We start from the raw sequence: 71,885 nt of genomic DNA on the forward strand, positions 1-71,885 counted from the left end.
AAAAAGTCCCATAGACTTACATTCATAGAATGTTTAGGCTGAGTGTTTATTTTCAAATTCTAACTGTCAACTCTCACTCATACAAATACATTACATCATCTCTCAACCTCTCTCAGTCTATCTCTGTCTCACAAAACTCACTCAATAGCACAGACAAACAAAACTACACACACACACACACACACACACACACACACACACACACACACACACACACACAACCACACAGACACACAATCACACACAACTACACACAGACACACAATTACACACAGACACACAATTACACACACAAACACAAAATTATATATATAACATACTGTCACAAAAACAGACATGCACACATACACACACACACACACACACACAATCACACACAGACACACAACTACACACAGACACACAACTACACACAGACACACAATTACACACACAAACATAAAATTATATATAACATACTGTCACAAAAACACAGACATGCACACACACACACACACACACACACACACACACACACACACACACACACACACAATCACAATCACACACAGACACAGACACAAAACCACACACAAACACACACACAAACAAATACACACACACACAAAAAAATATATATAACATACGTTCACAAAAACACACACTCACACACTCACACACACACACACACACACACACACACACACACACACACAGACAGACACACACACACACACACACACACACACACACACACAACCACACACAACCACACACACACACACACACACAGACACACAACCACAAAATTACACACACAAACACAATATTACACACCCAATCATACTCACACAAACACACACATAAATGTCCCAACTGCCCTAAATGCCCCATCAGGCCCCAAATGCCTCAAATAACCTAACCGCCCCATTTTGCCCCATTTGCCCCAACTGGCCAATTCTGCTCCAAATGCCTCATCTGCCCTAAATGCCCCATCTGCCCCAAATGCCCCGTCTGCCCCAAAAACCCAAATAAGACACAAATGCCCAAAAAACCCTAAAAGCCCCATCAGCCCCAAAAAACCAATTCTGCCACAACTTCCCTAAATGCCCCATCTGCCCCGTCTGCCCCAACTTCCCAATTCTGCCCAACTGCCCCATTCTGCCCCAACTGCCCTAAATGCCCCATCTGCCCCAAATGCCCCATCTGCCCCATTCTGCCCTAAATGCCCCAACTGCCCTAAATGCCCCAACTGCCCTTAATGCCCCAACTGCCTCATCTGCCCCATTCTGCCCCAACTGCCCTAAATGCCCCAACTGCCCTAAATGCCCCATCTGCCCTAAATGCCCCATCTGCCCTATTCTGCCCAAACTGCCCTAAATGCCTCAAATGCCCCAACTGCCTCATCTGCCCCATTCTGCCCTAAATGCCCCATCTGCCCTAAATGCCCCATTCTGCCCAAATTGCCCTAAATGCCTCAAATGCCCCAACTGCCTCATCTGCCCCATTCTGCCCCAACTGCTCTAAATGCCCCATCTGCCCCAAGTGCCCCGTCTGCCCCAATTATCCAATTCTACCCCAAATGCCCCAACTACCCTAAATCCCCCATCTGCCACAAATGCCCCATTCTGCCCCAACTGCCCAATTCTGCCCCAACTAACCCATCTGCCCCAACTACCTTAACTGCCCCAACTGCAGCTCCATCTATTACTCTCAGACTAGGCTTTCTCAAGCCAACATAAAGTTTGTTCACAAACTTTAACCTCATCTAGTTTGTAATTAGTGGTGCTTGCATTTATGCAAAGCATCACTATTACTATTCCTCAGGGATATTATTATTATATCTTTATTCTTATGTCTGCACAAAATTTCGGCGCGTAACTCGTCCCGCACGGTTTGTCGTAGAGCCATAAAAGAGGGATCAACTTGACCGGATTATTGAGGAGATGCGGGCTATATCTTTTTTAAGCAATCGGGTGCAGGGTTTTCGAAAGGGGGGCGAAAAACCACCCGAAAAATCCCATTGACTTAACATTGCACCGAAATTTGAAGGGTCATAGCTCTGCTCGAGGATTTTGTAGGAACATGTGGGTTACAACATTTGAAGAGTGTGGTAGGCTCTTTAAGAACATACATCACATTGAGGTATACCTTGTACCCCTGGGGTGTAAGAGGCACCCGAAAATTCCCATTCAAAGTCAATGGGCGAAAATCCCATAGACTTAACATTGGGAAAAACTTTGACAGGTCATAGGTCCGAGCTAGGATTTCGTAGAAACATGTGGGTCACAACATTTGAAGAGGGTGCTAGACTCTTTCAGGACGTCCCCCACAATGGGGTGTAAGTTCACCCTAGCAACCATTTTGGGCACCCTAGCAACCTATCCCATAGACTGCCATTATAAAATTCCCAGATGGATATCTTTGCACCACAGTGTCATAGAGACATGGGGGTGGGCTCATTTTACTCAGGCATCCAATCAGTATCCTAGGATCCTTAAAGACTTACTAAGCCACGCCCCTAGCAACCACTTTTGAGCACCCTAGCAACATAAAATTCAAACAGTTATATCTCGGCATCAGAACATCATAGAGACACGGGGGTTGGACCGTTTTACTTGTGACTAGGGGTGTAACAATTGGGCACATCATTGGCCACCTCCAAGCCACGCCCCTAGCAACCAAATACACTATCCTAGCAACAGAGTTAACAAAGCCTTATATCTCGGCATCAGAACATGGTAGAGACACGGGGGTTGGACCATTTTACTTTTGACTAGGGGTGTAACAATTGGGCACATCATTGGCCACTCCCAAGCCACGCCCCTAGCAACTGAATTTGAGCAACCTAGCAACCGAATAAACAAAGCCTTATATCTCCGCATCAGAACATCGTAGAGACACGGGTGTTGGACCGTTTGCCTTGTGACTCGAAGTGTAATCACTAGTGGATACCAATTTTCTCCCTAGCAACCAAATACACTACCCTAGCAACCGCATAAACAAAGCCTTATATCTCTGCATCAGAACATCGTAGAGACACGGGGGTTGGACCGTTTGACTTGTGACTCGAAGTGTAATCACTAGTGGATACCAATTTTCTCCCTAGCAACCAAATACAGTACCCTAGCAACAGAGTAAACAAAGCCTTATATCTCCGCATCAGAACATCGTAGAGACATGGGGGTTGGACTGTTTGACTCGTGACCCGGAGTGTAATCACTAGTGGATGCCATTTTATTCCCTAGCAACCAAATACAGTACCCTAGCAACAGAGTAAACAAAGCCTTATATCTCCGCATCAGAACATCGTAGAGACACGGGTGTTGGATTGTTTGACTCGTGACTCGGATGGTAATCACTAGTGGATGCCAATTTTGTCCCTAGCAACCAAATACAGTACCCTAGCAACAGAGTAAACAAAGCCTTATATTTCCGCATCAGAACTTCGTAGAGAGACGGGGTTTGGACCTTTTGTCTGTTGACTCGGCGGGTAATCACCAGTGGATGCCATTTATTTCCCTAGACACCAAATACAGTAACCTAGCTAAAGAGTAAACAAAGCCTTCTATTTCCGCCTCAGAACATCGTAGAGACACGGGAGTTGGATCGTTTTACTTTTGGTTTGGAGTATAATCATATATGGTCCCCAGAATTTTGCCACGGCAAGCACCACTCACATTTTCTTCAGGAAATGTACCTATCTAGTTATTCTTCTTTTTCTGGACACTTTTTCGGCGCGTAACTCGTCCCGCACGGTTTGACGTAGTCCCACGAAAGAGGGCTCAAACTGACCGGATTATTGAGGAGAGGTGTGCTATGACTTTAATAAGGGATCGGGTGCAGGATTTCTGAAAGGGGGGCGAAAAACCACCCGAAAAATCCCATTGACTTAACATTGCGCCAAACTTTGACGAGTCATAGCTCCGCTCGAGGATTTTATAGAAACATGTGGGTTACAACATTTGAAGAGGGTGGTAGGCTCTTTAAGAACATGGATCACAATGGGGTGTAAGTTGTACCCCTGGGGTGTAAGAGGTGCCCAAAAATGCCCAATGAAAAGTCAATGGGGCAAAATCCCATAGACTTACCATTGCAAAAATTTTGACGGGTCATAGGTACGAGTGAGGATTTTGTAGAAAGATGTGGGTTACAACATTTGAAGAGGGTGGTAGGCTCTGTAAGAACATTGATCACAATGGGGTGTAAGTTGTACCCCTGGGGTGTAAGAGGCACCCAAAAATTCCCATTGACTTATAATGGGGCAGGAAACATGCCCATATAAGGGAATAAAACAGTTCCAGATGGGATATCTTTGCTTTACAGTGTCGTAGAGATAAGTGGGTGGGCTCATTTTACTCGGGCATCCAATCAGTCTCTCAGGATCATCCCAGAGCAATTAAGCCACGCCCCTAGCAACAATTTTGGGCACCCTAGCAACATCTCCCATAGACTGCCATTATAAAATGCCCAGATGGATATCTTTGCATCACACTGTCATAGAGACATGGGGGTGGGCTCATTTTACTCAGACATCCAATCAGTCTCTCAGGATCCTTACATAGGTATTAAGCCACGCCCCTAGCAACCACTTTTGAGCACCCTAGCAACTTAAAATTCAAACAGTTATATCTCAGCATCAGAACATCGTAGAGACAGGGGGGTTGGACCGTTTGACTCGTGACTCAAGGTGTAATCATTATGGGATGCCAATTTTTTCCCTAGCAACCAAATACAGTACCCTAGCAACAGAGTAAACAAAGCCTTATATCTCCGCATCAGAACATCGTAGAGACACGGGGGTTGGACCGTTTGACTCGTGACTCGGAGTGTAATCATTATGGGATGCCAATTTTTTCCCTAGCAACCAAATACAGTACCCTAGCAACAGTGTAAACAAAGCCTTATATCTCCGCATCAGAACATCATAAAGACACGGGGGTTGGACCGTTTGACTCGTGACTCAGAGTGTAATCATTATGGGATGCCAATGTTATCCCTAGCAACCAAATATAGTACCCTAGCAACAGAGTAAACAAAGCCTTATATCTCCGCATCAGAACATCGTAGAGACACGGGGGTTGGACCGTTTGACTCGTGACTCGGCGGGTTATCATTATGGGATGCCAATTTTTTCCCTAGCAACCAAATACAGTACCCTAGCAACAGAGTAAACAAAGCCTTATATCTCCGCATCAGAACATCGTAGAGACACGGGGGTTGGACCGTTTGACTCGTGACTCGGAGTGTAATCATTATGGGATGCCAATTTTTTCCCTAGCAACCAAATACAGTACCCTAGCAACAGAGTAAACAAAGCCTTATATCTCCGCATCAGAACATCGTAGAGACACGGGGGTTGGACCGTTTGACTCGTGACTCAGAGTGTAATCATTAGCGGATGCCAATTTTTTCCCTAGCAACCAAATATAGTACCCTAGCAACAGAGTAAACAAAGCCTTATATCTCCGCATCAGAACATCGTAGAGACACGGGGGTTGGACCGTTTGACTCGTGACTCGACGGGTTATCATTATGGGATGCCAATTTTTTCCCTAGCAACCAAATACAGTACCCTAGCAACAGAGTAAACAAAGCCTTATATCTCCGCATCAGAACATCGTAGAGACACGGGGTTTGGACCGTTTGACTCGTGACCCGGAGCGTAATCACTATTGGAAGTCAAATTTTTCCCTAGCAACCAACTACAGTACCCTAGCAACCAAATAAACAAAGCCTTATATCTCCGCATCAGAACATCGTAGAGACACGGGGGTTGGACCGTTTGACTCGTGACTCGGAGTGTAATCATTATGGGATGCCAATTTTTTCCCTAGCAACCAAATACAGTACCCTAGCAACAGAGTAAACAAAGCCTTATATCTCCGCATCAGAACATCGTAGAGACACGGGGGTTGGACCGTTTGACTCGTGACTCGGCGTGTAATCATCATGGGATGCCAATTTTTGCCCTAGCAACCAAATACAGTACCCTAGCAACAGAGTAAACAAAGCCTTATATCTCCGCATCAGAACATCGTAGAGACACGGGGGTTGGACCGTTAGACTCGTGACTCGGAGGGTAATCATTATGGGATGCCAATTTTTTCCCTAGCAACCAAATACAGTACCCTAGCAACAGAGTAAACAAAGCCTTATATCTCCGCATCAGAACATCATAGAGACACGGGGGTTGGACCGTTTGACTCGTTACCCGGAGCGTAATCACTATTGGAAGTCAAATTTTTCCCTAGCAACCAAATACAGTACCCTAGCAACAGAGTAAACAAAGCCTTATATCTCCGCATCAGAACATCGTAGAGAGACGGGGTTTGGATCGTTTTACTCGTGACTGGAAGTATGATCATATACTGGCCCCAGAAATTTGTCACGGCAAGCACCACTCACATTTTCTTCAGGAAATGTACCTATCTAGTTATATCTTATTCTTATGTCTGCACACTTTTTCGGCGCGTAACTTGTCCCGCACGCTTTGCCGTAGTCCCATGAAAGCGGGCTCAAATCGACCGGTTTATTGAGGAGAGGTGTGCTATGACTTTTATAAGCGATCGGGTGCAGGATTTCCGATAGGGGGGCGAAAAACCACCCGAAAAATCCCATTGACTTAACATTGCGCCCAACTTTGACGAGTCATAGCTCCGCTCGAGGATTTTGTAGAAACATGTGGGTTACAACATTTGAAGAGGGTGGTAGGCTCTGTAAGAACATACATCACATTGGGGTGTAAGTTGTACCCCTGGGGTGTAAGAGGCACCCAAAAGTGCCCCATTGACTTATAATGGGGCAGGAAACATGCCCATATAAGGAAATAAAAAAGTTCCAGCTGGGATATCTTCGCTTTACAATGTCCTACAGACAAGTGGGTGGGCTCATTTCACTCGGGCATCCAATCAGTCTCTCAGGATCATTTCAGAGCTATTAAGCCACGCCCCTAGCAACAATTTTGGGCACCCTAGCAACATCTCCCATAGACTGCCATTATAAAATGCCCAGATGGATATCTTTGCACCAGAGTGTCATAGAGACATGGGGGTGGGCTCATTTTACTCAGGCATCCAATCAGTTTCTCAGGATCCTTAAAGACTTACTAAGCCACGCCCCTAGCAACCACTTTTCAGCACCCTAGCAACATAAAATTCAAACAGTTATATCTTAGCATCCGAACATCGTAGAGACATGGGGGTTGGACCGTTTGACTCGTGACTCAGAGTGTAATCATTATGGGATGCCAATTTTTTCCCTAGCAACCAAATACAGTACCCTAGCAACAGAGTAAACAAAGCCTTATATCTCAGCATCAGAACATCGTAGAGACACGGGGGTTGGACCTTTTGACTCGTGACTCAGAGGGTAATCACTAGTGGATGCCATTTTTCCCCTAGCAACCAAATACAGTACCCTAGCAACAGAGTAAACAAAGCCTTATATCTCCGCATCAGAACATCGTAGAGACACGGGGGTTGGACCGTTTGACTCGTGATTCGGAGTGTAATCACTAGTGGATGCCATTTTTTCCCTAGCAACCAAATACAGCTCCCTAGCAACAGAGTAAACAAAGCCTTATATCTCCGCATCAGAACATCGTAGAGACACGGGGGTTGGACCGTTTGACTCGTGACTCAGAGGGTAATCACCAGTGGATGCCATTTTTTTCCCTAGCAACCAAATACAGTACCCTAGCAACAGTGTAAACAAAGCCTTATATCTCCGCAGCAGAACATCGTAGAGACACGGGGGTTGGACCGTTTGACTTGTGACTTGATGTGTAATCACCAGTGGATGCCAATTTTCCCCCTAGCAACCAAATACAGTACCCTAGCAACAGAGTAAACAAAGCCTTATATCTCCGCATCAGAACATTGTACAGACACGGGGGTTGGATCGTTTGACTCGTGACTCTGCAGGTAATCACTAGTGGATGGCAATTTTTTCCCTAGCAACCAAATACAGTACCCTAGCAACAGAGTAATCACAGCCTTATATCTCCGCATCAGAACATCGTAGAGACACAGGAGTTGGATCATTTTACTTTTGGCTTGGAGTATGATCATATATGTTCCCCCGAATTTTGCCACGGCAAGCACCACTCACATTTTCTTCAGGAAATGTACCTATCTAGTTATTATTATTATTCTTCTGTTCACACTTTTTTCTAACAGTAACTCCTCCTAGAGCTTTCAAGCTACACCCACAAAACTTTACAAAACTTTTAAGACTGGTACGTAGATTTATGCTATATCTTTTCTAACTGATGGGACCTACCGAATTCCTAAACGGGGCGCTCAAACACCCCAAATTTTCCATTGACTTAACATTACGACCAACTTTGACGGGTCATAGCTGCAAGCGAGAAATTTGTAGAAACTTGTGGGTTACCACATTTGAAGAGGCTGGCAGGCTGTGTAAGAACATACATCACATTGGGGTGTAAGCTGTACCCCTGGGGTGTAAGAGGCACCCAAATTTCCCCATTGACTTATAATGGGGCAGGAAACATGCCCATATAAGGGAATAAAAGCGTCCCAGATGGAATATCTTCACTTTAGAGTGTCATAGAGACATGGGGGTGGGCTCATTTTACTCAGGCATCCAATCAGTCTCTCAGGATCGTCCCATAGCTATTAAGCCACGCCCCTAGCAACCATCTTTGGGCACCCTAGCAACATCTTCCATAGACTGCCATTATAAAATGCCCAGATGGATATCTTTGCAGCAGAGTGTCACAGAGACATGGGGGTGGGCTCATTTTACTCAGGCATCCAATCAGTCTCTGAGGATTCTTATTGAGGTATTAAGCCACGCCCCTAGCAATCAAATATGAGCACCCTAGCAACATAATAAACAAAGCCTTATATCTCTGTATCCGAACATCATAGAGGCATGGGGGTTGGGTCTTTTGGTCATGTTAGCCTTATGCTAGCTTCATGCTAAGTCATACTAGCTTCATGCTAATTTCATGCTAGCTTTTATGCTAATTTCATAACAAATCTTGCTAACTTCATGCTAAATCATGCTAACTTCATGCTAGCTTCATGCTAATTCATGTTAGCATCATGCTAGCTTCATGCTAATTCATGTTAGCATTATGCTAACTTGCTAATTCATTTAAGCATCATGCTAGCTTCATGCTAATTCATGTTAGCATCATGCTAGCTTCATGCTAATTCATGTTAGCATCATGCTAGCTTCATGCTAATTCATGTTAGCATCATGCTAGCTTCATGCTAATTCGTGTTAGCGTCATGCTAGCTTCATGCTAATTCATTTAAGCATCATGCTAGCTTCATGCTAATTCATGTTAGCATCATGCTAGCTTCATGCTAATTCATGTTAGCTTCATGCTAGCTTCATGCTAATCCATGTTAGCATCATGCTAGCTTCATGCTAATTCATGTTAGCATCATGCTAGCTTCATGCTAATTCATGTTAGCTTCATGCTAGCTTCATGCTAATCCATGTTAGCATCATGCTAGCTTCATGCTAATTCGTGTTAGCGTCATGCTAGCTTCATGCTAATTCGTGTTAGCATCATGCTAGCTTCATGCTAATTCGTGTTAGCGTCATGCTAGCTTCATGCTAATTCGTGTTAACATCATGCTAGCTTCATGCTAATGCGTGTTAACATCATGCTAGCTTCATGCTAATTCGTGTTAGCATCATCCTAGCTTCATGCTAATTCATGTTAGCATCATGCTAGCTTCATGCTAACTTCATGCTAATTCATGTAAGCATCATGCTAGCTTCATGCTAATTCATGTTAGCATCATGCTAGCTTTATGCTAATTCATGTTAGCATCATGCTAGCTTCATGCTAATTTGTGTTAGCATCATGCTAGCTTCATGCTAATTCGTGTTAGCATCATGCTAGCTTCATGCTATCATGCTAGCTTCATGCTAATTCATGTTAGCATCATGCTAGCTTCATGCTAATTCATGTTAGCATCATGCTAACTTCATGGTAATTCATGTTAGCTTCATGCTAATTCATGTTAGCTTCATGCTAATTCATGTTAGCTTCATGCTAATTCATGTTAGCATCATGCTAGCTTCATGCTACTTCATGTTAGCATCATGCTAACTCATGCGAATTCATGTTAACATCATGTTAGCTTCATGCTAATTCATGTTAGCATCATGCCAACTTCATGTTAAATCATGTTAACATGCTAACTTTTTGTTAAATCATGTTTATGGAAAGTTAGACTACTAAACTAAACTTGTTTTAAGTTTCTCTCAAACTGTTTTAAACTTTTAGGCCAGGCTTTGTCAAGCCAACATAAAGTTTGTCTTCAAACTTTTCTATCTAGTTTATTAATGTTATGGCAATCAGGAATGTAAACAAACCAGAACCTCACAACCTTACTTCATGTGCAATGCTGATACTCCCATTTACTTTTGTTTTAGGATTATGTCTATAAATATGATGACTCCACCTAACTTGTTGTCAAGTTTACTTAATGAACTTTGTAATAGTACATTTAAGAGAATCCCTCCTATTATTTTTATTGACAGGACAGTTAAAACAGTACATAATAATACTGCTGGTGATACTATATAAATAGATCATGTATCAAACCACGCTGTCCTTGCGAAACAGTAGGCACTTGTTGTTGGCAGGCATATCAACCTACAAAAACAGAAAAAAAACATATACATTTACAGGTGTACATTATGGGACAGTTTCACGGACAGGGTTTAGATTAATCCAGGACTTAGATATAATAGGAATTTAAGTAGTTTTTACAAACATACCTTACTAAAAACAATACTGGTGTCCATCCTGAGACCAAAACAATGGCACTGATATATGTGAGCATACGTCAGTGTAAGATATTTTTAAATGAAGGCAGCTCAAACACGCATTTTATTATGGGACTAGGATAAGCCCTGTCCGGGAAACCGCCCATATAACATTTTTTTTTTTTAAACATGAATTAGTAATACCTCACAACAAAAGTAAACAGATTCTTAGCAAATCATTTACAGCAAAATGTTTTACAGACTACACTACACTGTTTATTTAGGTAAAACTTACAATTTCCTCGAGTCGCAATCCATTGTCTTGGCCTAGCAATGTCAACATAGCTATATCTCTCAGACCCCAATCTGGATTTCTGTAAGAAAAAAAATTATAAGATTAAGAAATGACATCAATAACATTTCACAAGATAATAATAGTAAGGAATGCTGTATTTATTTAAGACAAACAATACATATGCACTTAGGGGCGGTTTCCCAAACAGGGTTTAGATTAAGCCTAAGTTATCTTATGACATTTAAGTACTTTTTACAAACACATCTTACAAAACATTACTGGTGTGCATCTTGAGGCAAAGTAATGGCACTGATATATGTAAAGATATTGCTGTTTTAATAAGACAGCTCAAACATGCATTTTAGTCTTGGACTAAACTTAAGACCTGTCTGGGAAACCACCCTTATGGGCAAACACCTCAATTTGATGCTTACAATAACTTTTCAGACTAATGAAAGATAAGCTTTAGCATCCATATCATCTTCTTGGGTAATAAAAAGCCGGGGTCAAATGCTGAAACTTTGCTAGTGATTTCCATTATCACAAACCTTGATCGTAAGCTGTGGTCAAAGTCAACATTGCTCTGTGGTGTAATCGACCCGTTGACTGCATACGGCTGCAAGGAAAATATCAGAAGCAAGGCAAACAAGAGATTAAGACAACATAATTGAATATAAAAACAAACAAAATGTGTATACAGTAATTTGATTATAATGTACAAATACCCCGTAAGTCAGAAGCAATCCTTGGGGCTTGAGTATCTTTCCAACGCCATAAAACAAACCCTGAAAAACATGTTTGATTATTCGATATCAGCTAAAATAGGCCAAAAGAAAAAGCAAGCAAGCATGGTACCTTTGTGCAGGCCAGAGGTGAGATGTGCATCATGTTGATATTCACAATGAGGTCACATGACTCGGGTTGAATGCTGCTCCAGTTCTCCCAACTCTGTGAGGTATCAAGATAGATGGGTGGCTTTATATTCTGCAGCCCATGATGCTGTCTATAAGCCTCTATACTGCAACAAAATAAAGCATGACCTGTCAAAATATGGTACATTTAAGTGCAGTCAGTAGCAGGTAAGCAGGACAATGTGAACGTACAGTATAATTATCAATGACCTAAATTAACTTTTAATTGAAACGTATTATGAAAATATAACAATTCGTCTATAAATGTAAAGTAGTGGCCATAGTATGGTTTCCAATTTAGTTTCTATTTAGCACAAAATAAGTTCATATAAATGCTTTCAAATACAAAAGCTTGATCAACATTAGTATCTTGGCCTTTAGCAATGCATTCATTGCAGTAAAAGTTAAGGAACGGCGCCATCTGGTGACAGAGTTTTGCGCAGCACCTGTCCTGTGTGAAACTTCTACATTTACAGCACGTGACGTGGACTTTGAAACAAATCACATGCAACAGACGTTTTCAATTAAATGTGGAGTTGTAAGCATTTTAACCTTCACACTTACACCTTTAATCAGCTTATTGCAATATCCGTGATTAAACCATGGTTGATTTGTGGTAATCATTGTACAGCTATCGTACCCTCTTTGTTATGAAACCATTGTTACATTTTCATCGTTAGTATTTCGCAAGACGGTCAAATCATGGTACACGGAGACTTACCTCGACATGGACTGTGCATCAACTTCAGATGGTTGCCATGTAACATTAGGCAATGCTTTGGCAAAGTGAACGACGTGCTGACCCGTGCCTGAAGATATTTCTAATGCGTTCACATGTCTGCCTGATGCCACTTTGCTTTGTATTACAGAAAGGATCGGGTCTTTATTTCTGTCCGCAGCTGCCGCGTGCAGCATTTTACACATCCAGCTGCAAATTCCTGAAATCAGAAACGAAATAAACTGATATCAATAAGACCTTAAAAGCTGCACACTGCTGCGATGCAAAACAGATCACAAAGTGTCCACATTAACGAAACGGTTTCATGCATGAAGGCAGCAAACAGTCACGAGACGGTGACTACACCTTTACGACGGAGAAAATGTTCGCAAAACGTATGTGTTGATTATTATGAACTATTCCCTACTCATTCCGTCTAGCTGTTATTAAAGCAGTCATTGCTACAGTGTAGTAACCATGGATTGCGCATCCCATAATGCAACAGTGACTTCAACTTCCTGATTTCTTGGTAAAGGGACGCACAAGCTGGACATCAGTCATTATGCGTATTATATCGTCTAACAATACGTATTATAATATGTCACGTGTCGATTCTTAGAGCTGTTTATTTAATATTAAATAAATAGCTATTTATTTTTTTAATATTAAATAAATAGAGCTAAGAATCGACACGTGACATATAATAATACGTATTAGACGATATAGGATATATAAACCTTTCTATCAGAACCAGAACTCATTTATATATATATGCGGCTACTTGCCACATAAGAAAAAAACTGGACATGAATTTGAAACATTTTATTGGCATATTTGTTTTAAATTAACATTTTTATCCTTCCGCGAAACTTTGCACAGATGCATAAAATGATCGTAATACCTTATTAAGATTCGCTGCTTCATACTTGTCTGTCTCCATTTTTTTCTCTTTTAGCCAGTCTTTGAGAAGTTTTAATGCCCATTCTGTTTTTTTTTATTTTTTTTTGGTGTTGGCTTCGTAGCTGTCATGCTCTATTTTGTCAAGTTCAGTCTCAGTAAGCTCTCTGTGTCTTGTCGTTGTTCGTTCTTCTATCCACTGTTTAAATGTTTTGTTTTTTCCGTACGTGTTAAAATTAATGTCAAAATGTTCCATTCTTAATTGTGGTTGTCCAGTGTTTGTCACAAGATGGCGCCAAACAGTAATCTTTATTGGCGCGGAGGGATTTAAAACATACAAGTAGTCCGGCTATGCGTTATTACTTTGAAGCAAATGTCTCAACTGACCAATCAAAATCAAGCATTCCAGAGAGCCGTGTAATATATATATATATATATATATATATATATATATATATATATATATATATATATATATATATAGTCTACTGTATAATGTAATATTAAATACATTGCTTTAAATATATAATATGTATAGGCTATATTTATACATTTTTACGCTGTATTTGATAGTATTACATAAAAAAATCATTTATTCAGATTTTTATATTATGTTCCTGGCAATCCTTTTATGTCGCTATTTATTTTTTTTCTTTTGTACAGTATGCATAATAGCATAAATGTTTAATACCTGGATTTATACGAAATTGTATGTTTCATACGTGAAATTAACAAACCCACATCTTTAAATGAGACTGTAAAGAATCCTTTCTAGTTTCATTTCATTATTTGTTTTTCCGATATTCTTCTTTACATGCAAGAAGTGTCAGTGATGCGAAGTGGCCCACATTTGGTTTCAGAGTCAGACCAATGAATGTGGGTACTATTCTCTCATTTGCAAATGAAGCAACGTTAAAGCGTAACTAAACCCCTGGTCAGAGCCTGACTCCACCCACTGGCAATATTTGAAAAATGCAAGAAAAGTGGGCAGATCCCACAGAGATAGAGGGGACGAACTAAGCTTGTACCAAGTGTGTGGTGAGATCGTAACATGGGCGTTGTGAGCTTGAACTTGCTTACGTCACGAGTTCTTTTTTGGACCCAACATCCAATAGGAAAATTCAACTGCAGTAGCCACCGTTCAACCTGAAGAGGGCAGCACTCAGACGTTTTTACACCATATATTATAGTATTGAAACACTTTATATCCAAATGCCAAAAAACTTACTAAAATCAATGAACAGCACTAATAAAGCATAATTCTTACAGATCATTAACTAAAAAAAGTTGGTTTAGGGTTTAGTTACTCTTTAAAATCCCTCAACCCTTAGTGGTAAAAGTGTAGTAATCATGTTTTTTGGTGTATTGATTACTATCAGCAAAACTATGGTTTTTCTACACTAACTATGGTTTAACTATGGTTTTTGTAAACCATGGTTATCAAAACCATGGTTATTTTGTGGTGACCCTTTACTACAGTAAACATGTTTTTTTTTTGTTTTGTTTTAACTGTAAAACCATGGTTAATTTTAGTAACAGATATCTCTAGGATTGTACACAGGGCCTTAAAAAAGACACCCAGAATATAAAGGATAATAAATATTTTAAGACTTTTTGAGTTACAGGCATGCAAAATTTTTTTTTTTTAAAGAACACGTGGCATGCAAACTTTTTTTTTTTTTTAAAGAACACGTCACCATTGGCTTGTAATGCAACAACAGACTTAAGTCAATTGCTAAAGTCAAATAGATTCTGCCATTTACCTCCTGTAATTTGGCTGCAATTTTACACTGTAAAAATAGCTGTAATTATGCAGCTGGTTGCCAGTAACTTACTGTAGAAGATAAAGACTGAAAATGTTTCATGTTCATATAACTTTAAACAAACCGTTGCCAGTAAATAACATAAATGTAAATCTACAGTAAGTTACTGGCAACCAGCTGCCAGTAATACTGTAATTTCTACAGAATTCTTTTACAGTGTAGGTAAAAAGGATTTAACATCTTTATTTAAGTAGTTCTTTCTTCTCAAAAATAAAGAGCAAAATAAAACAATTTAACTGGGGAAGCTTTTAACGTGGTTGATTTGACACAAAATGACCATGGCATTCTTCAAACATTGTTTATCAAAGATCCCTCCAGATCTTTTTAGTGTGCGGTCAGCTTATGAAGTTTTATCTCATGATTTCTATAGCACTTCTCACAGGTGTTATAATTGACTTGTAGGCCAACTTAGGTTTTTAAGTTTCATTCAAGAAGACCAGAGCAATTGTTGAAAAAGTTCAAACCAATCCACTTCTCATTGTTCATGACATTGATGGCATGACTGACTGCGTCTCTCAGACTAAAGATGCATCTCATTCAAAAGCATCTAGAAATTCTTAGTCATCTATATCCTTAGTAAATCACAGTACTTTCATAAACTCCCTCTATTGAATGATATAATCTCTTCACAAACCATCAAACCATTTATAGACTGTATGGAATTATATCGCGTGCAATGATCGTCATCATAAGATGCCACAATAACTGTTTTGGGTTTTACTTCTCTTTATTTTTCCTTCAATTATTTAAATGGTCCTCTTTCTCCTCATATGTATGTACCCAGAGCTCCTGTAAAAAACACAACAAATTCTTTATGTGTGTGCACACTTGGCGAATAAACCTCATTCTGAATCTGATTAAATAATCTAAAGAAATTTTTCACTAAAATGAACCTAATGTTCAGAGGAAATTTACAGGTTTTTTCACAGAACCAAACACCCAGTGCCACTTAAGAACCTTTGTTTAAACAGCATAGCATCCACCTTAAAAAAGGTGCTTAAAAGGTTCTTCACAGTGATGCCAGAAGCACCATGGTTTGTTTAAGGTTCTTAAAAGAAGCATTTCTCTCTTACATTTTATGATCTAAAGAACTTTTATTTCCACTAGAATGTGTAAAACAGTAATGTTCTTCAGTTGTAAAAGGGAACCATTAAGACAAAAATAGTTCTTCTATGGCACCATGAAGCACCTTTATTTTTTGTGTATAACACATGTGTTTATTTCATTATATTAACAGGTGCAAATATCTCACTACACCATCAGTGTTAAAGGTCTGTTGGAATATAGACCTATGGATGTGACATTATTGTGCTTTTGATTTCTGTTGTATTTCATCAGCATCGTTATGGTGCATTCACACTAGCCATGATAGAGGCTTAAAAATGCGCTATTCGCGCATAATTTGACGCTTGAACATTTAAGTTTACTCGCTTCATTCGCGCGTGAAATTCTAGTCATTAGAGACATTCACACGGAAATTCGTGTCATGGGAGGGGCTTTTGCGACTCTGCTAAGACTCCGCTCACGTCACTACAACAGCAAGTTCCTGATTGGTTAACGGGGTGAAACCTACCGCACCGAAGGATAATTGCGTCTTTGCATTGACTTAATGTAAATCACTTGTGGTGCCGCCTCAACCGCGTCTGGTTTGAACCCTGCATTAGACATAAGAGAATTTTGTATGTCGCTCTTGAGATACTGTATTATCAAAGCAGCAGCATGCTGTTTTTATTTACTCAATTTAACTCTGCTGTATTTATTAGGGATGCACCGATACCACTTTTTTGGAATACGAGTACGAGTACTTGCATTTCAGTACTTGCCGATACGGATATCAAGTACTTAATAAAAAACATGATTTAAATTTACAGGTAACAGCTTAAGTCATATAATTTAACAAAAAAAAAAAAAAAACAAGGGACTAGTTTGGAATTAAGAACATTTATTTAAAATGAAAAGCATGCTGTATGCAACATATTACAGAATAAATAATTATTTTAAAAAAATTAAACAGTAACAGTGCAACTCAAGTATTTTTTTTAAAGTTTGTTGTAAACTCTGCCTCTTTGGACAACACGAGGCATTAACCCCTTACACGCCGCTCAAACATAGACATTTCTCAGACCGTGGTATCGATCCCCAGGACTTTAAACGAGTAGGGGTACTTTAGAAAATGTGATGTCGAGGCCGATTCCCGATACCAGTATCGGTGCATCCCTAGTATTTATCAATTCATGACTTTTGACACCACAAATATGCAAATAAGAAGGTTAACCCAGCGTTTAGTACACTGTAAAAAAATGCAACATGAAGTTAAAAAACGTCTCGGTTACATATGTAACCCTCGTTCCCTGAAGGAAGGGAACGGAGACGTCACGTCGTGACCGACGAATTGGGAACCGCTTCGCGGGTGACCTATCTGCTTCGAGAAACCTTTAAAACGCCAATGAACTTGGCATGCAGATAATTGCATCTGCCGGCGCCGCCCCGCCGCATAGGTATTTAATGAGCGGCAGGTGCAGTTATCAAATCAGCTATTTTTTGCTGAGAAAGCTGGACAGAAGGAAAGGGTCCGGCCGATATCAGCAGTGGAACAGCAAACTGTGGCGACGGGACGTGACGTCTCCGTTCCCTTCCTTCAGGGAACGAGGGTTACATATGTAACCGAGACGTTCCCTTTCAGTCGGTCACTACGACGTCACGTCGTGACCGACGAATTGGGAATCCCTACCAAAGCGCCACTGAAGCTGACCCTTCCAGTGCCTGCGTAAACCCTCCGACTCTCCCCTTTAAGGGAACGGAAATGGGGTTGAAGCAGAGGCCGGTCACTACTTGTTCCTTAACCCACGATAGTGACTAGGCGAACTGGGAAGCGACCTCGTCAGGCGGGACTAAGATCGCTGCGGAAGAAAAACCCTCTAGGGGTCTACCACTAAGGTGATAGAGAAAAAGACACGAAGTCTCTAAAAAATACACTCTCTTAGCAACACTAGAGGAACTCCGCTAAGGGAAACGTGGTAAATCATAAACTTTCCACGGAAATACTCACAAAGAAACCACTAGGGGGCGCAATGTGGGCGCTAGCCTCACCCAGATAGTCAAGAATACATCCAGTGAGAGGCTGGCAGCCGATGCTCCGCAACATCGGCCGCCAAGCGGTGGAAAAAGACAAAAAAACATTTTTTGTAACGTTTTTGCCATAATGGCCTTCCATACTGGTGCGGTTTCTGCGCAGCCAAAAAGAAAGGCTCCAAGCCGACACAGGAGCTGTTCCTCGATGTTCTCACTGATCTGACGAGAGAACTCGAGAGGATACCGGCTCAACACGAACACTGTAGAATCTAGTGAACGTATTAGGTGTCGCCCAGCCAGCAGCTCTACAAATATCTGAAAGCGAGGAACCACGAGCCAAAGCCCAAGATGAAGCCACGCTTCTGGTTGAATGGGCTCTCAAACCAAAAGGGCAGGGAATGCCCTGTTTCTCATAAGCCAGGGCGATTGTGTCTACAATCCAGTGAGACATCCTCTGTTTAGTGACAGCTCTCCCTTTCTGCTGACCACCGCAACAGACAAAGAGCTGCTCTGAGGTCCGAAAGCTTTGAGTGCGATTCACATACACACGTAGTGCACGTACAGGACATAACAAAGCCATAGCTGGGTCTGCCTCTTCCAAAGGCAGAGCTTGTAAGTTCACCACTTGATCCCTAAAGGGAGTGGTGGGAACTTTAGGCACGTAGCCCGGCCGGGGTCTCAGTGTAACGCTGGATTCAGCCGGCCCGAACTGAAGGCACGAATCGTTGACCGAAAATGCATGAAGATCCCCTATCCTCTTAATAGAAGCCAGTGCGAGGAGCATCAAAGTTTTCATAGTGAGAAACTTGACACTCACCGTCTGCAGAGGCTCGAACGGGCAGTCCCTGAGAGCGTTCAGCACCATGGACAGGTCCCAAGGAGGAATAGAGGGAGGACGCGAAGGATTGAGCCTCCGTGCACCTCTTAAAAACCTAATGACCAGATCGTGCTGACCCACAGATCTACCGTCTAGGGGTGCGTGATGCGCGGATATTGCCGCGATATCTACTTTAATAGTAGATGGTGACAGCCTCTTCTCCAAGCGGTGCTGGAGATATGAAAGCACAATACTGATCGGGCATTCTCGGGGGTCCTCTCGTTGAGAAGTACACCAAACAACAAACAGGTTCCATTTCAGCGTATACGCCTGTCTCGTAGACGGCGCTCGCGCTGCAGCGATGGTGTTAGATACCGCCGGGGGTAAATCACCTACAACCTCCGCGCCCCGTCCAGAGACCACACATGGAGGTTCCACAGATCGGGACGGGGGTGCCATAATGTGCCCCCTTCTTGAGACAGAAGGTCCCTCCTCAGGGGAATCCTCCAGGGAGGGGCTGTCGCGAGGAGAGTGAGCTCTGGAAACCAACTCCTGGTGGCCCAATATGGAGCAACTAAAAGAATTTTCTCCTCGTCCTCCCTGACTTTGCACAATGTCTGTGCAATGAGGCGCACTGGGGGAAATGCGTATTTGCGAAGACCTCTCGGCCAGCTGTGCGCCAATGCATCCACGCCGAGTGATCCCTCGTTCAGTGAATAAAATAGGTGACAGTGGGTTGTTTCTGGAGATGCAAACAGATCTATCTGCGCTCTGCCGAAACGTCTCCAAATCAGCTGGACCGATTGAGGGTGGAGTCGCCATTCGCCGGGGCGCGCTGCTCGGGAAAGCGCGTCTGCCGCTGTGTTGAGCGACCCCGGGATGTGAATGGCACGAAGAGACCTCAGATTCTTCTGACTCCAAAAGAGGAGATGGCGGGCGAGATGCGACATGTGACGAGAGCGCACTCCGCCTTGGCGATTGATATACGCAACAGTCGCAATGTTGTCTGTGCGAACTAATACATCTTTGCCTCTCAACTCGCTGCTGAAGCGGACGAGCGCAAGATATACAGCCCACAGTTCTCGGCAATTTATGTGCCAATGCAGCTGGGGTGATGTCCATACTCCTGAAGCTGCAAGCTCGCCATACGTGGCTCCCCACCCCGTGTTGGAGGCATCTGTGCATACTATTGCATGTCTGGAGACCTGTCTCAGTGGCACCCCCGCCCTGAGAAACGCTGGGTCTGACCACGGGGTGAAAGTGAGACGGCATTTCGGTGTGATCGTGACACGGTGAAAGCCGGTTAGCCACGCTCTCCTCGGGACTCGGTCGTGAAGCCAATGCTGAAGCGGTCTCATATGCAGCAAACCGAGCGGTGTTACAGCCGCGGCTGCAGCCATATGCCCCAGTAATTTCTGAAATTGTTTCAGAGGGACCGCAGTCTTGCCCGAAAACGTATTCAAGCAAGCCAGAATCGACTGAACGCGCGCCTCCGTGAGGCGTGCTGTAAGATTGACCGAATCCAATTCCATGCCGAGAAAAGAGATCTTCTGTGTCGGGCACAGTTTGCTCTTCTCTCGGTTGACCTGAAGACCGAGACGGGCGAGGTGTTTGAGCACCCGATCTAGATGAGTGCAAAGCATTTGACGCGACTGTGCTATAATGAGCCAATCGTCGAGATATGCCAAGATGCGAACACCGCTCTCTCTGAGAGGTTTTAAAGCGCCCTCTGCCACTTTTGTGAAGACGCGGGGAGAGAGAGAGAGCCCGAACGGTAAGACTTTGTACTGATATGCTTTTCCCTCGAACGCAAAGCGGAGAAACGGCCTGTGCCGGGGAAGGATTGAGACATGAAAGTACGCGTCCTTCAGGTCGATGGCTGCAAACCAATCCTGTGGGCGAATGCATTGAAATATGGTTTTCTGCGTAAGCATTTTGAACGGCATCTTGTGAAGTGCTCGATTCAGAACGCGCAGATCCAGGATCGGTCGCAACCCGCCGCTTTTCTTGGGTACAATAAAGTAAGGGCTGTAAAACCCTGACCTCATCTCGGCTGGAGGAACCGGCTGAATCGCGTCTTTCGCCAATAAGACAGCAATCTCTGCACGTAGTACGTGCGCATCGGCGGGTTTCACTATAGTGAAACGGATGCCTGTAAATTTGGGAGGTCGCCGGGCGAATTGTATCGCATAGCCAAGACGGATCGTGCGTAAAAGCCAGCGCGACGGACTGGGAAGTTGCTGCCAAGCTTCCAGATACCGGGCGAGGGGAATTAACGGCACAATCGTAGTACCCGCGGCGAGCGGAACGGCGGTGCTCGATGACGCGCTCTCTTGGGCTGCGTTGACATGTGTATTGTGAGAATGAGCACTCACCTGACTCCGCTGATGGATGGCTGCGCGGGGAAGACTCTGATGAAGATATCTCGGTGCGCTTAACACATCCGTTGGCGAGAGAGGAGGGGGAGAACGTAGGGTTATGAGCCCATCCGTCACACCCGACTGCCTCTGATGACCTGGAGGAGGAAGAGGAATTCGCTCTTTTTGTGGTTTTGTGGGTGCCGGCTGAAAAGCCGGCGGAACGGAAATTAATGAAAACCAAAGATTCCCCACCCGGTCCTCCTCCGGGGGGGGGAGTGGTGCGTTCACCATCTCCCGAAGAGCGATCCCCTCCACCTCCAGGTCGCCCATCTCAGGGCCCCTTAGATTTTCGCTTTCCACCAGGCTTAGCGGACTGAGCGGGCGGGGCGGGCTGCTGACGGCCGGTTCCTCGCTTTCTTGGACGGCCCCGATGAGGAACGGAGGCGGCCGCCGCTGCAGGACGCCCTCGGCGAGGGGCAGACTGAGGTGCCGACGTCGACGGGGCAGGTGCTGGTCTCTTTCGACGCGGCATGATGTTAGCCAGAGCCTCAGTCTGCTTCTGGGTGGCGGAGACCTGTTGTGCGAAGTCTTCCACCGCCTCGCCGAACAGGCCGGCCTGGGACACCGGGGCGTTTAGAAGCCGGGTTTTGTCGGCATCCCGCATGTCCGCAAGGCACAGCCAGAGGTGGCGCTCCTGGACCACCAGGGTGGACATAGCACGACCGACGGCTTGTGCGGTGGTCTTGGTCGCACGTAGCGCCAGATCCGTAGCCGCACGCAGGTCTTTAAAGACCGCCGAATCGTGACCTCCCTCGTGCAGATCCTTCAGAGCCTTAGCCTGATGGACCTGCAACAAAGCCATGGCATGTATGGCTGAGGCCGCCTCCCCACAGGCCTGGTATGCAGACTCCGTCAGAGCTGACGAATGCCTGCAGGCCCGTGAGGGAAGGGCAGGACGGTCCTTCCAGTAGGAGACGCCGGCAGGACACAACTGCATCGCTACCGAACGCTCCACTGTCGGGATACCGGCATACCCTTTAGCGGCCCCCCCATCGAGGGAGGTGAGGGGTGATGGCTGATACGGACGGTTCCGGGAGGAAAACGGGGTTTTCCACGTCCGAGTCAGCTCATCATGCACCTCGGGAAAGAAAGGTACCGGCGGGGAAGACTGTGAAGCCCGTGCAGCCCCAAAGTACCAATCGTCTAGGCGGGACGGTACGGGAGGGGGAGGAGCTCTCCACTCCAACCCGACCGTCTCCGCAGCCCGAGCGAGCATGGCCGTCATCTCCGGGTCGAGATCGGGAACCGCAACCCTTCCCGAAGGAGGGAGAGGATCCGGATCAACGTCCGAAAATGACGGCCCCCCCTCCGATGTTACGACAGACAGGGAATCCTCGGGAGGTCCAACGGATGCAGAAAGCGACGCAGAACGCGCGCTCTCCGTCTCCATCGGAACCTCAGATGGTTGCGGATCCGGTGGCTGAGAGCCGCTGGACGAACCAGCTTGCCGGTTCAGCACCGTGAGGCGGAGGTCGTCTCTCCGTAGCTTCACAGCCGCCTTCTTGGCGGTGATCAGCAACGGAGGGCGGCGTTCCCAGAGAAACGCCACACGACCCCGCAGATCCGCAAGAGTCAGGCTCTCGCAAGCGGAGCATGTCCCTCCCACGAAAGCCGCCTCAGCATGCTGGAGACCCAGACATGAGAGACAACGATCGTGTCCATCGCGAGGACCCATGTACTTGCCGCATCCAGGAGTCGAACACGGACGAAAAGACATCTTTAAAAAGACGCTTAACGCCCGTGCGCAGTGAACAGCTGTCTTTAAAAAGACGCAAGTTCAACTGCAGCTCTTTTAGGGGAAATCACTCTTTTAGCTGTGTAGTTGATGAAGCACACAGGGAGGAGAACGCACACACTCAAATAAAAGAGAGTGAAAAGAAAGAGGTGGAAACACTCGCGAGCCTCGCTGTGGTGCCTTCGCCCAACCAACTGACACGCAGAGATCTATTCACAGGATCAGAGCAGCTTCTCGTGAGCAGTGTTAGTCTGCCAGCTTTCGAAGCTAAAAAGCTGATTTGATAACTGCACCTGCCGCTCATTAAATACCTATGCGGCGGGGCGGCGCCGGCAGATGCAATTATCTGCATGCCAAGTTCATTGGCGTTTTAAAGGTTTCTCGAAGCAGATAGGTCACCCGCGAAGCGGTTCCCAATTCGTCGGTCACGACGTGACGTCGTAGTGACCGACTGAAAGGGAACAATTTGGTTTTGGAATGCAATTCAGCCTACTATTTACAGTTTTGATTTGTAATAAGTTAACATAATTTATTGAAATTGTTTTACTTGTTAAGTTAAAGAAACATAAAATGTTGATTTGACAAAAATGCAGCATTTTTACAGTGTAAGGTACAGTGTGAAATATCAGATTATGAGTACCTAGAGTTAACTCTTAACCCCTGGTGAAGTATTGGCAGTGTCGTGTGAAATGGGAAACTGATAATCCAGGATTCTGTACAAATATAGATAGATTTCTTTTATATGTATTTGTGTATAAAGTGTGTCACAATTTCCATCTTCCAATTTCCATTACTACAGTTTTCACAACTTCCTCTACTGAATGACATGACATTTTTACAAGCTATAAGACATCAGAAGTCAGAATTGTTTAATGTTTAGTCATCAGTAGATCAGTATGGAGTTGATTTCTCTTCCTCTAGTTCTCTGTGAGTATTATCTTCTCTCTATTGATTTGACTACACAACAAGTACTCTCACATTGTCAAATGGATCAAGGATAATTCACAGCTGATGTATTTTTACAAAATATTTTCATGCTGCTCTCAGAGGTTAAATCCTTATCTCATGATATATGAGTAGATGATGTTTGTGTGTGTATTGTGTTGTGTGTTTGTGCAACAGAAATTAATCTGTTGTGCTGTAAATGAGTGACATAAGTGTCAGTTTTGTGTTTCTGATGCTGTGTGAGCGTAGAATCAGTCCTGAGATTTAGTTTTGTACAGCTGTCATTTCTTTTCGATTGACATGTCAAAATAATCTGCAGCAGAAATGAGCCATCATACGACCATAAATTACCAAATGCAAGTGTTGTGTATAGTTTTTTAGGCTGCTGGCCAACACTAATAATATTTACATATGCATAAACAGTATGATAAATTGATTAATTTTTCATATAGATGGTTTATCAGCTGTATGTTTAAACTGCAATACGTTTTTTTCTCTTTGTTTTTTACAGTGCTGATTTCAAGCATCCACTCTCAATATACTGCAGGTGATTCAATTTGCTTCATTCATTACGTCACATATTTTATTGCTTTAAGTAAAATACAGAAAATATTCAGTAAATTACAGTGCCAAATTATAAGCAGAACTGTGCTTTCTGTATTTTCATCATCAAATTTACATTTTGATGTAGACATATATTTTACATATAGTGGATTATTTGGTTTTATTATTTTATTTCACTGTAATGTAGCAAGAAAACACAATTTATTTATTTAAATTAACACAAAAATCAGAAAACAGCTGTAAAGACGGCATCCATCATTCTTTGGAGTCATTATGGTCATTCTATAATTAGGGTGGCAAATGAGAGACAGAAATGGTAAAAAAGCTTGTTTGTTTTCTTTTAATAAAATGTATTGTTATGGATCTAAAATTAGTTTAATATGTTATAAATAAAAAAAAAAAACAGGTGAAACATCCAGTTATGTCTGTGGTGTTACCAATATTTGAAGTAATTAAGACAGTAACACCACAGAAAAATGAGCCTAAATCCAGTCTTTTCTAAAATGAAGGCTGTCATCACGAAGATTTTTAAGATCAGGGGACATTTAGGAAATACTAATAAGTATGTTTTTATCAAAATTTTGATGAAAATATTTAAAATTCAGAAGTTATAAACATAACACCATAGACACTAATAAAGCGCAACACATGAAATTGTCAGAAATGTAGCTAACTTATAGAAAATTAATTAGAAAGAATGCACTCACCTGCAATGATCTATACACACAGGAAGAAGTCCAATGGATTTCCCCCTTTTCTTAAAGGGGCGACATCTATTGTTGTAACATCACAGATATGAATTTGGTGTACACCAGGGGCATCACTAAACCCCTTTGGAGCCCTAGTTTAATTCTTTTATGTAAATCTTAAGTTTACATTTTAGCAGTTAACTAATTTACAAAGATAATTGCGGCAAAACTGATCTATGTGCACTGTACTCAATTGTAAAAGAGGCGCAGCAGTCACACTGACGTGTCCATGCACAAATGCACAAATTGACATGGTCAATCACCACATACTCCTGGCCACCCTCATGGCTATGGGTATCTCCGACACAGCGCTTCTATGGTTCAAGTCGTACCTCTCAGGTAGGTCATTTAGGGTGTCCTGGAAAGGTGCTGTCTCCGAACCCCAACATCTCCATACCGGGGTACCTCAAGGCTCCTTGCTCGGACCACTGCTCTTTTCGATATACATGACATTCCTGGGTTCTTTCATTCGAAAGCATGGCTTCTCCTACCACTGCTGTGTGGATGACACTCAACTCCACTTGTCGTTCCACCCTGATTTTCCCTTAGTTTCTGCCCGCATCTCAGCATGCCTGAGGGACATCACACTCTGGATGAAGGATCATCATCTCCAGCTTAACCTTGCGAAGACAGAACTGATTGCGGAGCATGTTGCCAGCACTGCCCGCTATTGAAGATTCAACCACTACAATATAAGGAAAATTAGACCATTCCTTAATGAGCATGCCCAGACTTCCAGCCTGCACAACCAAACCCCTACAGATGATTTAGAATGCAGCGGCAGGAGTTGTCTTCAATGAGCCAAATAGGGCGCATGTCACTCCTCTCTTTGTCAAGTTACACGGTGAACGTGATTTTACCAAGTAGGATGTGATCCTGGATTAACACCATTGTCGGTCCTGGATCAACATTTTCATTAACCAATCAGATTGCAGGATTAGGATTAGTGTGTATGTTAGATTTAGGTTTAGGATTTGGTTGGGGCTTTTTAAGAAATACTCCTTAAACTATTATTTCACACTAATTTGAGGGTTTAAAAATGGTTAGGGTTTGAGTTAAGGGTAGGTTGGGGTGTCTTTTTTAAAACGTTGATCCAGGATCATCAAAAAATGTTGATCCAGGATCACATCTTACTTGGTGAAATCACGGCGACCAAGTTACACTGGCTTTATATGGGCCATTCTACCGAATTGGTGCAAATTGACACTTCAAAACTTGAAGCTTTGTAGTCATAAACATAGTAGAACATCTAAGGAACACTGAGGATCTACTGATTGGACACTTTAGTTTCCTAGCATGTTTTTATACAGTTTAGAAATGTTTTCTCTCTCCCAAAATTTGTCACTACCGAAACACAACAACATTTGATATAAAAATTAGGTTTTTAATAGCCTATTCTGATTTTCTTTACATTAACCTTCTAAATATATTTTTTTACATTTTTTTTAAAGTGTAATGGTTATATTGATTAGAAATATTATTTTAACAAAACTATAAGAGTGGTTCATCAAATTAAATGCATTTTGAAAGCAATATTTCTCTGTAATTGCTATACATGCACTGATACAGTTTTCAAATTCAAGGATTCATTAGTTTAAATTTTTATCTAACTAAATACAATTATGTCATCTTTTCTGATAACAAAACCTATTTTATTTTTCCAGAACATTATTTGTTTCGGTCGTGACATCAAATGTTCGGTAGTGACGACCATATTGGATTGTTCATATTTTGTGTAAAAAAAGTAATTAGCTAGTCAAAAATGGTTGGCATTATGCAGTCAAAACATACAGCACAAAGAATATCTAACGCAACACCACATAAAAGCACTTTGCACTGAAATTATGCTTGGCAAATTTTTGGCGGATAGTTCAGACCTTGAAGGGATGCAAGATGCTGTGTTGATTTTCACATCTCTTGAGAAAAAGATGACAATGTATGTCCATATAAATCTTCAAGCCCACAGTATAAACTACAGAATTTGGTGTGTGTGCACCCATGTCCATGTGTAATGTTGGTGTAATGGTACATGTGTGCCTGTTTTTCCACTACACATTCTAACTTCTCTAAACCTCCTTAACTGATTCTCTTGTTGCTGAGTTTGACTTTTTTGAGTTTGAAGTAAACTTAATTTTTTATTTGATTTGAGGTAGGTTGAATAAATTTTCATAAAAAAGAACTATATTGATAGACCGATATATTGGCTGATTTTTGCGAGTTTTATGTGTATTGGCATTGGCCGATTTGCAGTGTTGGGAACATTACTTTAAAAAAGTAATTAGTTATAGTTACTAATTACTTCTCACAAATAGTAACTGAGTTAGTAACTGCGTTACATTTTTATAAAAGTAATTAATTACCAGGAAAAGGTAATTACTGCGTTACTTAAAAAATCTAATATTTCAAATAACTTGAATACCCCTTACAAATTATGTTAAATGACTAAAATGAATAATAAACAGAAATCACTATTTTTTTGGCAGCATGTGACGATTTGAGGTGCTTTATTAGATCAGAATTACTTGCCACAGACGTGGAGAGACTTTTTCTTCATGGGCATAAGTTGCACATTACACAAACATTCTTGCTTTTCACATAAAAAATGGAAAAGTAGTGCTTTATACTTCGTGTTTGCGACCGCTACCTTTGAGCTTATTGAACTTTCCATCGCCCGGTGTTTTCGGAGTGATTGATGCGCGATGACCGGGCTGCATGTCAATGCTTTGAGATGGGGCACAGTCAGCAGCAGCACCGCTGTTTGTTGAGAAGAGAAAGCGACGCGTATTTTCATGTCAGTCTATAAATGTCTCCAACAACGCCAGAAAAGATAGCTAGATTTGTCCTATAAAGTCGCTAAAGTGATAGAAAGTTGCTAAATCTAGCGACAAAGTGACAAAGTTGCTCAGACTTTTTTACACTGCTCGCTCTGACTCGGATTGTGCGAGTGTGCGCGTCTCTGTTTGTGAACTCTGCCTCTGGTTGGCTAACGATGGAAACTAAGCCAATCATCATAAGCTTTGTGGTTCTCCCACCCCCTCTAACACACACACACACACACACACACACACCAATCAGCATTAGTTATGTTTCTGCCAACACACGCACAAGAGAAAAACAGTGTTTGGCTGAGAGAGTGAGCATACGCGGGTGAAAATCAATACAGTGAGATCCATTTTAGTAACGCGCAGCATTTTAATGTCAGTAACGATAACGGCGTTATAACGGGGGAAACAATAATTTATTTGATTACTCGTTACTGAAAAAAATAACGCAGTTACTAACGCCAATTACTTATAACGCCGTTATCACTGCCGATTTGTGGCTGCTGTGTTCACAGAGTTTTTCCGGCATTATTTACAGACAGAAATATAGTTTTTTAAGTTCAATAAATGTTACTTTTTTAAATTGAGACTTATAAAAATGACACGATGATGCCAAATGTTACAAGTAAACTAAGTGGGCAAAACAAGTATCGGCTCAAGAAAAAAGGCTCTCTCAGTCTGTCCGCTCTACTTTCATCTTTCCGTCTATGCATGTTTGTGATTCCTCTCTCTCTGTAGCTATCTCTACAAATTAACCAAAGATATTTACATTTACATTATTAGTGTGAGCCTGCCCTGTCTACACTTAACAATGACATGTCAATTTACAATGATACTGATAAGTGCTATCTGTTATGTCATTTATATAAAGCAATCAGTCAAAGTCCTGCTAAATTAGCGCAGAAAGTTTTCCTAGAGACCTGGGGGCGTATTACAGAAACTTTCTATCTTAGGTCTTAACTTAAGATATGATGTGTTAAGTTAAGATTTTTCACAAATTCATATTACAGAAGCAAATCTTAAATTGATTTTGGATTCTCATCTTATCTCACCAAATCTTATCTCATCTCTAGTTAGGAAATCCCAAATCGCTTAATCATGTTCGGCTATCAACTGTCATGTTTGTTACCAAGCAACCAGCAATGCCTGAGCTGCTGCTACTGTAAACAAAAGAATTGTCCTTTTAATTTCAATGGGCCAGAAAAATAAATTTTAATAAATTCATTGTAATCATAGTCTGTGTTTTTTGTATTAATGTTTTAGCACATCATATATCAGTTACCATTCAATTTAAACATTTAGCAAATGTGACTAACAAAAATAAAAATAAAATATTCTTACTAAGTGCTAGGATACTATTGTACATTTCAACATTTGATAGAGACATGACAAGAAATAGATGCTGAGTCAAGTGTGTACTGTATTCACTATAATCCCATCAAGTGTTCATGAATAAACTAACCTGTTTTTTAATAATGAGGGATGACAGAAATTGAAAGATTGCTCCAGTGAGAAACATTGTGATTATGTGAATGTGTGAAGGTAAAAAACATTCAAAGAGTAATCCAAAAACAAATATTGATGTTTTTCATCCTCCACTTTGTTAAAATGTAATGTCATTCTCTCGCAGCTCTATCATAATGTGATTGTTTCAGCTGGCTCTCATTAAAGTTTTAAGTTAGGACACCTGTGAGGTTAACCTAAAGTTAAGACCGTTTTTAGGATGTTTTGTCAAGTTAGGATGCTTCTGTAATACCACTTTCCTATCTGCAGTTAAGATAAGATATTGCATTTAGGAACATCATTCTGTAATAGCTTTTGTCTTAAATGAGGTCCTAATTGAAATTACCATGGTTACCAAACAGTTAAGATAAGATTTTAAAGTTAGGACTTTTCTGTAATACCCCCCTGAGGTAGAATCATATAGCCTTCATTTATATCAATAATGAGTCAAGCTACTACTGTATGAATTAAATTAATCTGGCCTAGTTCATTTTATCTTAGTTTGTAGTCCTAGTCAAATCACGTACAACTTTACAGAAATATGACTAACAAATTATTTGTACTGAAAAAGAATATATGTGCACTTGAAAGTTTCTATTTATTTATTAAAATAAAGAAATAAGTGTCATTTTGTCACTACCGAAACAATCACGTCACAACCGAAATGTCAACAAATGTTTTGGTTGTGACTGTTTCGGTAGTGACGATTTAAGCTAACTTTGATCCTACTGCTAAGATGCTAATCAGTACGTAGTTAGCTAGCACAGTTCTCGACATTGAAACATGAGTAAAACCTAAATGACCAGTAGAATGAAAAATTCTAAAAAACGAAAATCAAAAAACGTAATTAATCATTGAAAACGTGTGATCGGTAGTGACATTCATAAATGTCACACACTGATTTCCAAACTTTTGATCACCATGTCACCACAAGGGAGAGAGGCACAGACAAAGTTTCTGGTTCAAAATGGAGGGGAGTGGCTTAAAGCATTATTATATTATTGACCAAACTATGCAATGTTTCGGTAGTGATGTGAAAATGCGGGACAGTGTTTTTTACATGATTTTACATGATTTTTACTGAAAATATCCAATAAATATATTTTTGGTTTTAATTAACAAAAGTATTCAAAATGATACTTCTTAAAACAATGATAAAAAAAATTACACATTTTTTTCTTTTTTTTCCTATGGTGAAAGTCAGACCTTGGGGTTTGGGACAACCACCTCTCAATTGAAAGCACCATATAAATGATGATATTTTATATATAAAGCCTGCCGCTACCTCAAATATTATTTTGGGTTTTGATTGGTATTTGCTTATATTTTTTATTATCAAACATTTTCCTACATTAATGCTTTTTAAATTAGTTTTTTGGTTCCGGGACAGCAATTTGCACGAATTCAGTAGAATGGCCCATATAGCAGCTCACATCAAATTTAAAGCTCTGCTCCTGGCCTTTTACTTGCTTCTATTGTTTACCTCATTTGGACGCTTTGGACAAAAGCGTCTGCTAAATGACTAAATTACTATATTAATTTAAATCCATGCCGCGCACAGCCACATCAAAAAGTCTAGGCGACGTAACGCGATTTTTAAATACATGTTTATCTTTCCCAGTACGTGTTGCAGTGTAGGAATAGTGGGTTAAGCAAAGGAAAATGTATAGAAATGTTGCACACGTCTTGCACACAGCAGGGGGGCCTATGCCCCAGTAGAGCTTTATGTCTAGCAACGACCCTAAAGGTACACAATTTTTGCTTAAATATTACAAAATATATATTTTAAAACATTTTAATAAAATGATACATGTTAAATAAAATCTATTACAATATAACCACTTAATCTGTGTTAAAAATGTTATATTGTTGCAATAACAATCCATGAGGTATGGTGGGTACATGCATAAAATAATGTGTAAACAAACAAATACATTTACATCTTAAACAAAAAAATTGTTAATAGTGCAAGAATTGTGTTTATCCTACAGAATACAAATGTGGAAACATTTAATAATTTATTGGTATTTACAGTAATGCTTATTTTAACTGTTGTAAAGAAAAGTGACACCACTTGCCACCCCAATTGAAGAATGACCCATTAGGACGATTTTTTCTTTCATTGTCTGTAAAATGAACTGCATCAATGCTTTACCAGAACAACACAGTCTTGTTGAAATACTTTTACAACTAACAAATGATTTTATTTTGACAGATATCAAACCAATTCTGACTGTGCATCCACAGACATCTGTGTTTACTGGAGACACAGTTACACTGACCTGTGTGGTGCACAGTTGGTACACTGGATGGGAGTTTGTTTTTTCCAGACCTGAATACCCTTCATACCATGAATACCTTCCATACCCTGTATTCCCTCCATACCCTGCATTCCCTCCATTCCCGGCATTCCCTCCATACCCTGCATACCATGCATACTATGAACCTACAGTAACTAAAACAATCCTATCTTTGCAAGTCTCTGACGGAGGACAGTACTTGTGCGGAGTCATAAGTAGAAACCTACCATTTTACACACAATACAGTGAACCAGTAATAGTGACAGTACACGGTAAGTATTTTTACTCACTTTGTTCTGACACATTATTTTGTAAGACAGTAAATGAGTGCCAACTAAACTTATAGAGGATAAAACCTAATCTGATACAGCAGGTGCATTGTGTGATCAAGTAACTGTTTTTATAGAATAGTGTTTCCTAAACTTTTTACATTAACTGATAGTTATCTTCAAAATCTATTCAAAATGCTGCTGAGAGCAACTATTACTAAGGAATTGGTAGACATATTAAGCAAAGAAAAAAGGCATGGTTGACCTTGTTGCTGATTCATATCTATGGTCCCAGCTTTATGATTGCGTAGAGGCAGGGACTGATTTGCATATTCATAGATCCGCGGATACCTCCCCCACTTGCGAGCAGAGAATGCTTCTCCTTTTTTTTCAAGATTTTGATAATTTATTTTATTTACTTGCCATTTTTTGCCAGCATTCAGATTCGATAAATGCAAAGTGCGTTCCAAATATGCTAATTGAATATAAATGTAACAGATTACTCAGATTATGTCACCAGTAGCTTCATCAGCTTCCAGAAGAGATCAGATGTGCTTCAACAGTAAATCTAGATTAAGAACACATCTGTTTAACTCTGCTGCTAAGTGCTTTAAACTGACTGCACTTTTAATTCAAGTCACTTTTATTCCTGTTTTATTCTTTAACACAAAATGTTTAAATTTAAATCACATTGATTTTCTTTCAATTATTATCATGTATCTTTGATTTTTATTGTAATTTCATTGTTTGTCTCCACTCAGTGAGTAGCACAGTTTTGAAAATGAACGTTAAGTGTTGTTTTAATGACATGTTTGTGCATGGCCCTTGACTTCCATTCTGAAGCAGTCAAGAGACGCTTCTAAACGAGTCAAGACACGACCCATTGTCAAAATTTCAGTGTCCATCACTGTAGTTCATCCAAAACAAACCAGAAATGAGATTCAAAGTGTTAAATACGGGAATTATCCTTTAACTTGCCTTGCCTTATGTGTTTCTAAATAAAGTCTTCCACACGATTTGTGTAAGGTGTGATCGACTTCATCCAGAAGTGTGCAAACAGATCGGCAAATGACATCTAAAGGGTAGGAACACACCAAGTATTTTGATGTCATCTGCCGGTCAGTTCTTGTGGTGCTGCATGAAGTCAAACACACCTTTTAACTTCATAAGGTGATGTGAACACATTTATGCAGGACATTATTTACAGTGTGAATTGTTTGTCATTGTACAGATAGACCAAAACCTCAATTGTCTGTTCGGCCTGGTGAACATGTAGTCATTGGAGACACTGTCACTCTCACATGTGACATCAATGGAGGAGGAGTCAGCAGCTGGCAGTACAGCTGGTATAAAGATTCACAGTCATCCACTGTCAGTAAACTCCAGAATTACACAATCAGATCTGTTATTGAGTCTGACGCAGGTAAATACACCTGTAGAGGAACAGAGATCAGAGGATCACGATACTCACACATCAGTAATGAAGTTACACTGACAGTATCAGGTAATTCTGTTCATTATTTTTATTTACAACATACTGTAACATCTGATACATGATGTAAGATTTGTTTAAAGATGATTTTATTTGTTTTATATTGACAGATATTCCCCGACCAACTTTGAATGTGCAACCACAGACGCCTGTGTTCATTGGAGACAAAGTTACTCTGATCTGTAAGGTTTGTCAGTCCACTGGATGGGAGTTTATCTTCATAAACCCTTCAAACACTGAATCCACTGAAACTACAGGAACTAAAACAATCAGATCTGTACGAGTCTCTGATGGAGGAGAGTACAAGTGTAGAGCCAGAAGAAGAGAAAACCCTCATGTTTACACACAATACAGTCAACCAATAACAGTGACAATACATGGTATGCATTTATACTCATGTAATACACTTTGTGCTGAGATTACAATAAACATATAACAATTAAACACTGAATCAGGAGTAATTACAATTATTGATAATAAAACCTGCAATCTGATACAACATGTTTGTTTTGCAATCTGAGTTCATATAAAAATGCAGGTCAATATTTGATATTATTTACAGTGTAAATTATTTGTCATTGTACAGAAAGACCAACACCCCAAGTGTCTGTTTGGCCTGCTGATCATGTATTCAGAGGAGAAACTGTCAATCTCACATGTGTCATCAATGGAGGAGGAGTCAGCAGCTGGCAGTACAGCTGGTATAAAGATTCAATCATCCAGCAGAATAAACTTCAGTATTACACAATCAGATCTGTTACTGAGTCTGATGCAGGTAAATACACCTGTAGAGGAAAAGAGATCAGAGGATCACGATACTCACACATCAGTAATGCAGTTACACTGAGAGTATCAGGTGAGTCTGTTTATCTGTATTCATCGTCAATCATAATAGTTATATCATCACAGTATCACCATAATGCTGTACAGTTCAAATTAATTTGCTATTGCATGTCCCTCAGTAATTTTATAGCTGGACTACACAGCTGAAAGGGTTAGAAAAAAACATTCTTGAAAACTTCATTTAATTGCAATTATCATATTTTATTACAGCTTTACCCAAAATTACAGTGAGAGTAACACCAGACAGATCTGTGTTCACTGGAGAGACAGTCACTCTGAAGTGTGAGATAGAGGATCAGTACAGATCATTAAACTGGAGATATCTATGGTATAAAGACACAACTGAAGTGTTTAATTCTGGGCATTACACTGTAAAGAGAGACTCTCTCACTATCAATGGAGTTACTCAATCTGATAAGGATCGGTTCTGGTGTAGAGGAGAGAGAGATGGACGACCACAAACCTCACAACCAAGCACATCTGTTTATCTCACTGTGAAGGGTGAGTTCAATATCAATATTACTGTAAAGTAGGAAAATAAAGACAGAAGCATTTCATGTGTGTTGATTATCACAAACATTGTTTTAGTAGGACCAGAAATCTATTGTTTTATTTTATGAATCATTCAGTTTTATAATTGCATGTAAGTAGCCTGTAATGTGACTGTAATAAAGGCATCAGGATCTGAAAGTGTTTTATTTTCTTACAGGATCAAAACCAAAACCTAAACTCACATCAGATACTGAAGGATCTGTACTGACAGGTAACACAGTGACTCTGAAGTGTCACATTGATCAGTCTAATGCATGGACGTTTTACTGGTACAAACACACACAAAACTTTGAGAGGACAACAACAGAAACAAACTCTTACACAATCCACAGTGTTAGAGTTTCAGATGGAGGTCAGTACTGGTGTAGAGCTGGAAGAGGAAAACCAGACTATTACACAGACTACAGTGATGGACTGTGGATAAATGTTAAAGGTGAGAGACAACATTAAATTTAAGATGCCATGGATTTCAGTCATGGTAGACGTCATATGTAATGTGAGTCTATGAAAACCTCGTTCTGAAACAATCTGATTGGTCAAGTCTTGATGATGTTGTGTGTAGCTGAATCTTTATTAAATAAACTACGAGGGGTGAATGGAAATTTATAAAACTAAAATAAGCAAATACTACTGTAGAGAGAAAACCATTCATTGGCCCAATGGCAGAAACCAAAAAGAGTTCTTTCGCGTTCAAACTTGACCATGCAACTAGCTAAGAGTTAAGAGGTCGTCAGATTATTCAGGTAAGGAAATCATAATTAAAAAGCCAATTAACAATCCAAATTAAATACAAAGCATACATCAATAAACAGATATAATCATACGAAAGCATTGCATACCTTGCAAACAGACAATACATTGCAACAGTGTAGAAGATCTGACTACAGATTCTCCATGTAAATAAAAATGCACGATGCTGTGCCCAAGACACAACATCATGGGGTTCATTTCTAAATATAGAAAACCTTGACTCTTCTGTCTCTACACAGTGGAGTGGTTGTCTTGGAGTGGAGGTAGTTGCAAACTCTTTGAGAAAGATTTCAGATGATGATTCAACAGGACTTAAATGTTTTTAAAAATTTATTTCCCTCTGGATTCAGCCATTTGGAGGCTGTTTACAGCTACCTTAAGTCAGGATTTGACACCATGCTTACAACAACATAAGCATTGAGTCAGCTGGTGGTAGAGGTCTACACGGGTCCAAAAATTCCTACCCGAGCCCGATCAGACCCGTAAATGTGCTAGACTGAACCGACCCGGACCCGTCTGTTGTTTCGAAAGCTGGACCCGGAACCGACCCGGACCCGTCTATTATTTAAAAGCTGGACCCGGATCCGACGCGGACCCGTCTATTATTTAAAATCTGGACCCGAACCCGTCCGGGAAGACACAGACCCGACCGGCAAATATTCTTTAGCTAAATGTTATTAATAAGTCAATAAACAAGTAGCGAAAATAAAACTTTTTGTCTTACCCATAGAAGTTTTCTCCCTCCTTGTACCTGACTGCGTGGTGCACAATCCTTATTTCCAAGAAAGTTCCATGTTATTCCTCTCTTGACGATTGAAATGTTTAATGCTTATTCCAGCTTTAAAAGTCCACTTTACAGTCATGGTGATTAATAATGCAGTTTTACATTTGTTGTGTATCGGGTCAACTTGCTTAATAATGTTTGCCCATTTGGATTATAATAACGATTGCTCGTTCGGTGCCATGGCTGCTTTCGTTAGCATTACTTCTTTGCTATCATCTCTGTGCTCTTTAAACAGATCGCGAAAACTTTAGATATAACAGCAATATGGTCAATTTATAATATTATTATAAAAATGAGAGAAGTCAGTGCAAAATGCGCGGTACGGCGGAATAGGACCCGCCTTCTAAATAAAAGAGCCAATTGTCAAAGGTAAAGCCATTGCGTCTCACTGCAGAAGCTCCTGACTGGTAGCCAGAGAAACATTACAAGAGCGCATGCGCGTTAGCTGCCTGGTTGGAGCAACCAAATATAAACTTTTTAACGCAATTTTAGCGTCATAGAAAAAATTTATGCGACATTTCATCTAAGTTTTTGTTGCTGTTTTTGAAATATTTTTTTAAATGTGAGTGTGTTTTCTCCGAGTCCGATCGACCTCGGGTATTACCCACAATGTTAAACAGACCCGAACCCGTACGGGTCTCGGGTCGGGTCCCGGGTCTTCGGGTCCCGGGTCTTCCTTGTAGACCTCTAGCAGGTGGGCATTTCTGGAATTGTATTCCCATTAATAATTTTCTTTGTGCAATACATTGTGTTTGCACAGAGAGTCCTAAACCTGTAGTGAGTGTTGATCCTGACACACAGCTGTTCAGAGGAGAAACTGTTACTCTGAGATGTGACATACAGGATACAGGAGACACTGAGTGGACATACAGCTGGACTGTAGAGAAGAGAAATAACAGAAATATGATCACACAATGCAACACACAAGAGTGTAAAATCAACAACATTCAACCATATAACAGTGGTAAATACACCTGTAGAGGAAAGATACGTGAACAAAACACTGAGATAAGTGATGCTGTTACACTGACTGTATCATCAGGTGAGTTTATATGTTTGTTCATCATTATTAGTGTGAAGAGATGAAGTGTAACATGTTATTAATGAGAGATTGATCATTTTCAGATAAACCGCAGACAGTTTTAAGGGTTTCTCCAGACCGGTGGTTGACTGAAGGAGATTCAGTGACTCTGATGTGTGAGGTTAAAAACTCCTCTACAGGCTGGACATTCAGCTGGTTCACTGAACAGAGTCCCTCCTCAGGTAATGTCTGATATATACATCATCTGGTTTATAAGCAAAAACATAATTGAATATGATTGAATCAACATCACAAAAGTCATATGTCAAGCTTAAATAAGATACAGTCTGTCTGCTGCTGAGTATGGCCACTTTAGCAATCTCAAAAAGGGCTTAGGATCATTTGAGCTTAAAGCCGCTCTATGCATTTTCGGCGTTTTTGTCAAACAGCAACCCCTAGAGTCACTGGAGAATACTTGCAACTGTCGTAATTTCCAACTCCCACTCTAGTACACCTTTGAAGATAATGACCAGGGGTGCGTTCTCCGATAACGTTGTCTCTTAGCGCGCTAGGAAGACTCTTAAGTTAAACCTTAACTACAGGTATACCTTTCCTACGTGTGTTCTCCGAACTATACCTTAGGATGTTGCTTAAGGTAAACCTTCTTAAGTTCGACCTTAGCGGGTGCTGTCCATGGTGGAGGTGCTGAATAGGTTGATATCGATTGCTCGACAATCATTCACTTCATGTAATAGGTTTCGCTGCGTTATGAGATAGCGGTGTTCTTTATTAAATAAACATTTTAGAAATAGTTCAAGTTCAATTTATTAGGAATATCTGGTAAAAAAATATTTCAAATTGCAAACAACTAAATTCAACCTTCTATATTTTATATCAAACCCGTGCAAAACCCGCAACTTTATTTCCAAACGTATCATGTTTAAACTGCTCCAATTCATCCGCTATGCCTTAAAAGGATAATTTATATGTTCCCAATAAGTGCGTTGCACAGGGGAATAAAGTGGGTCGTGCAAGTACTTGGCTGTGCACTTAAAATATATAAAAACAAACTGCTGTTGTTCATTAGTTCACGCGTTTATTGTGCTTGGACAGTGGATGCGCAAGCACCGTGGTTACAATGCGGATAAAGCTTAATGGACGCATTTCTGGAGCCTGTCTGTCTAAATATAACATATCAAATATCATATAATAGCCTATATAAATATATAGTATGATTGCTTTAGATTTTAGCTTTGATTAGTTTTAATGTGGAAATTTTGTTGACCTTAGACTATACAAGCAGTAATCAAGTGCACAGTTTATAAAGAATATGGCATGCAATTGCCTCAAAGTTATAAAACATTAAAACACTTTGATGCAAAGTCGAATTAACATTAATAATCATAATTATTTCTTGTAATTTTACCCGATTTATTTATGCAGCTAAAATACTAGCCGGTAGACTAAGATTTAACGGATATGAAATGCACAAATGAAATAGGATTCGCTGTATAGCTGCCAGTTTCACCAACTCCATAACCCAAAATATATTTTTTAAATAGTTTCTTAAGCCTGTAGCATTTAATAGTTCGCAGCTGATGTCCCTTTGTAAAACATAATTAAAAATCTAACAACCATCAATGTAATGATGTCTAATTATGTGAATGTTTTATTCTTTAAATCTAAAAATATTTGCCTATACACGGAGTGTATTGCATTTTTTTTTTTAAATATTTAGTTATATAGTCTGCAATGTAAGCTTTTATGAAAGTGATGGCCCCTAGTGCAGTCATGTGGGATAAGGTATAGCTAAGAGTGCTCCAGACCAACCTTCCGAACGAACGACTTACAGAAGTGATACGTAACTAAGAACGTTTCGGAAAACACGTATTAGCGATAAGGTACAGCTTAAGGTACAACTTAAGAACGACGTAGCGTTAAGGTAGTTTCGGAGAACGCAGCCCAGGTAATGTTTCACAATTTCATACAAATATTAGGCTACTGCTTAGTCTACTAAACTACAGATAATGTTAATAGGATAATAAGAAATTTATTCCAAGGGTAGAGTGCATATATTAATAAAGTACCGCGTTTGCTGGCTTATAACGTTTTTACATGATTGCAGCTAAATCACAAGAAGTAAACAGTCTTTAGTCTATGTCTACTGTATCATTTCATTTGTGTTCTTTTATTGTAATGTAAACATGACAAAATGCCATGACAAAGTTAATTGTGTACGTTGCATTATTTCATAACATTGGTCGTTATAATGTCACTATACATGATTATTGCTATTTATCATAATAGTTTGCAAATTGTGCATGTTTACACTATTTACAACATCTAGACTTATTTATGTCCAGATAATTATGTGAGATATTGACAACTGTTGTCATGATAATCGCATGACATACTACAAGCAGAGGTGTCAAGTAACGAAGTACAAATACTTCGTTACCGTACTTAAGTAGATATTTTGGGTATCTATACTTTACTTGAGTAATAATTTTTCAGACGACTTTTTACTTCTACTCCTTACATTTTCACGCAATTATCTGTACTTTCTACTCCTTACATTTCAAAAATCGCCTCGTTACTTCTTTTAATTTCTGCTTGTTTTCTTTTTTTTACATTCCGGCTTGTTAGCGTAAAAACTTGATAAATTGCATCATCTGGATAAATGCGATTGTGGTTGGATGAGAAGTATAAACATACACCATACCGACACCCTATTGGTTTGTACGCAATCCCCGCCCCCCCAGCTGACTGCAGATGATCAAAAGTTTGTTTGATAGCGCTGCAAAGATAAACATAAAAGAACCGCGAGAGCGATTAGAAAGCATGCGGAGCAGTTTGCTCTCGCGATGCTTTGATATCATCCGCCATCCGTTTGTACAGTAACAGAACGCGGCATTCTGCCTTCAAATGGAAAGTACGAAATAAAACTCGCGGATCACTTTCAGGTCAGTTCACATTCACAAGCCTGTGTAAATATATAGCTGGCTGCTGACACCAATCCATCTGTGTAATTTAAATAGCATAACAATGTACCAATTTATATCATGTAACTTGAGTTGTTCAACTTAAATGACATTGTGCTGCGTTGCGTTTTGAAGCATGGCAAAGATATCTGTTGTTTTGTAATAACTGCTCTAAGTTTTATTTGCATTAACAAAACCTACTTGGCTAAATGCTTGAGTGTTAAATCAATGAAACACATAACCATACATACCAACTTTTGCTTTTGTTAATAGACATCAGCTGTTTCCTTAAACCTGACTTTTAATTTACTTACAAGAAAGACAGTCTTCAAAATTACTTGGATTTATACTGACATGTAAGATCAGCTTTGTCACATTAGATTAAGCTGAAGTCCATTAGCTACACTGGGACAGATGCAGAAATATAGGCTTTAATATATAATTGCATATGTGTGTAATTGTAGTTAGTGTTGCTGTCAAAATACAATTATAAATGATAACAATAGCATATTTTGTTGGTTTTTAACTAAAGAGGGCACCAATGTAAAAGTTTGGCCAGCAGCGGCCCTGCTCCGAAGTTTGACTTTTTGCACCATTACAATACTTAATATTTATATATAATGCTCAGTAGCTAGCAAGGTATTGATTTTGTTTAGTAGCCTTATTGTTCTGAGGTTTAATTACACAGAATTTATAATAAAGTAATGTACTTGTTTGCATTGTACTAAAATGCGTTCATTTTTAATGGGCATATACCGTATGCAGTTGAAACAGATAGCCTAGTGCAGGGGTAGGCAACATGGAGTTCCGATGTCCTGCAGAGTTTAGCTCCAGGTCTAATCAAAAGCCCCTGAAAAAGTCACCTGAAACTACAGGTAGCCAAGGTTTTTTAAGGTTTGGAGCTAAAATTTGCAGGACATCGGCACTCCAGGACGGACATTGCATACCCCTGGCCCGAGTGCATCCCACATTTTTTAACATTAACATTTTAATTTAACACTTTAGTTATTATGGCCTTTAGAAACATGTTTTAGAGGAGATAGGGTAGTGCCCAAAAGGCCCCTGTGGTGCGGCCTAGGCTTTTTTCCATAATGACATTTTTTTCCTTACATTACTTTTACTTTTATACTTTAAGTAGTTTTGAAACCAGTACTTTTTCACTTTTACTTGAGTAAAGGGCTTGAGTTGATACTTCAACTTCTACAAAAGTCTTTTTAAACCCTAGTATCTATACTTCTACTTGAGTAATGAATATGAATACTTTTGACACCACTGACTACAAGCAACCGCAACAACATACAACATAGACCGCAAACAAGTTTACAAATAAGAGATTTACTTACCAGCAGTGGTGGACGAATTACACAAATCGTGTACTTGAGTAAAAGTAAAGATACCCAGGGTAAAATATTACTCAAGTAAAAGTAGAAGTACTTGCTTAAAATTTTTACTTGAGTAAAAGTACAAAAGTATCTGCCTCAAAAGTACTTAAGTACAAAAGTACTGTGATTTATTATGGCCGTATCATTTTTGTCACAAAACTCAAATTATGTGAAATAACTCTCTTGACTAACCAATCAATTAATAGAAGGACATTAATAAATCAGACACTGATGTCTATTAAAATTATCATAAGCCTAAAACCTTAAAAACAAAAAATTTCCTTTAGCATCAAATGAAATAACAGGATTTGAGAGCAGTAAGTCTCATTTCAAGATTTATTTGTTAAATAATTTAACAGTTTAAGTGTAATAAAAACTTGACTTAAGCACAGGTTCACAATAGTTTTCAAAACATTAAATACATAACGTTATCTAGAAATCAGTCTCCCTTTCTTTGACAAATAAAACAAGCCTTACAGAATATAATTTCAGAAACGTTTCATGTGGTTTAGCATGTCATATGTATATTGTAATACATAAATAAATGTATTTATATATTTTGGAAGCAAAACTTTTGAAAATATTAAAAACAATCTCAGTTAATAGGGAGCACTCCAATCCACCTGCCTGTTTAAGCATCATACACTGCATGGCTAGTCAAAATGTCATTTATATTTTACAACAGTGATGGTAATTAATTGTCATTTCAAAATAACAGAGCACTGAGCTTCAAATACAATGAACTTAAGTGAAACAGCTAACTATACGGCTAAAAATAGCTTCAGCCTGCATAGCTTAAAGTTCATTCATGATAATGTCGTATATATTTTAGCAACACAATTAACAGTTTTCTGCAAGCTACTGTTAAGATTGCTCATTTGAAAATATAACCAGAATAAAAATGGCTTACCTCTACGCGTTTCCTTAGATTTGAAAGAGTATTCTTTTAAAACAAAATAGCACAGTTTCAAGGCAGGCAGAGAAGACATGAAGGACTCGTTCTTTTATTCAAGGACTTAAAAAAACGCGCGTAAATAAGGCCATTGTTGTTGTGACGGGTCAGTTATCTCCTCCATTGTTTTTGAATGCAGTTTCATTCTCTAAACGATGCATTGGCAGGCTGCTGCACTCGCGTGACTCGCGTAGCTTACGTGAAACAGCGCCGCAACCAAAACAAGTTCAAAACGAAACGCATGCTGTACCCTGATTGGTGGTTTGACGCATCACGTGTGCATCTTAGTTTTTTTGTGCAGCTTTAGTTTGCCCAGTTACATTTTTTATCCACTGATAAATAAAAAGGAACAACTGATTTTTTTAAATGTAGTGGAGTAAAAAGTAAGATATTTGACTTTAAAATGTAGTAAAGTAAAAGTAAAAGTCTCCCAAAATAAAAGTACTTGAGTAAAGTACAGATACGCGAAAAAACTTTACATTTACTTCATTACTGTCCACCACTGCTTACTAGTCCATCAACAAGATCACCAGATCAGCATCCCATCCAGTGCTGTCTTTTAGCTCACGCCAACGAGTTAAAACCTGACCGAGTGGGACACTTGTCCGGTTCCTAACGCGGTCAGATTCTCTTTTCCTTTTCCTACTCTCTTCCGAACGCGCTTTCTTAACTTTTAAATCGTTTAGCCTCACGTCTCAAATTCGCGCGTGCAGTTGTTGTTATAGGCTTGATCGACTTCATGCAGCGCTGCAAGAACCGACAGCCGGATGACGTCAAAGTGCCGTCTCGGATCATTCTCGCGGTACTTTGACGTCATCCGGCAGTCGGTTCTTGCAGCGCCACACGAAGTCGAACAAGCCTAACATGTGTGACGTCGTTGCCGTAAAGCAAGTCGTGATTTTCGCGAGATTTGTCAGGGGCGGTTCTCTCAAGCTTGCATTGCTGGTTTTGCTAGCGGCGTCCTCCCCGAGCTTCAACAGGAGGATGATTCGCCCTACTATGACTTTGTTTACCACCGAAATAACTGTGAAGCTGTTATATTAAGGTAAAATATCTGCATAGAGAAACAAGGTTACGGTACATTTGATGCCAGGTTAAAAAAAATTTCGTAAATGTGTTTTTATTTAGCAAACAATTTTAGAGATGTCTATCTTACTGTGGCCGAGAAGTGCAAAACAACAAATTAAAAAGACAAATGCAAATCTAAAAACAAAATAGAGTCTTTCTCCACCCTGATTGGCTGAGAAGACATAAAGTGAAATGAGATAGAAGACATAAGTAACAAACATTCACGTTTTTATTTTTATTAAAAAACATAATTGAATACAAAAATGACAAGGTTACTATAAGCATTGTATACATAAACATTACATAAAACACTACATAAAATATAACAAATGTATATTAAACTGTGACTCATGTAGACGTAGGATCCACAGCTAGATTTGTAAATTATCGTACTTCTGGCAACGCTGCGCATGGTATTTACCTCAGTTTTCAAAATAGCTCACTCATTTTCATGTGCCTCTTTTCATATAGTAGACTCAATTGTCATCCGCTATACTGTATTGGGAATAGTGAATGAGTGAACAAGGGAGTGGTTTCGGACACAGCAATTGACAAATCTAAGAGCCAGAAAAGGTAGGTACATTGCGTGAATTGAATTATTACTGCTGATTGTACGACACTTCTGTCAATAAAGATGCTTAAAATCAAGCTCACGCACTACTTGCTTCACTAACACGTTCTATTTCGGGTAATTATAAATACAACAGCCAAACTATCGCTAGCTAGACTATAATAATACCTGCAATCAGAGGTTGCATTTATCATGTCTCACCTTACAACACCATGTGAAGCAGATAAATGAAATGGTGCACATTTGCCATTAACTGGCTTTCAGAATTTTCTGTCACTGCTAAAAATAGTTGAAAATATCTGGTTAACAGCGACGTCTATTTGCACAGTTTTGAGTTGCATCTCTTGGATATTTTTGCACATGAACTACAGAACGATCACCAAATTTGAACCAACAGTAAGGGGAATAGATGGTGTTCACTCACCTAATGGATTTTTAGGAACACCATACTAATTCTGTGTTTGACCCCCTTTCACCTTCAGAACTGCCTTAATTCTATGTGGCATTGATTCAACAAGGTGCTGAAAGCATTCTTTAGAAATGTTGGCCCATATTGATAAGATAGCATCTTGCAGTTGATAGAGATTTGTGGGATGCACATCCAGGGCACAAAGCTCCCGTTCCACCACATCCCAAAGATGTTTATTGGGTTGAGATCTGGTGACTATGGGGGCCATTTTAGTACAGTGAACTCATTGTCATGTTCAAGAAACCAATTTGAAATGATTCGAGCTTTGTGACATGGTGCATTATCCTGCTGGAAGTAGCCATCAGAGGATGGGTACATGTTGGTCAAAAAGGGATGGACATGGTCAAAAACAATGCTAAGGTAGGCCGTGCCATTTAAACGATGCCCAATTGGCACTAAGGGGCCTAAAGTGTGCCAAGAAAACATCCCCCACACCATTACACCACCAGCCAGCCTGCACAGTGGTAACAAGGCATGATGGATCCATGTTCTCATTCTGTTTACGCCAAATTCTGACTCTACCATCTGAATGTCTCAACAGAAATCTAGACTCATCAGGCCAGGCAACATTTTTCCAGTATTCAACTGTTCAATTTTGGTGAGCTCGTGCAAATTGTAGCCTCTTTTTTCTATTCGTAGATGAGATGAGTGGTACACGGTGGGGTCTTCTGCTGTTGTAGCCCATCCCCCTCAAGGTTGTGCGTGTTGTGTATTCACAAATGCTTTGCTGCATATCTCGGTTGTAACGAGTGGTTATTTCAGTCAAAGTTGCTCTTCTATCAGCTTGAATCAGTCGGCCCATTCTCCTCTGATCTCTAGCATCAACACGGCATTTTCTCGCACAGGACTGCCGCATACTGGATGTTTTTCCCTTTTCACACCATTCTTTGTGCACAATAGAAATGGTTGTGTGTGAAAATCGCAGTAATTGAGCAGATTGTGAAATACTCAGACCGGCCCGTCTGGCACCAACAACCATGCCACACTCAAAATTGCTTAAATCACCTTTCTTTCCATTCCACCATTCTGACATTCAGTTTGCAGTTCAGGAGATTGTCTTGACCAGGACCACACCCCTAAATGCATTAAAGCAACTGCCATGTGATTGGTTGATTAGATAATTGCATTAATGAGAAATTGAACAGGTGTTTCTAAAAATCCTTTAGGTGAGCGTATGTACATGTGCACACTGTGCTACCAGCTGTACTTTCTGTGTATCTTCATTGACAGAGGTGTCATCCAATCAGAAGTAACCATTCCATTCACGCAATATACCTAGTACGCAACGTTTGTTAATTTTTTTCTGTGATTACATTTTGTTTACAGTCAGTGGCGGCATGCAGAAAAAACTCTGATCAATTGTATATAATCACTGAGTTTAAATTAAGCTTGCTTATTTGTGTATTTATTAATGAATAAAGTATGCTGTTGGGCAACCTGCAACACATTTAGCCATGACAATATTCACAATATGGCAGAGATTTGAGTCTTAATGATTTTATGAAACAGTATATTATCAAGGATACATTTCCTCATTTTTTGATCATTTTTCTTTCTTTACAACATAATGGGTAACACTGGCATATTTTGACTTTTTACGGTGAATTAAGATGGTTATCAGCTCCTGTCAGACAGCATTCGAGGATCTAAAGGCATCTACACCGTGAGTTCAGTTACTGGGAAGCACACAGGAGTTTATATGTGCAGAGCAGAGAGAGGAGATCCAGTCTATCACACAGAGTACAGTAACACAAAGCCACTGTTTGTCACTGGTGAGTTCATCACACACAACTGTAAAATATGATAAGACAATTACAGTAGATTCAGGCAAAGGAGGGTGTGTTAAAGTCCCCCTGTAGGTGATAATATTATCTCTTAAAACGTACCTTTGAGTATTAGAACAGCATATGTAAAGATGTTTCCTGTGATGATAATTTCTTTAACAACAAAAATAATTTTAAAGACACATGCAGTATGTGCACTATATATCCATGTAATCAACCTATATATGGGATTAATTGTGTTTATAGTATGTATATTTGATAAAACAAATTGAATCCCTTGTGTAGCCCATGCACACATTTCCTATTAATGACCCAACTAAGAACAACATGGGGAGCATACCTGGGATTACCCATGTGGGTCCTAACTGGGTCACCAGTGGGCCCCAGAAAAGATGTCCATTTTGAGCCCATGCCCACTCTGTACCCCTGTAACCTATGTGTAACCCATGTGGGCCCCACATAAACGTGTTTGCTGGGTAAATGGTGCTTCTGCACATAAACAACAATAAAACTTGATTTTTACCACAGGGGGACTTTTTTATCAGTAGCAGGATAATTTAGAGGATTTTCATGATTCAATATAATTTAAGTTGTAATTTTCTTCTAAGATTTTTCTCGTTTAGTTTCTCTGACTATTGTGTTCTGAGATCACAAAAACATATTACCACTAAACACTGAATCAGGAGTAGTTACAATTATTGATGATAAAACCTGTAATGTGATACAGCATGTTTGTTTTGCGTTCAGGGTTCATATAGAAAACGCAAATCAATGTTTGAAAATAATTTCAGTGTGAATTGTTTGTTGTTGTACAGAAACGACCAACACCTCAAGTGTCTGTTTGGCCTGCTGATTATGTATTCGGAGGAGAAACTGTCACTCTCACGTGTGTCATCAATGGAGGAGGAGTCAGCAGCTGGCAGTACAGCTGGTATAAAGATGATTCAGACATTCAGCAGAATAAACTTCAGTATTACACAATCATATCTGTTACTGAGTCTGACGCAGGTAAATACACATGTAAAGGAAAAGACACCAGCGGATCACAATACTCACACATCAGTTATGCAGTTACACTGACAGTATCAGGTGAGTCTGTTTATCTGTATTCATCATCAATCATAATAATTATATCATCACAATATCACCATGCTGTACTGTCAGTTCAAATTAATTTGCTATTGCATGTCCCTCAGTAATTTTATAGCTGATCTACACAACTGAAAGGTTTAGAAAAAAACATTCTTGAAAACTTCATTTAATTGCATTATTTTATTATATTTTATTACAGCTTTACCCAAAATTACAGTGAGAGTAACACCAGACAGATCTGTGTTCACTGGAGAGACAGTCACTCTGAAGTGTGAGATAGAGGATCAGTACAGATCATTAAACTGGACATATCTGTGGTATAAAAACACAACTAAAGTGTTTAATTCTGGGCGTTACACTGTAAACAGAGACTCTCTCACTATCACTCGAGTTACTGAATCTGATCAGAATGAGTTCTGGTGTAGTGCAGTGATACACAGACGACCACAAACTTCACTATCAAGCACATCTGTTTATCTCACTGTGAAGGGTGAGTTCAATATCAATATTACTGTAAAGTAGGAAAATAAAGACAGAAGCATTTCATGTGTGTTAATTATCACAAACATTGTTTTAGTAGGACCAGAAATCTATTGTTTTATTTTATGAATCATTCAGATTTATAATTGCATGTAAGTAGCCTGTAATGTGACTGTAATAAAGGCATCAGGATCTGAATGTGTTTTATTCTCCTGCAGGATCAAAACCTAAACTCACATCAGATACTGAAGGATCTGTACTGACAGGTAACACAGTGACTCTGAAGTGTCACATTGATCAGTCTACTGGATGGAAGTTTTACTGGTACAACAACACACAAAACACTGAGAAGATGACAACAGAAACAAACTCTTACACAATCCACAGTGTTAAAGTTTCAGATGGAGGTCAGTACTGGTGTAGAGCTGGAAGAGGAAAACCAGATTATTACACAGACTACAGTGATGGACTGTTGATAAATGTTACAGGTGAGAGATGACATGAATTTTAAGATGCCATAGATTTCAGTCATGGTAGACGTCAAATGTAATGTGAGTCTATGAAAAACAATCTAATTGTAATCTAAAAGTCTTGATGATGTTGTGTATAGCTGAATCTTTACTACTATGGGTGAATGGAGATTTATAAAACTAAAATAAATAAGCAAATAGTGTAAAGGGAAAACCATTTGTTGGCCCAATGGCGGAAACCAAAAAGGGTTATTTCGCTTTCTTGCTTACACTAAGCTTACATAAGCATTGAGTCAGCAGGTGGGCATTAATATAGATTGTATTCCCATTAATAATTTTCTTTGTGCAATACATTGTGTTTGTACAGAGAGTCCTAAACCTGTAGTAAGTGTTGATCCTGACACACAGCTGTTCAGAGGAGAAACTGTTACTCTGAGATGTGACATAAATGGTACAGGAGACACTGAGTGGACATACAGCTGGACTGTAGAGAAGACAAATAACAGAAATATGATCACACAATGCAACACACAAGAGTGTAAAATTAACAACATTCAACACTATCACAGTGGTAAATACACCTGTAGAGGAAAGATACGTGAACAAAACACTGAGATGAGTGATGCTGTTACACTGACTGTATCATCAGGTGAGTTTATATGTTTGTTCATCATTATTAGTGTGAAAAGATGAAGTGTAACATGTTATTCATGAAAGATTGATCACTTTCAGATAAACCACAGACAGTTTTAAGTGTTTCTCAGGAGTGGTGGATTGAAGGAGATTCAGTGACTCTGATGTGTGAGGTTATAAATTCATCTTCAGGCTGGACATTCAGCTGGTTCACTGTACAGAGTCCCTCCTCAGGTAATGTCTGATATATACATCATCTGGTTTATAAGCAAAAACATAATTGAATATGATTGAATCAACATCACAGAAGTCATGTGTCAAGGTCAAATAAGATACAATCTTTCTGCTGCTGAGTATGGCCACTTTAGCAATCTCAAAAAAGGGCTTTATAGCGTCATTTGAGCTTAAGAAACAAGATTACGGTACATTTGATGCCAGGTTAAATTTTTGTTCGTAAATGTGTTTTTATTTACCAAACAGTTTTAAAGATGTCTATCTTACCGTGGCCGAGAAGTGCAAAACAACAAATTAAAAACACAAATGCAAATCTAAAAACAAAATAGAGTCTTTCTCCACCCTGATTGGCTGAGAAGACATACAGTGAGATAGAAGACATAAGTAACACACATTCACGTTTTTTTTTTTTTTTTATTAAAAAAAATAACTGGATACAAACATGAAAAAGTTACTATATAAGCAGTGTATACATAAACATTACATAAAACATTACATAAAATGTAACAACTGTATATCAAACTCTGACTCATGTAGACGTAGGATCCACAGCTAGAATGTCAAATTTGGGAATTATCGTACGTCTGGCAACGTTGTGCAAGGTATTTTCCTTAGTGTCCAAAATAGCTCATTCATTTTCATCCGCCTTTTTTCATATAGTAGATTCAATTACTACTAGGGAAAACACAAGGGAGTGGTTTCGGACACAGGAAATGACAAATCTAAGAACTGGAAAAGGTAGGTACATTGCGTTGAATTGAATTGTTCCTGCTGATTGGACGACACTTCTGTCAATAAAGATGCTCAAAATCAAGCTCACACACTACTTGCTTCACTAACACTTATACTCATTTTATTTAGAGTAATTTTATACAACAGCTAAACTATCGCTAGCTAGACTATAATAATACTTGCAATCAAAGGTTGCATTTATCATGACTCACCTTACAAGACCATGTGAAGCAGGTGAGTAAATGATGGACATTTGCCAACAACTGGATATGGGTGAGTTTCACATTTACATGTTACAAAAAAACACCCTCAATGTAATGTCAAAAAGACAGAAAATGTCTGGTTAACATGATCTGTGCCTGCAACATCTAAACAGTTTTCTGTTGCTTCTCTTTAAAAACTTGGATATTTTTGAACATGAACTGCAGAATGATCACCAAATTTGAACCAACAGTTACATAGTGTATATGCACACTGTGCTACAGCTGTAATGTACTTTCTGTGTATCTTGATTGACAGAGGTGTCATCCAATCAGCAGTAACCATTCCATTTGCGCAAGATACCTACTGTAGTACATGACGTTTGTTATTTTTTTGTGATTTAATTTTGTTGACAGTGGCGGCATGCAGAAAAAACTGATCAATTGTATATAATCACTGAGTTTAAATGAAGCTTGCTTATTTGTGTATTTATTAAAGAATAAAGTATGCTGTTGGGCAACCTGCAACACATTTAGTCATGACTATATTCACAATATGGCAGAGCTTTGAGTCTTAATGATTTTATGAAACAGTATATTATCAAGGACACATTTTGTGATCATTTTTCTTTCTTTACAACATAATGGGTAACACTGGCATATTTTGACTTTTTACTGTGAATTAAGATGGTTATCAGCTCCTGTCAGACAGCAGTGGAGGATCTAAAGGCATCTACACAGTGAGTTCAGTGACTGTGAAGCACACAGGAGTTTATATGTGCAGAGCAGAGAGAGGAGATCCAGTCTATCACACAGAGTACAGTAACACAAAGCCACTTTATGTCACTGGTGAGTTCATCACACACAACTGTAAAATATGATAAGACAATTACAGTAGATCCAGGTCAATGTGTTACAAGTTAAAGTCCCCTTGTAGGTGATAATATTATCTCCTAAAACTTTCCTTTAAGTACAGGACAGCACATGTAGCCTTAAAGATGTTTCCTGTGATAAGAAATAATTTTAAAGACACATGAAACATGTGCACTATATGTAAGGAATAATGGACGACGGGCCGTTGAATTATTAGAAAAACAATGCACACCAAAGGTGGTGATGCGGCCACGACGCAAAACAGAGTTGCCGTACACATCGGGTGTGCATTATTTTTCAATAATTTAACGTCCCCGAGTCAATTATTCTGCTTATACTATGGTTACCACACCTCAAGACATCGATCACATGATATTAAAAGGGATTCGTCCGGTTTTTGTACCTAAATCGCTATTGTGAGTAGGACTATTTCTTACGCGTCTCATCCAACGGCTCTTTTGCTTGTTCCAAAACATCATTTTAAAGCTGGCAATGCACCGTAAAAAACCCATTTAATGAAATGTTGGACGGGCAAAAATATATAAGTTTAATCAATTTTCTTGTTTGAGCTTAGTTGAGAAGACATATTATTTTAAGTCTACATAAATCTGTGTTTAAAACATTAAATGAATGGTTATTTTCAAATTCAGTCAAAATTCAGAGTGGCTAGTGTTGACTAAACTAATTAAGACTGTAGGAGCCATTTATACTCACCCTTAGTTTGGTTTATTTAGTTATTGCTTATTTTGGCCACTAGGGGGAGTATTGCACTGGGTGTAGGACGTCACTGGAAAGTAGATATATATCTACAGGTGTGGTAATTAAACCCCATTCACACAGACCTCTGGTCCCAGAAAATACCCGTAAAATTGCCAGACAAGCATCTGTGTGAACAAAAACTCGTTCCGTTAATCTTCTGGGATCGTTGCCGGAAAGAGGACCTAGTCAGATACACGGGTAACCCTCTGTGTGAACAAGAAGCCGCAAGAATGCCATAAAGGGCGTGTCGAAGTGAGGACGCGCGCGTCATAATCACAACGCAAGTTATGGTTCAGCTCCTTACAACGAGAGATAACGTGCATATAAACATTCACCACGAGCAATGTTGCAAACTAGATTGAAGCAGTTATCAGGAAATGATAAATGAGACGCATAAACAATGACGCACGTGCCGTAGTGAGGACGCGCGTGTCATGGCAACATGAAGTTGGTTCAACTCTTTAAAATGAGGGATTTACAACATTCACGACGAGAAATTTCAGCAAAATTGACTGAATCAGATATCAGGTAAGTTAGTTTTTTACTTACTTCTTTGAAAAGGATATCATTCAGCAGCTTAAAAGAATATCGCGCCACTTGCTCATTTGAGCCATAATAAACGAAAATACCCGCACGTCATCCCAACAAGATATATCGTCAAATGCGGGTTTTATCCTCAAAATGCGGGTTTTAAATGCATATAAACAATCACGATGAGAAATGTCTGAAAACTGTATCAAAGCAGAAATCAGGGAGCTTGTCAAATATCCATTCTGAAGAGATCATTCACCAGAATAGAACTGTGCATTCACGCGCTCCTTTGTAGTCTTATCATAAACAAAAATGCACGCGAGTTGTTTCTGGAGAGAGGAATAATAAATAATATGCAAACTTCAGACACTGCGTAGAAGAGAGGGCGGGACTTTCAACAGGTCACGTGTCTTTCCGGGACCATCAGATGCCGTATAAACTTGGCAGTGTGAATGAATAAAATAGCAAGCGGTCCCGTAAAATTCCAGGATGCCTGTCCCGTGTATCTTCCGGCAAATCTGTGTGAAAAGGGCTTTAGTGAGAAAGGTGTGGATGGTGGGGAACACACGGTTCTTACCGTAGCCGTGAGTCTTCCACAATAATTTATTTTTCAGCACAACAGCACTTTATCAATCAACACTGGGCAAAGAATGATTTTATGATACCTCTTTTGATATATTTATAATAAACGGGAACACCACCCAAAGAGAGCTAAAGAGTCTGGACTTCTTTCTGCTACGCGTTGAGAACACCATGCCATCCATGCTTAGAGGTTAGCCTCCACAAAGACAATACTGGTCGATATGTGGACTTATGACAGCTATGTTTCCTGACAACAAAATGCTCATAATATTATTGTTATTTGGTCACAAAATGTAATTGTAAGAGTTGTTCAGGCGTGAATGTATTAGGGCTGGGTATCCATTCAGATGTTCCAGATCGATTCGATTTTGATTCACAGGCTATCAAATCGATTCGATTTTCAATTCCGATTCTCAGAACGGCCTTTATAATTGATTCTCGATTCAACTCATTGATTATAGATTTAATACAAATACTATATTAATAAAAAAGAACAGTAAACAGCAGTTTACAAATGGGTGATTAATAAAAAAAAATGTAAAGCCACAACATAACATTGAAGAAGACTAGTAATTAGATAAAAGTTAATCTTACGTTCAATGTTTGCGGAAATAAATGAAAGAAAAAAAATCGATTATGCTGTTTGAGAATCGATTTTTATTAGACCACGTAAAAAAAAACCGAATAATCGGAAAATCAATTTTTTTTTGCCTAGCCCTAGAATGTATGTGCTTAAAGTTTAAATATGCGGTCGGTTAATAAAGATAGCGTCTATTTAAAAATGTGCTCGGACACTTTCGGATGGAGATGAGCTCCAGATGAGCTCCAGAAAATCAGAAAATATTTATACAACTGTTCTTTCTGGTTCTCGAATCTGATTGGCTAAGAGGCGTGCGATATTGTACTGATAACATAACAGTAACCGCTTCACCGTTTGTATCATTCCGCCACCTAAAACAGGCTCATCTGTGAATGGAAAAACTGCACGCATACACGGACACGCACAGATGCGCTATTTTTAAACACTCTCCGTGTGTCTCAGTTCACTAGCTCGTAAATCAGTCTGTAATCCCAACCGGAAGTGATTATCCCGTCAAAGATCACCACTCTTGGATGTTACGTTAAAGTTAATGGGAGTAATTTCTTGTCACATCGTGTGGACGATTAACACTTGGAAAGAGGAATTTAAACAATATTTTTTTCTGGAGCTATATCTCTTCTCAGAACGCGAAAACACTGTTGAACTGCAGGTAAGCACCGCAGCTTTTAAATTTGGACATTGATCATTTATTTTATCGTGACGTGGCTATTAAAACATGTTATGAGATATCGCCACTGATATATTTATAAGCAGCATGCAAAAACATCTCTCTGATACTTATAAAAAACAGTTTTATATAGTAATGACAAGAACGAAGTCTAATAATAACCGAGTGCTCGTATCACGTTAAGATTAAATAAGTATAGTTTTATTAACTTTTACCTCACACCAAAACAATAACAACACAAAAGACACTAAATATGAATAAGAAAACAAGTAATATTTTCAAACCTTATAAAATACAATACTGGCGTACATTTTTGAGACAAAACAATAGCACTCATATTTTAAAAGATGTCAGTTTTTTAGTCAGTGAAAGCCCTGTCCGAGACGTTACTTTAGGAAATAAAGTATTTCACCGTCAAGCTTCATTATATTAAACATGTTTTTATGTATGTGTGTGTATTTATATTCCTCTGTCCACAGCGGAGATGATGTGAGAGGCAGACCAGAGGGATACATGGCGAGACAGTCTCCTCTTGTACGGGCAGAAGTTCTCATAATGGCCCTGCAGATGTTCACTGTTAACCCTGATATTGCCTTTACTTAAACAATCAGATAAACATCACTTAATATTTTCTGTTTTGAAGCCAAAGCTTAAAAAAGTTTAGTTGATTTAACTTTTCAGCTTACAAAATCCATTAAACTAAAACATTCGAGTAGAATGAACTTAAAATTATTACTTCATGTTGTGAGGAATACCTTTAATCCTTTGCGCCTGAATACTTTGATTATTTTCTGCTTTTTCACAGAATAAAAACTGATAAGAACTTTCACTACTTAAATATTTGTTAATAAAATGTCATATAGGTTTAAGCTCTGATATTATTGATGTTGTTTTGTTGTAAATTATAATTTTGTAAAGTCACCGTTCAGGTGATCAGTGTTTCCGTACATGAAACCTGTTCAGAACACTTTATTGTATTTCTCTCCACAGTACTGACAATGCATGTCAAAAACACAGTTTTGTGTGTGTTTCTGTGGAGAATCACATTTTTTCAATGACTGACTTAAAATCAGTCATCAATTCTGTGTTATAATAACATTTATAACATCAAAAGTAATATAAAGTGATAAAAACTAAAGTTATATGCAAGGGGTTTCCTCACAAATTTCTAGTAATGTCAACTAATCTGGGTTAAGAGTGCAGGAATATTGGAAGAAGTCAATTCAACTTAAAATTGTTGTTAGAACAGTTTATATGTTTAAGTAATCATTGCTTAAAGTTTTTAGGGCAACAAGTTTGCTTCATTTTTTTTAAGTATATTCAACTTATCCGGGCTTACAGTGTTCTGACTGACTTTGGAGTGCTTTTCGGACTGTTTTATGCCCTCTATTTAGAGAAGACTTACTGTTATTCTGTATGTTTAGTCTGTGTGATAAGTGAATAAGTGAATTAAAAGCTTTTGTTTTTATTTGAGTGAAGTTAATAATTTTGTTAACAACACAAGCAATAATTCCCAAATTCCCAAATAATAAATATCAATTGAAGTAACACATAAAACATTGAGTAAATGCTTAAATTTTAATTGACAGAGTCTTTGCTGTAAGTTTTTAAAGATTCAACTGATTAAAACATTTTAGTTGAATGAACTATAAAGTTAGTTGAGCAAACATACTTTTTCATATTTGAGTCAAGTTTGGGCCAACTAAAAAACAACAATTCAGGTAACACGTTGGAGACAGAAATTGAGTGAACGTAAAATTTCTGTGGAACTAGTTACTAAAAAATTATTCATTGAGCCAACAATTTATTTTACAGTGTGGAGGCTTGAGCCACTGATAGTATTCTAATGCAGTTATTAATGAAGTTATTAGAAAGAGAGCGACAGAGACACAGAGAGAGAAAGAAAGAAAAAGAGAGCGAGCTAGCGAGCAAGACAGGGCGAGCTAAAGACAGAGAATGAGGCTACCTCTGTGTTTCTCTAAACAGCGCTGTTATTGCCTTGTAGAATCGTCTGTCATGTTGTTTTTGTTAGTCTGTTATAACAGTTAACTATGCGCAGTGATATGAAACTGTAATGCAGTCAAGAGAGCTGCCTGGAACTACATTCGCTGTGCGTTTCCCAGAAAATAATTGCACACCTCAGAACGTTTATCAGCCAATCAGATTCAAGCATTCAACAGACCTGTAGTATAAATCCATGTAATCAACATATATATGGGGTTTATTATGTTTAAAATATGTATATTTGATTAAACAAATTGAGTCCCTTGTGTAGCCCATTTTGACCCCATGCACACATTTCCCATTAACCCAACTAGGAACCACATGGGGAGCCCACCTGGGATCCCAAATGGGCCCCAGATAAGATGCCAATTTTGAGCCCATGCCCACTCTGTTGAACTGTAACCCATGTGTAAATCATGTGGGCCTCACATAAACGTGTTTTCTGGGAAAATGGTACTTCTGCAGGGCATATTGAGTTCCTAAAACACCACAAAGACACATTCACAACAATAAAACTTGATTTTTTACCACAGGGGGATTTTAAAAGCACATATATCCAGTTCTCTTTTCAGGATCATTTTTTTATCAGTAGCAGGATAATTTAGAGGATTTTCATGATTAAATATAATTTGAGTTGTAATTTCTTCTCAGCTGCTTCTCGTTTAGTCTCTCTGATCATCAGACCCAAGAGATCTCAACACTTCTCATCTGAATCTCTCTCTGTGAGCTGTGAGGATCACAGTAACTCTACTGAATGGACAGTGGGAAGATACACAAGAGACACATTAGGAAATTGTTCATCATCAATCTTTGGATCAGATCTACATGTGCAATCAACTACACATCTACATCTGATACCGGAGTGTACTGGTGTCAGTCTAAATCTAAGGAGAACGTTAATTGTGTTAATATCTCAGTACACATTGAGTCTTAGTCTGCATTTATTTATTCATTTACAATCAATCAGTGCATAAAGATCGAGTGCTCATTCGCTGCATGCGCACAAGTTTGTTCATGAAATGTGCATACAGACAACTTAACAAAGTAACTAGCAATGAACATTCAGTATTTAATTTTTCTGTTTTTATTGAATTACTGAAATTTTAGCATGAATTTTTAAAATAATAATCATAATTTCTTCTGTTGTGTAGATGTTGATGTGATTCTGGACATTCCTGTTTATTCTGTAACTGAAGGAGATAATCTGACTCTACACTGTTTATATCAGGATAAAAACCCCTCTAACCTGAGAGCTGAATTTTATAAAGATGGATCAGTGGTGCAGACTACAGGAGACATGATGATCATCCCTACAGTCTCAAAGTCACATGAGGGTTTCTATTACTGTAAACACCCAGAGAAAGGAGAGTCTCCAAAGAGCTGGATCTCAGTCAGAGGAGAGTCTATAGAAATGATCTCAAGTGATTTTGTTGTTTTTTCTTCAGATATACTGCATGATAACATGTGTTTCTGTTTCAGGAGGGTCTCAGGAAGAGATGTTTGATCTCAAAATGCTGCTCATTTGTCTGCTGGCAGTTTGCATATGTCTGTTAGCGACAGTCCTGGTTTTCAAAAGGTGTTGTGGCCCCAAGAAATTGTATGCCGAAAGCCGGAAGGGTCGATGTAATCAAATAGATAAAGTAATTTGTGAACTTACTGTAATTTCATAAAAAGTTCCACTAACCTAAATATTTGGAGTTTCTGTGACATATTCCTTATTTTGAGTTAAACTTATTGTTTTTGATAAGTTGTTTTTGAACTATCTGTGTCAAGTAAGAACCACTTAAACTATAATTATTGTACTTATTTCCTTATTTCTTATTGTCCAATTTACTTAATTTAAACAATTTAATATGACAATATTACCTCATTCAGTGAGTAAAATGTGATATTAACAGCATGATTTTTAACACTTTGCGCCAGTGCAAACACCTCTTTTAAAAAACTAGTGTCAGGATTTACTGAAGACACCCAGCGAAAAATGAGCGCTGTAAAGGTGTGCACAGAGGTTGCTTTTGCGACTGACCTTATTGCACACGGATTTGTAGAAGTTTCCCTTTCAGACGCAAAATTTATGGTAGAAGAGTATTTAAAGTATGACACAACGTGATTTGCACTGATCAGTTTGGTATTTACGGCATTATTTAAAGCCTAAAAAAAGCATGCCTTATACCTTATATGCTAATTTGCGCTGCTCTTGGTAGATTGCATTGGTCAGCGCTTTTTTAAAATTGTACTCTCATGCTAATTTGAACTGATTTGCAATTAAATTAAAGGGACATTCCACTTTTTTTGAAAATATAAAATCAAGGACTTTGCTGCTGTAACATGGCTGTAGCAGGCGTAGTGATATTATGCACTGCCCGAAAATAGTCCCCTTGGTTACTTTTAATAGCAGGGGACTATTTTCAGGCACTGCGTAATATTACCACATCTGCTGCAGCCATGTTACATCAGCAAAGTCCTTATTACATCAGAATGAGAGTATAGTTTTTAGCCACATCTGCCTAGAAATGGCAACTTTTAATTTTTCGTCCGCCTCAGTACACGATGTAACTACAGAAGAGTCAAGCTTTAAATAGAAAAAAATCGAAACTCTTTGGTTATTTATAGCGTGATGCTAATGGTCTAATCAGATTTAATGGATTATGCTAAGCTATGCTAAAAGTGCTAGCGCCAGACCCGGAGATCAGCTGAACAAATTCCAAAACGGTAATAATCAAATGTTTAACTCTAGGGGAGCTGGAAAATGAGCATATTTTCAAAAAAGTGGAATGTCTCTTTAATGCAGTTGCTTTCCTCAGTAAAACTGAATAGAAACTTGTTGGGTTTTACAGTGTACCTGCAATCTTTCACTTTAGCGTTCCTCTCTGTCTGTATGTACATATGAAGATTTCGGATGCAAAACCCTTAAAGTACGTCTGACATGTTTTCTTGTAGCTAACACAACTTAAAAGCATTGAAAGCAATGTAAAGGTTATTAGTCTGAAGTCCACGGATTCCTGATATCTGCCTCCTTTTATTACTGTATATCCTTTTAAATTATTTTGAAATCTTAAAGATCAGATATTTATTAATATTTTTGTCCAAGAAAATAAAGTGATTTGAATAAATTCTTCATGCTTATGAAGTAATGTTATTTATATAATGTATAATTGTTCACTAAAAACTTTTTATGTTCTATAGTTTACAATAGGGTTGTTTCTATGTGTTAAAAGACAAGTTTGGTATTTTACACTTAAAGCCCTGTTTTCAGATTGTTTATGATGCAATAGAACGGTTTTGACCAGAGCATGTGAGCGGTGCGGAGCGGGAGCGGAGCGTTGAGCGGTGTGGTAATATTTCCATCAGAGCACAGAGCGCATTTCCGAAATTTCCGCTCCGCTCGCTCAATACGCTCAGCACCGCTCGCTCATCCCAGAATGCCCTTTGGTAATTTGCTAGTTCGAGAATCTGTAAAAATGGCTAGCAATAAGTTATGGAGTTCAAATATTGTTTTAATGAAGTCGCCAGCCTTATATAGAAATGAAAGAAATGAAACTAAGATGACAGAATAACCGTAGCGTCGTCTGCATCTAGATGCAGTTTTAAAGATTAAAATTACTTTAATCTAACTGATCAACACAAATACAAAGCGCCATAATATAGGCTAACTGATTGCTTACCAGCATTAAAACCACTTAAAATAAAAACCTTTAGTTTTCCGCTCCATGGATGAGGAAGCTTCAGCCAAAAACGCCTTTAGTATTAACTGACTGAACACTTGACTCTTCCCTGGACATTTAGATATTAATTTTTTTCATCAACAGCATGCGTGGAACATTATAAACATTGATGATAATCTGCCGACTCGACTGATTCAGCACGTCCTCTATTTTACAGAGAGTCCGCTTAATTAACAGCTTTTCGTTCGGTCTGCGTGAGCTAAACATCTTTGTTCTGTAATTTGCTCTCGCGTAGGCTATATTTCTAAATATTTTTGACCAAGTAACACTCGGGATAAAATGTAAGTTGTTTTAGATAGCATTTAAGCTTCTGAGATGATGACAAATCAGTCTGACTAAAATGATCTATCCAGATGAATTTAGCCAAAATAATGATTTATTCGTTTTCATACTATATAGATACACGTTAATTTATCTACTAATATACTATTGAAAATGACATAAATAAATACTCATGGCCTTCTGTATTGCATTCATTTTGTACATTTACAGGTTCATAAATACTGTCTAATTTTAATTTCTTTAAGACACAGCTGTGTTCTGTATTTACTGATGCACTGTAAATTTGCACTTAAAAAACCTTCTTGTTAAGAAATTGTTTTTCAATTTATTTTAGTTTTTTCAAATAATATATTTATATAATAGTATAGTTTGTTAATCTTTCTCATAAGGGAAACAAATTATTATAATATTTCGTAATTACTTATTACATTTATTATTAATTAAAATTGTGAATTAGTAAAACATGTGAATGTCGTGGAAACAATTTGTTAAGTAAGGGATAATGTAGAGGCAGCCGGTAGTTATCGGGAAATAAGCCCCGACAGTGTGATCAGGACCCGACGCGAAGCGGAGGGTCTTGTATCACACTGAAGGGGCTTATTTACCCGATAACTACCGGCTGCCTCTACATTATCCCGCTTATTACACGGCTACTTGCCACATAAGAAAAAAAATGGACACGAATATGAATTTTAAACATTTTATTGGCATATTTGTTTTAAATTAACATTTTTATCCTTCCGCGAAACTTTGCACAGATGCATAAATGATCGTAATACCTTACTAAGATCCTCTGCTTCATACTTGTCTGTCTCCATTTTTTTCTCTTTTAGCCAGTCTTTGAAGTTTTAATGCCCATTCTGTATTTTTGTGAGTGTTGGCTTCGTAGTCATGCTCTATTTTGTCAAGTTCAGACTCAGTAAGCTGTCTTGTCGTTGTTCGTTCTTCTATTCACTGTTTAAATGTTTTGTTTTTTCCTTACATGTTAAAATAAATGTCAAAATTCTTAATTGTGGTTGTCCAGTGTTTGTCACAAGATGGCGCCAAACAGTAATTTTTGTTGGCGCGGAGCGATTTTACTCGTACAAGTAGTCCGGCTATGCGTTATTAATTTGGAGCGGTTATTATTTGAAAAGAACGAACCTGAAAATGTCTCAACTGACCAATCAGAATCAAGCATTCCAGAGAGCCGTGTAATAATTTGAATTATATCCGGAGCTCCGTATCAGTTAAACTAGGTCTAATAGCCAACACACAACTGTACATAACTGCGATTAGCGATCAGCTAATACTTTAATTAAATGCAATTATCCAAGAACGTCTGTATAGAAAACAATTAGGCGTACTAAAAAAAATTTATGTCGGAGCGGGATCTGAGCGGGAATAGGTTTATTTGCGAGCGTGAGCGGAAAGTTAACGGAGCGCTTGCTTGGGCGGTGAGTGACTGAGTGGAGCGCTTGAACAGTAGAGCGGAATATTTAGCGGAGCGTCACACCGCTCCGCACTGCTCACATGCTCTGGTTTTGACTGAAATTTGGACATATGATGCTGGCCCGATAATTTTTGGGTGTTTGTTGTATCAGCCCCCATCCCTACAATGGCTGCATAGGTGCACAGGAACAATCCTTCCTAAAATGCATTAAACTTTCGTTTACAAAGACGTGAAACTCGAAACACGAGTGGTCAGGGGTGTACACTGATATGCTCACACAAAAATCACTGCAAAAGATGCTTTCCAACAGGTTTTATCTTAGTTTTTGTCCTACTCCATTGACTTGTATTAGATGTGCTTTGAGGTACGGTATTACTCCGTGCCGGGAACGTTGTTTGTATTCTTGCAATTGGCAAAGGTGGATTATCGCCACCAACTGGGCTAGATTGACATATTTGTTTAAATCATAACTTTAAAAATACAGCTAAGTAGCATCATAAAACAAAATAATAACATGATAACATAATTTGTTACAAAAATGTTAAAAAATGGATTTATCTCGTTTTGCAACGAAACTCTTCATATAATGTATACAATCTTATACGGTTCACCTGTCAAACCTCCCTCACATAGCAGTGATCCATGATCTCCATCTCCCCTCATCTTTAGGAAACCAAAACATTAGTTATTTTCAATGAAGTCTTTGTTCCAGATTTCAGCTGAGCCACAAGCCAGACTGTTAAATAAACAGAGACTGCAAGTTAAGTTCTGCCCAGAGAAACGCTTAAATGTGACAATGCATGTGCGTCCGATGAAACCGTGTATAATCAGTATTAGCAGATAAAAGCAATTTTTGTTCCACTATTGGACATCAGCCGATTGTTTAAAAATGGCTGTTGATCAGTACAGATTGTATTATGTTAATCAAAAAGGGAAAAACACATCAGCTCTTCACTTTTAGTTTTAGATTTTTATGACTTTTATAATTATTATTATGACAACATAATCATTTGAAACAATGAGTTGCACCAATATATTGGCTAATAATCTGTATCGGTCTATAAAAGCCATTTTCACACTGCCGATAATCATGGCTGATATATCGTGTCAATCACAAAAAAGCAAAAAAAAGAAAAATGCAATGAATTTGAGCTCTGTGTATAAAAAATGTAAACAAACATCACTAGCTTAATGTTCAATATTAATGGTCATTATATAAATAAATAACATTCAGAAAATGTTATCTTCAGAATTTAGTTAATGCAAGTTAATATAACCACCAAACTATCGGTATCCTCAGATATCAGTCTGAATAATTGGCTATCGGTATCGGTGGAAAAATGTAATATTGGTGCATAAAAAGCAAAACTATCAGTATCTATCAGTATTGGTAGATGTCATTCTAAGTAATCAAATATCGAAATGTTATGAGTGCATCTCTAACCATACTTGGTATTTGTTCTCAGCATTTAACCCATCCAGACACATTAGAAGCAGTGAGTAATGAACACACACAACCACTGCCCCCATATGCTTCTAAGTTTAGTTTTCTAACACAAAAACTTCTGCAACTTCGTGAACATTGACTGTGTGTTTCCTCACACCGTGACTAAATATCCATTTTATTGGCAACAACAAGACATTTTTGGTCATACTATATATATGCATTTCTTTTTATTCCTTTTTGTATTTCACAGAAATTTCCAAAACCCTGTAGGCTGAATGACATCATGTATTATGTCATTAATTCATGCACAAAATTAACTGTGTGGTAATAGTAAGTATTATATTTTCTTGTGTTATTTAACTGTTTTATAGTCACTGCACATAGTCCTAAAATAATGTAGTAAAGTGCGTTCAAGTAAAAAATCGGAGTTAATTTAACTTCTAAAATCCATTAAACTAAAACATTCAAGTGAAATTTACTTAAATGTATTTGTTGTAAGGAATTCCCACAATCCTTTGCATCTGAATATTTATATTTTTTTAAGCTTTTTGACAGAATAAGAACTGATAAAACGTTCACTACTTAAATATTTGTTACTAAAATGTCACAAAGGTTTAAGCTCTTATTTTATTGATGTTGTTTTGTTGTAAATTAAATTTTGTTTAGTCACGTTCAGGTAATCTGTGTTTCCTTACACGAATACTATTCAGAACATTTTATTGTATTTTTCTCCAAAACAATGCACGCCAAAACACAGTTTTGTATGTGTATCTGTGGAGGATCAAGTTTATTCAATGACTGACTTATAGGCAGTCATGAATTTTAGGTTATAATGCCATTTATAATGGCACCCATTCCCACAGTTACACCCTTGCTTTACGCCCCATGTTCCACCTCCGCTCCACCACCCATTTGGACATTGTTTTGTTTAGGAGCATCTGGAAGTGTCACGACACGGTTAATCTGTGCCATGTCTTGTTTCTGTTCTGATTGTTGTCACCTGGACATTCATTGATTAATTACCTGCCTCATCACACCTGTACCCCTGTCTGTGTCACACTCACTGCTGGATCATTATCATTAATTCCCTGTCTGTTCCTGTTTGACTTACCTGTTTGTTGTTTTACTCCTTGTGTTTTGTTTCTTGTTATCATTAAATGTTATTTATTTTTCCTGAACTCTGCACTTGTGTCCTGCTTCCTGATTTCATGTTCCCGGTCGTGACAGGAAGACGCTGCTAAGAGGGGGGATCTGTCACAAGTTATTATTTGAAGATAACGTGGTATGTACTAAAACCTCCTAGAAACACCTCAATACATGTCTGCTCTCAAATATAAGAGGCTTCCTTGCCAATAATGTTTGTATAATACTCTTACGTCTCCTTCAGTTAAAAATAATGCCTATGGATGTGATATTAGTAAACCTACCAACATCAGTCGATGTGATGTTTGGAACGACTTATCGCGCGAGAAACAACAACAACAACAACAACAACAACAACAACAACAACAACAACAACAACAACAACAACAACAACAACAACAACAACAACAACAACAACAACAACGTTTTGATCGCATATCATCGATTAATGTTAATGATATCATTTCACAATAGCCTTTGTAGACATTTATAAAATAAAGCTAAAGTTCTGCACAAAAATGCAGCTAGTATGTGTGACGCATTGCCTGTGACACCAAGTCATATTCGTTTACGTATTCCTGAAATGTAATTTACTTAAACCACATAAACTATTTATAGATGATTCTTATCATAAGACACTAAAAGGTCAAACAAGGGGGATTTCACAGTGATGGCACAAGAACTGTTTCTGGTTTCACTTTCATTTTAAAATCTAAAAAAGATTAAAAAATGTTTTTACAGCAATGTCATAAAAGAGCCATGGTAACACTTTAGTTGAAGGGGTGTTCATAAGACTGACATGACACCTTCATAATCATGAAATTTTATGCACATTTATGACATCTGTCATTAAGTGTCATTTGCTCAATAATGTAATTTTTAATGCAAAGATGAGTTTTTGTAATGACAACTAGACATAAACCAATACATCAAAGTCATGAAAACTTGACATTACCAAGAAAACATAAATTGTCACAAATCTTTCATAAACACCACATAGCAGATTAATTATCAAATTTAAGAGACGACCTACACTCTCAGAAATAAAGGTACAACAGTTGTCACTGGGACAGTATCCAAAAAGTGCATATTAGTACTTCAAAGGTAAATATTGGCAATGCAAAGATACATATTTGTACCTAAATGGTACATATTAGAACCTTTTTTAAAGCGTACTGCCCAGTGACAGCTTACCTTTATTTTTGACAGTGTAACTAGCGTTATGGGTTAACATCATGTGGTTGGTTTTGTAATTTTAGTCAAAGGTTTTTATAAAAATCCTTTATTTCTTACAATTTTCTAATTTAAAGAAAAATTTTCTAAGTTAAAGATTCCTTATGAAACCATTTAGACATCATGAAGCCCTTTTGTTTTAAAGAGTATAGAACACAGTTTGTGTTTATTTCATTGTTTTTCCGGGTGCAAATATGTCACCATCAGTGTTAACCGTTTGTTGAAATAGAGATAGATGTGACATTATTGTGATGTTGATTCCTGTAGTTTTATATCAGCATTGTTAGACATAAGAGTAATTTGTAATGCGTTCTTGAGACATTAAAAGCAGCAACATGCTCAGTTTGACTCGGCTGTATTTATCAATTCATGACACCACAAATTAGAAAATTACCCGAGGGTTTAGTTATGTACAGTGTGAAATGTCAGATTATAAGTACCCATAGTTAATTCTTGAAGTATTAGCAGTGTAAAATGGGAAACTGATAATCCAGGATTCTGTTGAACTTCTGAGTCATCATATATATATAAATATATTTCTTTTCTATGTATTTGTGTAGAATGACGCTGTATGACGGCATGTCTTTGCAAGCTATAAGACATCAGAAGTCAGAACTGTTTAAGTGTCATTTATCAGTAGATCAGTATGGAGTTGATTTCTCTTCCTCTAGTTCTCTGTGAGTATTATCGTCTCTCTATGGATTTAACTACACATCAATTGCTGTCACATTGTCTACAGAATCAAATTTACTACTGATGTATTTTTACAAAACTATTAATGCTGCTTTCTTGCTGTTTAAATCTGTATTTCATGCTATATAAGTGAATGATGTTTGTGTGAGAAAGTAAGTGTACAGATAGTGTTGTGTTTTGTTAAAAATAAATGTATCTGTTGTGCTATAGGTGAATGAGGGACATAAGTGTGTTTGGTTAGTTTTGTGTGTCTGATGCTGTGTGAGCGTCTTTTCTTTTTGATTGACCTGTCAAGATAATCTGTAGCAGAAATGAGCCATCGTGAATAAAGACCATGGGCCCTATTTTAACGATCTAAGCGCATTGTCTAAAGCGCACAACGCAACGTCTAAATGGGCGTGTCCGAATCTACTTTTGCTAATTTAACGACGGGAAAAATGGTTTTTGCGCCGAACGCATGGTCGAAAAGGGTAGGTCCTATTGTAATGGGAGTATTTTGGGCGCAACGTGCAGTAAACCAATGAGAGACTCAGCTCTCATCCCCTTTAAAAGCAAGTTGCGCTGGCGCTATGTCTAATCCCTATTTAGATGACGGACTTTATAAACTGAAAAACTAAGCGGAGGAAGACGATCCCCAGTTTAAGATTATTGTTAAATAATTGTGTTGTTTTTCACTGGTATTGAAATTGTTATTTTTTTATTAAAACCTTTAAAACCCGTTTTCTTTTAGTCATGGAAGTAAAAAGCAGGCTTGTAATTGCTTTAAATGTATAGCTATCCAATATCATCAAAAAATAATTTACAAGTATCTAAGATAAGGTTTGTACTGTAAAAATACTTTATTTGTAACAAACAGGAGATAAAGAATTTACAAACGGCTCTCCTCACGTTTCAGCACGTTGGACAGCGTTTTTTTAGCAAAGAGTTTTTTTAAACATTACTTAAAAATGTTTCTCATCTCACCATATCCACAGGTACAGAGTCATCATATACAATAAATCCGTGAGGTAGCATTAAAAAAAAAACATTTAAAAACAGACGCATTTGTTCAAAGCAAAGCATTTATTTACAGGTGAAGCAGCTCTTTGCGCCTTCTAACGTCTCATAATAAGTCCTCAATTATGTCCAAGAGACTCAATAATAATCTTTTACATTCAATCCTTTAATCTTTCATATTTAAAAGCATTTTTGTGCTGCTGCGCATTCATGTACTTTGTGATAAGCAAACCCGCGTTGTCCTCCCGTTTATAGGCGCATTTTACTAATGCGCTCTTTAAATAACATAAAACACATTGCGCCATTGACTTTAGACTTTAGACCAGGTTTTTGTTGGTCAATGGCGTAGTCTATTTTAGTTGCCTCAAAATAGCAACGCGCCAACAATGCGCCTGAACACACCTCATTTTCAGACCAGAACGCCCATGGGCGCAAAAGGGGGCGCAAATGCATTTGCTATTTAAACAACGCGGCGCTAAACGTGAAAATTAGGGTGGAAACTAGCGAAAGACACTTGCGTCGCGCATTGCGCTGCATTGCGCCGGGTGTAAGATAGAGCCCCATAAATTAAAAAAATGCATCTTCATTTAAGTGTTTAGATTAGACTGCTGTCCAACACTAGTAATATTTACATATGCATATGATTTATACATTTATGTATTTTCATACAGATGGTTTATCAGCTGTATGTTTAAAGTGTAATAAGGTTTTCTCTTTCTTCTTTACAGCGCTGATTTCAAACATTTACTCTCATACTGCAGGTGATTCAATTTTATTCATTCATTACGTCACATATACTGCTTTGGATAAAATTGAGAAAATTTCAATATATTTTAGTGCCAAATTTTAAAGAGAGCAAAAAGATGCCATCTCTATTTTCAAACACTATGTAGGCTTGTTTATTTAAATACACACACACACACACACACACACACACACACACACACGCACACACACACACACACACACACACACACACACACATCAGGAAGTAACATCTGTAAAGACTACATCCATCAATCTTAGGAGTCTTCAGTTGTCTGTACTGTAAAAAGAAAATTCAATAATGCTTTACCAACACTTTAAAGCACTTTTACAATTTCTAATGATTTTATATTGACAGATATAATACCAATTCTGACTGTGCAGCCACAGACGTCCGTGTTCATTGGAGACACAGTTACACTGAGCTGTGAGGTCTGCAGTTGGTCCCCTGTATCGGAGTTTGTCTTTACCACACCTTTAAATCCTGAATACTATGAACCTACAGGAACTAAAACAATCAAATCTGTGCAAGTCTCTGATGGAGGAGAGTACATGTGCAGAGCCATAATTGAAAACACACCATGTGACGAATACACACAATACAGTGAACCAGTAACAGTGACAGTAAAAAGTGAGTATTTTCACATATATAATACACTTAGTTTTAAAACATTATTTTGCAAGACCCTGAATTTGTGCCAATTACAGTTAAATGTTAAAACCTGCAATTAAAGCTTAAAGGAGTACTGTGTGATTAAGTGACACAGTTTCCCCAAATTTTTAACAGTAGCAGATCCCTCCATACAATTTTCTTGACTCACTAACACAGACATAAAGAATACTGCTCTCACTTGATTCACTTGATTCTGATTGGCCAGTTGTGACAGTCTGTTATTGTCACAGCTGGTACACGAGGAAGATGAAGGAAAACCCAAACGCAGACTAAAATCAAGAATACTTTAATATATATAAACACACAGAACCAAAACACCCACAAGGGGGTAAAACATTACAATAAACAGACACGAGCACTAAACTAACTAACATAAACACTGAGAACACTAAACTATATAGGAGACCAGGAATACAATCAGGGAACTTGCAGGAAACACAGAAGAATACCAACGCACGGAGGACAGGACAGAAGGGTATTAAATAGGGAGTTCTAATAACAGACACCTGGAGCTAAATCAAACATAAGGGAGCGAGAAACAATTCACGAACCCTGAGAGAAACGTGGACTGTGGAAGGGCATGTCACACAACTCTCTCAGGGCAGACACGTACTGTCACAACCTAATCTCTCAAACTCGGATAAGGCAAGAAATAGAGAGATCAGGTCATGACAGTACCCTCCCCCTAAGGGCGGATACTAGACGCCCTCAGGAGGAGACACTAAAGACAGGACCTAAAATGAGACAAAAACCAAGAAAACAGAGAAACCAAAATCAATGGTAAAACAGATAACATGATAACAGGGTTGGGATGGGCTAACAGAAACAATATACATGGAAGAGGAGGGGGAGTAACGGCAAAGTTTGAATAATGATAATCAGTCTGTGTCCTTACAGTCTTATGAGTCTTTTTGGTGGTATTGGTGACAGATGGAGAAGTCCAGGGGGAAGAACCAGAGTTCACAACAACGGGAGGGGGCTGACATGGGAACACAGGGGGCACAGGAAGTACAAGGGGCTCAGGAACAACAGGAGGAACAGGGAGCTCAGGAAACAAAGACTGAAACTGACAAGACGGTTCCGATCCGCCGGAAAGGGCGGATTCCTCTACGTCCATGGGACGCGCCGGCGACACAGGACGCGCCGGCGACACAGGACGCGCCGGCGACACAGGACGCGCCGGCGACACAGGACGCGCCGGCGACACAGGACGCGCCGGCGACTCTGGAGACTTGGGGAAAGTCGATGGTACAGGCTGCACGGGAGAGGTGTTCTTCCTCCTCGTCTTCCGTCTGGGACGAGGAGCGGAAAGCCCTGGAGGCGTGGGAGACAGCACGGCCGGACCACCCAACTCCGAAGCTGAGCCACCCGACGCCGAGTCCCAGGAGGCATGTCTCTCACGTTTCCCCCTGAGACTGTCGGGTGGACAGGCCACCGGTGGCAGAGACGAGAAGGGCCTGTCTGAAGAAAACACTCCCACTCGCCGACACTCCGGGATGGTTGCCAGAGGGGCTGGAAAAGAGGTCCTTCCTTCCTGGAATGCCCCTCTGGCCGTGGCACCTCTCCACGCGTTGCTTCCCCCACGTCGAACCAGTCTTGTACCTCTAAATGCCTCATAATCAATATTGGGGTTGAGGTCCATAGTTCGCTGGGTTTTAATTTGGCGTTGTTATTCTGTCACGGCTGGTACACGAGGAAGATGAAGGAAAACCCAAACGCAGACTAAAATCAAGAATACTTTAATATATATAAACACACAGAACCAAAACACCCACGAGGGGGTAAAACATTACAATAAACAGACACGAGCACTAAACTAACTAACATAAACACTGAGAACACTAAACTACATAAACTTACACAGGAGACCAAGAATACAATCAGGGAACTTGCAGGAAACATAGAAGAATACCAACGCACGGAGGACAGGACAGAAGGGTATTAAATAGGGAGTTCTAATAACAGACACCTGGAGCTAAATCAAACATAAGGGAGCGGGAAACAATTCACGAACCCTGAGAGAAACGTGGACCGCGGAAGGGCATGTCACACAACTCTCTCAGGGCAGACACGTACTGTCACAACCTAATCTCTCAAACTCGGATAAGACAAGAAATAGAGAGATCAGGTCATGTCAGTTATGTATAGTGATGGGCACAAATACATCAAAATCAGTGTTGGGAGTAATGCATTAAAAAATATTATCTATTACAGTAATATATTAGTTTTTGCTGTAACGCAGTAATATAAAGCATTACTAATAAAATTTTGGTAATATTGTAATCGTTACAGTTTTAGTAACGCGCGTTACAACAATGCATTTCAAAATAAGACTGTGTTATTTTTATAGAATTTTTTGACCAATGCGCACGACCAACATCCACAGAGGAAAAAGCTGCGAGTAAAATA

General features: G+C 39.0%; 3 protein-coding genes across 4 annotated transcripts; 2 read left to right on the forward strand and 1 right to left on the reverse strand.

The window, feature by feature from the left end:
* Positions 1–10,473: 10,473 nt before the first annotated feature.
* mettl26 (methyltransferase like 26) lies at positions 10,474–13,239 on the reverse strand. Of its 2 annotated transcripts, none has more exons than XM_055194766.2 (7): positions 13,092–13,239; positions 12,668–12,884; positions 11,891–12,053; positions 11,761–11,820; positions 11,584–11,651; positions 11,036–11,114; positions 10,474–10,627 (listed from the first exon to the last, which is right to left on the reverse strand). In XM_055194766.2, the coding sequence occupies exons 1-7, from the start codon at positions 13,093–13,095 to the stop codon at positions 10,571–10,573; spliced, it is 648 nt and encodes a 215-aa protein (XP_055050741.2). In that variant the 5' UTR covers positions 13,096–13,239; the 3' UTR covers positions 10,474–10,570. The 2 variants fall into 2 exon arrangements, with proteins under 2 accessions (XP_055050741.2, XP_055050742.2); XM_055194767.2 differs by having other exon boundaries at positions 13,031–13,184.
* Positions 13,240–24,071: 10,832 nt separating this feature from the next.
* LOC129436553 (cell adhesion molecule CEACAM5-like) lies at positions 24,072–47,249 on the forward strand. Its single transcript, XM_073856655.1, has 11 exons — positions 24,072–24,355; positions 24,885–24,920; positions 32,227–32,649; positions 33,812–34,084; positions 34,183–34,452; positions 34,659–34,928; positions 35,126–35,416; positions 35,625–35,900; positions 37,762–38,043; positions 38,127–38,264; positions 47,056–47,249. Exons 1-11 carry the CDS (start codon positions 24,325–24,327, stop codon positions 47,247–47,249), a joined length of 2,484 nt encoding a protein of 827 aa, XP_073712756.1. The 5' UTR covers positions 24,072–24,324.
* A 332-nt stretch (positions 47,250–47,581) lies between these two features.
* Positions 47,582–52,651, forward strand: LOC141349160 (Fc receptor-like protein 5). The gene is made up of 7 exons (XM_073856656.1): positions 47,582–47,668; positions 48,045–48,237; positions 48,521–48,608; positions 48,985–49,289; positions 49,639–49,920; positions 50,004–50,138; positions 51,758–52,651. Exons 1-7 carry the CDS (start codon positions 47,582–47,584, stop codon positions 51,949–51,951), a joined length of 1,284 nt encoding a protein of 427 aa, XP_073712757.1. The 3' UTR covers positions 51,952–52,651.
* The last annotated feature ends 19,234 nt before the right edge of the window (positions 52,652–71,885 follow it).

The sequence above is a fragment of the Misgurnus anguillicaudatus genome, chromosome 19 (assembly GCF_027580225.2).
Source record: "Misgurnus anguillicaudatus chromosome 19, ASM2758022v2, whole genome shotgun sequence".
NCBI classification, from domain to species: domain Eukaryota; kingdom Metazoa; phylum Chordata; class Actinopteri; order Cypriniformes; family Cobitidae; genus Misgurnus; species Misgurnus anguillicaudatus.

Bases quoted from the DNA above. Each gene is read 5' to 3' on its own strand.
- mettl26 (XM_055194766.2), bottom strand. The intron at 11,821-11,890 runs GTACCATGCTTG...CATGTTTTTCAG, and splicing joins CACCTCTGGCCTGCACAAAG to GGTTTGTTTTATGGCGTTGG. The intron at 11,115-11,583 runs GTTTGTGATAAT...TTTTTCTTACAG, and splicing joins GACCACAGCTTACGATCAAG to AAATCCAGATTGGGGTCTGA.
- LOC129436553 (XM_073856655.1), top strand. From the start codon at position 24,325: ATGGAGTTGATTTCTCTTCCTCTAGTTCTCT. The intron at 24,356-24,884 runs GTGAGTATTATC...TGTTTTTTACAG, and splicing joins TTCTCTTCCTCTAGTTCTCT to TGCTGATTTCAAGCATCCAC. The intron at 32,650-33,811 runs ACTTATAGAGGA...GTCATTGTACAG, and splicing joins AGTAAATGAGTGCCAACTAA to ATAGACCAAAACCTCAATTG.
- LOC141349160 (XM_073856656.1), top strand. From the start codon at position 47,582: ATGTGGGTCCTAACTGGGTCACCAGTGGGCCCCAGAAAAGATGTCCAT. The intron at 48,609-48,984 runs GTACAGATCATT...ACTGTAATAAAG, and splicing joins AAGTGTGAGATAGAGGATCA to GCATCAGGATCTGAATGTGT. The intron at 49,921-50,003 runs GTGAGTTTATAT...GATCACTTTCAG, and splicing joins TACACTGACTGTATCATCAG to ATAAACCACAGACAGTTTTA.